This window comes from Phaethon aethereus (assembly GCF_964289735.1).
Source record: "Phaethon aethereus genome assembly, chromosome: 2".
Lineage (NCBI taxonomy): Eukaryota > Metazoa > Chordata > Aves > Phaethontiformes > Phaethontidae > Phaethon > Phaethon aethereus.
In genome coordinates this window covers 93,673,957-93,746,045 of record NC_138582.1, presented here as the reverse complement: position 1 = coordinate 93,746,045, position 72,089 = coordinate 93,673,957, and the positions used below count along the sequence as shown (strand labels likewise).

At 41.0% G+C, this 72,089-nt stretch overlaps 1 protein-coding gene across 1 annotated transcript; it reads right to left on the bottom strand.

Annotated features, from left to right (window-relative positions):
* Positions 1-14,938: 14,938 nt before the first annotated feature.
* On the bottom strand, positions 14,939-44,556 carry MYLK4 (myosin light chain kinase family member 4; the record flags this gene model as incomplete). Its single annotated transcript, XM_081996454.1, has 13 exons — positions 14,939-14,989; positions 16,565-16,637; positions 16,991-17,143; positions 17,654-17,782; positions 18,521-18,591; positions 20,971-21,112; positions 22,244-22,353; positions 23,462-23,555; positions 24,404-24,509; positions 27,273-27,292; positions 28,124-28,607; positions 29,091-29,157; positions 43,897-44,556. The coding sequence occupies 13 exons, from the start codon at positions 44,554-44,556 to the stop codon at positions 14,939-14,941; spliced, it is 2,160 nt and encodes a 719-aa protein (XP_081852580.1).
* Between the last annotated feature and the right edge of the window lie 27,533 nt (positions 44,557-72,089).

The following is a 72,089-nucleotide window of genomic DNA, read 5'->3' as shown; positions in this document are numbered from 1 at the left end:
CGGAGTCAGGCAGCTGAGCACGGGCTTTTCTGACTATCCAGGATGTGGCATAAGCCAAGAAAGTTCCCCCTCCTTCTGAAGAAATAAGGACAGGGAAAAAAAAAAAAAAAAAGAAGCAGCAATCAAGTCTCAAGACCAATTTAAGCAGAATGAATGGGTCTTTGTTCTCTAGGGCAGGGTTTGCATTTATATTTGCTGTGTTAGCCACGGTCGTGATTTAATTGCACATCTTAATGACTTTTGGTGTTTCCCTTAAAGACCCAGAAGCTGGAATCGAGGGAGTCCGTAAGGCTCTTTGCATTCATTCAGAGCAAAAGGTAAACCTTTACTTTTGGAAGAAAGAGGAAGCAAATTTTCCCCCAAAGGCTGCAAAACCCAAAGGAAAATAAAAGGAAGTTGACATTTGTTGTTTTTAAGAAGTCTCAGGATCTTTAAGCTACTCTCAGGATTTTGTAAGGCATGATGCTTTGATGCTCAAAATTGACAATGATGCCTTTATGTCGAGTGTGCCACCACGCACAAGTTTGCTCAAGAAAATAAGATTACGGACTCCCTCCATCTGCTTCATCAGTGCTTCCAGCTTGTTTCTTATTGTCTTGGTACAAGTGGCAGCAAAGAGAGAAGACACTGCCTATCTTACCTTCACTGCCTTTTGAGGTTGTCTCATGCCTTTGCTAGTTAGACACCCGTGACATCTCACCACTTACAAGAAAGCTGGTGTCACCACACGCTGTACAGTGTGGAGCTTTTTTCTTATTTAATTGGGAACACATGAACACAGGGTTGGGCTTCATAAGAGAATGAGGCTAATGTCTGATCTCTCACTGTCCTGGGGTGAGATCCTTCCCTGCAAACCAGCACAGCCAGAGGCCCTGACCCTGTCTACCAAAATCACCAGCAACATTGCCATAACTTCAGTGGTGATCACCACGGCAGGAAGCAGCGTGTGAGTGGGACAACCTGTGTCCTCCACCTCCTTCTCTCTGATTTTCCATATTTGTAACAATCTACTTTCTGCAGCTTTTTGCTCTCCTTTACCCATTTTATCTTCTAATAGATTCACTGCTGACTGACTGGGTTGCTTGGGCTCACACTCACTTTTTTCGAGGGAGCTGGGCCCATTCCCCGGCTACGCCAGGGGTTTACGCCGGCAGCACGAGCTGCAGCTGGGATAAGCACCAGAGGCTCGAGCTGAAACTCTCCCACAGAACGTGCTGACTGGTCCACCAGGCTGGAGCCGAGCTGGCTGTGGACATGAGGAGCTTCACCCCACCCCTGGCTGTTCATTATCTTCCCTTTGCCAGAGCCGCTTTTGCGAGTGTTTATTAGCTGCTCTCTGTCAGCATGAGCCGGGTTAGCAGTGATCTACTGCCTGAGCTCAGATCTTGCTTGGGAAAGGCTGGAGAACTCTCAAACTAGTGGTGAAGCAGCACCCCTGGGTGGCAGGGGGTTGTGGCAGTGCGGATGGGTGGTAGCCAGCACCTGTGGATGTAGCTTGTTTTAGACGAGGCTCAAGAGGAGATACATGACCAAGCCTGGAACAGGAGTGGACTCCAGTCAAGCCACTTTGCACCTCTGCTCTCCTTGCTGCCTTTGGCTTGCTTATCTGCTTGGATTGTAAACTCTGCAGGCAAGGGATTCTTTCTTAGATATGGGTTGGAAGACCAAAATGAATGATAGCAGATTAATTTGGCCTCAGTTCTTTTAGGCCTTACTTTAAAACATTCTGCTAAACCATTAAGAATATTTTTTCCTCACTGGCAGATATGATACTGCTGGAGTTCTTCACTCCTACCCCCATCAACATCACGTGCTTACAGTGAGCCAGGTTTCTGACTTTTCTTAAGGCTGGATTACTTCTACCTTGCTCCCGTACTACCTGTGGATATCTTCCTTCCCTGGACCCTCACAAACATGGTCTTCCCTGATTTATGCCATATTTCCATAATAAGTCTCCTCTGTTGACCCTGCTGGTTTCTTTGGAATTTAAGCTTTGATTGAAAAAATATATAGCTCCAGCCATTGGTGGCTGGGGTGAAAACCTTTGGACTGGCCTGAGGCACTGTTGTCACATGGGGTCTTCAGCTGGTACACAGAGAGAAGGGGAGGCCACTCAGTGCAAACTGACATTATTTCTGGAGTCCAATGACTCCTACCTGGGTATCAACATTGTTAACCAGATGCCAAAGGAATGCTCGTAGATTGGGAACTTCTGTCCTGATCAACAGTGAAGGCCAGGCACTGGGAACTTGCAAGTCACAGCTGAAAGGTAGTGACCTAACAACCAGTGAGGCTAACAGTGATCAAGATCATTGGAAAGAGACAACTGGGGAATGAATAGGAAGGACCCCATGCTCCTGTTATACCTGACGCTGAGGTGACAGCTACTGGTATGCTGCATTGTATTACAGTGCCTACAGTATAACAATGGCCTCAGAAAACCAACATACACAATACAGAAGAGACTTGTGAGAATGATTCAAATGTTCTGTGGTGAAAGACGGGAAAGAGCAACCCTGCTTATAGTAAAGAGAAGGTAGAAAGGGGGCTTGGACAGTCAGTCTAGAAGTACTTAGGTGAGGAGACACTTGCTAGTAGGGATTTGTTCAGCCTGGCAAATGTAAAGCAAGAGCCAATGGCTAGAAAGTGAACAAAATCAGACAAGAAGTAAGATTTTTTTTTTAAAATGTGCTATGGTTCAAAAATAAATTAATTGGGAGAGCTCTTATGTCATCAAATGTACTGAAGATCAGACAACGACATCACAGAGGTCTTCTCTGACCATGTAATTTCTTGTTCTATTTAACAAAATTATATTCAGCTTCCATACAAATAAAGAGATAATATATGAAAATTGTGACCTCCATTCTTGCTTTCTCTCAGGACAGCAACAGGACTTCTGTGCACAGAGCAAAGACAGGTGTTTTAGTACACAAAGGACCAACCCTTTTAGTAGTTGCCTAATGCTCTCACACCCCATTCAAGCCAGTAGAGGAGTACTCATTGTCTCGCTTGATGTGTTTAACTTCTTACAGAATCTCTTTCTCAACACACAAACCATATGGTGTGGAGATTTCTATTTATAATAGGAGTGTGCAAGTTTCTTCACGCTTTTCTACTCATGTTGGCTGATTTACATGCAAATCCTAAATCACATCTATTTTCTGTTCATGTTCCGCAGAGGACCTAAAGTAGAGCTATCACTAAAGGGAGAATTGTGTAAAATGGCAGTAAGAAAGAAGCACCCCAGCTCTGCCACTCATTTCTCCACATTTTCCTTGGCCAGTCACACATTGCACAAACTCTCCCCAATCCTCTTCTGATATCATGCCTCAGGCATTTCCCCGGGTCCTTCTACTCGGTGTGCAAAGAACAGGCTAGGCGTGGGGAGAGCTTAAAAGCTTGTATTTAGTGCAGTTTGTGCCTGAAAATAAGTAGTGTTATATTAGTCAGAGATATTTTAAAGGTCTTCCATCTCAACATGCATGGGCTGGCAAGGTGGCCCCTAACTGGGTTTTGGGAGTGCCACAGCACTACATACCCCAGCCGGCGCTGGCATTTCAGTGTGCAGCTCGACTTTCCAAAGCAGCCCCTCAACAAAGAGATGGAAGTGACCATTTTATTAAATAGGAAACAACAATGCTGACCTCTCGTGGCCGTACTGGCCGTTTGCAGCAAGGTATCTCAAGTGGCATCTTTGCGCATCAGCTCTAGGCAGCTACCAGGCTCTGCTGGGTACCAGTAGGGCTGAGGGTGCCCGGCCCTGGGAAGGAGGCACAAAGGGAACTGGCACCTGACCCACCCACTGTCTCGTCAGGTGCTTCTCATAATGGGGGCATCTCCTTCCCATTGCTACCAGTTCCACCCCAGTGGAGCTAATTTTGACTGCTAATTTTGGCCCCAGATCAGGAAGGCACCTGTGGACAGGACCAAACTTCCTGCTATTGCAAGAAATGAAGCTGGCCGCACGCACTGTCTTGCCCGCTGAACAGTGACCTATCTGGAGGAGATTGATTTACCAGCACTGAGCACGGCCAAGTGCGGCTGAAGCTGAATCTACAGTTGCAATGCAACAGCAGTAACGAAAAAAGCGTCAGGAAAACAGGTTATAACAAGATAAAATTCTACCATGAGCTGATATAAAATACATGACAGAAAATTTTATGGGTCATTTGTACGTGGCGATGCCACTCAAACAACAAACTGCAGCCTTATGTGACATACCACATTTTTAATTCAGTTCTGCACTTTGCTTTTTCCTTTGCCTACTAATGCCTATGGGACTAGGTCTAACATTTCAGGCCCTCTGAATAGCTCTTAGACAGCACTTTCACAAAAAAAAAGAAGAAAAGAAAAAGACTTGCTTCAATTAGGAATCTTCCTCCAGCCCCCAAAACATGTGTATCTGCAGAGATTAAGAACAGAGTAGATGAAAGGTACTGGCAGTGGATATTTCTTAAGTCTGCACAAGTAAACCATGAAAAACATAAAGCTGAAAGCAAAATGAAGAAACTTAGCAAATGTCGGTGCCAGTTAAATAGCTTCTTTCAGCAGTCTGGTGGTTTGGGTTACTCACGTGTTACCTGTGAAGTGAGCTTTGGTGGTGAGGGATCAGAAACCCATTCGTTAGCCTAATGAACCAGAGAGGTACCAAGTGGCAGGGGACACCACGCTGCAGAAGGCACACTCAGTTGCCACATCAAGGCCATCACGTTTTAACGAGGCAAGACCCTTCCACGTGTCTCTAAATAATCTCCAACCCCTGAGACCACACAGACTGAAATGGGGTTGATGATACACTCAAGGAGTTGTGTCTGCTCCAGAGCAGGTGGTCTTGGTATCCTCTCTGTGAGTGTACTCGTGTTTCTGAAGGACCGAGGTCACCTGCCATGACCTGTTTTCAGTGGTCAGATGTCACACCCTGCGTATGTTATGGGCATAACCAAAGAGAAGAGTTTATGCAACTGGGACTGGACACTTAAAGCAAAGAGGGCAGGTACGTTTAAATTAACCAGTGAGGAGTGGACGGCTCTGGAAAAGGATAACTTTCCCTTCCTCTTCCTCATCTCTGACATGGTCACAGCCCTGTGCAACAGTACATTGTGCCCTGGAGAGCGTTTCACATCTGTTTTTTTGGTGGCAGTGAAGACATTCGTTGTGTACCCACTGGTGATGGGTGCAAGCTGGGATCCTGGGGGCAGACACAACCGGCTCATCACAGGAGTGGTGCTGCTGGGGCTGGTGGCCCTGCTGGCACCCAGAAGAGCCTGAAAATTGTGACTCGTGGAGCAAACCCTCCAGCACTTCCTCCTCTGCAGTTAGCCCCATCACCAGCTGACCCCCACGCACTGCACTCCCTGCCAGGGCTATTATTGATGGAGGAGCTGGTCCAAAGAGGGTGAAGGTGCTCCTTGCTTTCAGCAAGCTTTCTAGCGGGCCCTGGGATGGCACAGCCTGGAGCTGGAGCTCAGGCCTGCCCGTGGCCAGGCACCCTCGCTTCTCCCTGCAGTCACCCAGAGCTGAGGGGGGTCTGGCCCCTCGCCCCAATATACATCACCAGCCTGCACTGAGCACAAGACGGCTCAGCTCCCAGATGAATACGTGCTGTATGCAAGAGATGTGAGTTACCCCGATGAAGTGATTTTTTTTTTAACCCCCTTTTTTTGGATGAGGAGGCTTCAAGAGAGGAATTTAGAAATCTCCAGTCCCTTTCCAAGAGCTTTCATTAAAACAGCCCATAAAAGCAGTCTCTGGAAACTTTAGGAGGCCTTTAAGAAAAAAAAAATTAAAATTAAAATTCAGTTTTATTGAACAAATGGGCAGCACTGAAAATATTCAGAAAATCAAAATTAATTTGAAAATAATTAAAAATAAGAGAAGCTTAGTGTATGTTTCCAAGTTCTGGGTAATATTAAAGTAGCATTAAAAAATTGCAAAGGAAATTTATTGTGAGCAGGTGTTTGAAATAATTGGGGGAGAAAAAGGGTTGACTATTAATTAATGAAGAATTATGAATGTCCCTTGTTGGATTTTTTTCCTGTAGTCAACATATTTTTAACCACATGAATTTAGCGAACACATTTTAAAAGCATGGAGTTTCTTTACAGACACATACAGGGAGCTGAGTGTTATTTTATCCCCATTTATTTTATTTTCGCCAATGGCATGCATTTAGCAGGAGCTGTTGAGAGGATGGAGGTACTAGGGCAAAGTCTTCCTCCTCAGTTACAAAGCACAGACGCCAATATTTTCAGGAAAAAACCTCCTACGCCAGGGTCAAAGGCACTGCGAGCTAAAACACGGCGACTGGCTTCAGAAAGGCAAATGAAGAGCAAAGCCGTAAGGCCTGGTCGCGCATAGGAACTCACTCCGGGGCTTCACCCCAAAAGCTTTTTTGGAGGGCTACTGAATTGAGCCGGAAGGGAAACCTCGCGCCTGCTTGCATAGGAAGGACGCCAAGAGGGAGGCTTTGCCCGCGCTAACCAGCACAGCGCTGTTGAAATGATTGGTGGTCTCGGGGCTGTCTGGAACGGGTGTAGAGAGGCAGCAGCTGCATGTCCTGCGCTCGGCTCTCGTAAAATTGTTCTCCAGCCTCTTTGCTTCCTCCAGCCCCCAAGCGCTGCCAGCCGCGTTGCAATGGCTTTGCTCCGTGTTGGCGAGGAGCGCTGAGCGCCCCGGGGGACGAGTGCCATTCTTTGGCTGATTTAACTTACAGCTTCATCAGGAGGGTGTGGTGTTGTATGCTTAGACCTTATACCTGCAAAACTCAGGCTCATCAACTACAGCTTGATGTTAAATGGGAGCCATCCAGCGTAAGAAGCCAAAGCTGATCCTCAAGCATGATGAATGTCTCAAAAGTGTTGCAACCAGAGCTGTGAATAGACCATGCAGAAAAAGTGCTACTTACTGAATACAAGCAATGCCAGTCAGAGGTTGCTTTCTGCCTTCCCACCCTGTATCTTTTTTCTCACTTTTTGCTCTTCCTCTTCATTTTTTTCACTAGCCAGCCCAATTTAAGGTTGACTTAACTCTGCAGGAAACATTCCTTCTGATTTCAGGCTAGATGGGGAAAGGTTAAACTGCGTTCCCCAGACAGCAATATTGAATAACAAGCCGACAGTCCAAGTTGTGACGATTTAGGGAAAAAAGAGTGACACCAGCTCCCTTGAGTGACCGAGCACTAGAAATTTCAGCAACCTCTTCTTTCCTCCCCAGTGACCTGGTCTAAGGACTTGCAGCAAGACTGCAGCTGGGAGCACCTCAAGTCCTGGTTATTTGCAGAGAGAGCTGAGGCTTTCTTATAAGGGCTGTGTACAAGCTGTGTGAGCCTGAGCGAACCTTCAACTTGGGTGTATTTGTTTCAATGGAAATTACTCTTTTATCTTCATGTATCTAGAGACAGCAGTTGGGTAAAAGGCCATGTTTCTTTCTATGACTTACTAGTATAAATGACAGGCACATTAAATACAGCAAACAAAAACCCTGGAGTAAACAAAATCAGCATTTATTTCTCAGTCATCTTTTTACAAGATTGCTTCACATTTTTCACAAAAGAACACATACTAGAGATACATGAGTTAATCTACAAAACCGGATATGCAAGCCAAGGTTATATGGTATATGAAAATCCACGTGCTTCACAATTTAGTTCTCACATGCCTGCCACCTAAATGTAAGAGAAGTTGCTGTGGGGTACACAAACATTAGTTCTGCCGCACCAAAACGTCATCAGTAACTCTAAGGACATAGCTAAGCAACGTATTTACAAAGCCTTATCTCTACCGGTCTTCATCTAAGATTTGAAACAGGTAGTTAGTTGTTCAGCTACCAAGCCTTCATGGAAGGTGAAACAGTCTAACGTCTCTAAATGGATTCATGCAGTGTTTTGTTTTATTCACGCGAGACACAAGGACAAGTATCTAATCGGTGACAATAAAAGTAGTATGTGAAGATGTGGCATCCTCCTGGAAGGAGTTTGGAGCATCTGCTGTGGGATTGACACTAAGCAAAACTGCAATAGTTGTCAGATATTAAGAGTCTGCAAGCTAAGAATTGCCCTGCTCACTGGTGGGGCCAGGGGAATGGGATGGGATGTTCTCGGGTCTGCATCAGTGGAGAAGAGCTGACAAACACCTGCTTTTCTCACAGCTCCTGCTGGTGGGGACCACTTTGCTGAAAGAGGCTGTCAGTGATTTGTAATGTCAGTATTAAATGGAAGAAGCTAAAATACCTTGATACTTACTGCAGCAATTTAACCATTGCAGATAAACTGTATCTTGATTGAGATTCCTTAACTGTTAAAAAATTAAGGTTCTTTTAATTTTTACTGGTAAAGACTGGTGCAAAGTAGATTTTTTTGGCAGGGAGGGGGGGTTAAACTGGGCTCTCGTGCGCTACTCACATCACAAAAGGTGGACCAAGTACTTCCCTTATTTAATTCTGTGGAGCTGCACTGTTATTCCTGGTTGGAATCAAGTTACAGCAGAATTTAGCTTCAGCTTTAACTTTATTCAGCTTCTGACATTAGAAGGAATATGAAAAAGAAGTTAAGAAGTAGCTTCTGTTGGTAGTCTCCAGAGTGGATTATCACAGATTTCCAACTGCTTATGCTGTGAAGGTACTCAGGGGAGCAACTGGCTGCACGTGCTCACAAACATGGATGTGATACTATGGGCGTTTTTCTGCGGTAAAGGTTTTTACCCATTTCATAGCCTCCAGGATGTTCAACATGTGAAAAGAGTTGGAAAGCCACTAGTGTCCCATCCTGAGCCAAATAAATTTGCTTCTAATCCTGATAGTTATCTGGTAATCTAATACCAGACTACTCTAGTATAACCTGGGCAAAACTGTGAGATTTTATCTAGCTGAATCTCCCCACTGCATCTATAGAAATGGGAATAACAGCATCCTAATTTTTATAAGCACCAGATGATAGCTGTCTTTCAGTGCCTGACAAGCAAAGTCATGCTTTTCTGAGTAGAGTTACAAGACCCTGGGAAAAATCTGTCTGTTACAGAGCGACTTCAACTTCCAGTGACTTCCCACAGGTCACCCCTGCAGAACAGCCCCTATGTAGCATTACTGCTAAAGCTGCCTTTCCGAACAGAAAGCCCTCGGCCTTTTTGCAGTCCAGGAGGGAGTCTGTATGCAAAACTGGGGGTCAAATCATCACCTGGTATAAATGACTGTATCTCCATGATATTGCCTTTAATTTTCACATGTCAGGAAGAATATGATGGTGTATACAGACACAATATTGCATCTTGACACTTTATCCCTTCCACCACAACTGATGTTTCTACATTACTCTTGTAGTGCCTGCAGTCATCTCTCTCTGCCTGTGGGTATACAGCTATTTGGAGTAATGGCAGCTAGTACGGTGCCTTTCACACCCAAACCTCCTCTCAAGCACAATATTTCACAGTTTCCAAACGAAATTGCATAAACCAATATGCAACAAAAATGATAATAAGCAAACTCACATAGATGCAGTTGACTTCTTAGAACCTAGATGACTTACTACCTAGTAGAAAATAAATAATGATGTGTGAAAACAATAATTTAATATTGCAGTCTCTAGCTATTCGTCATTATAGAACTTAAGGAAAACAGAACCAAAACCAAACTTGCACACACACACACACACAAACAAACACACACAGAATAGCATGCTGCTCAAAGTGCAATGAGACAGAATTAGAAAGCGACTATAAAAAGAAGCTGTGTCAAGTTATTATTAGACTAAAATTACAACAGCCAGAAAAGATGCAAATGAACATCTCTGGAGACATTTTTCTTAGGCACATCGCACACACAGCAGTGATAATTACACAGCAGTATAATTTTTTAACCCTTAATAACAATAACGATCTTGGTAATGCACCTCCCTTTTGACTCGGTGCTGCAAACCTAGAGTCGATGGGGCGATAACAAGAACTACGCTTGGGATTTTTTCCTCCTCTGCCGGACGTCTGCAGGCCCACCCTTGTGCTTAACCCTGGGCACCAAATGGCACCTTCAGTCACTGTAGAGACTTGCTCAGTCCAACCTCTTCCAACTGTCCCCACCTCAACCTCATCCCTCACTCCAAAAGCTGCTCCAAGGATGAAACAATGGGGCAGTTTACAGATAAGACTCAAGAGTGTGAACATCATTATCCGTGTTATTAAGAATGAAAATTAAAACCTTGAGAATATTAGCACACTGCCCTGTTGCACAAGCAAGGGGCTAGTGAGGTGCCCCCTCCTCAACTCATGCCTTCCAAAAGGGCCTAGCCTCCCAAAGTGTGTGAAATATGTCAAGCTCTGCCACCCTTCCTAGTAATTCATGTGTGTGTATTTCTGACAGAGCGCTGTACGGATGAACTCTGGATGTGTGTAACGGAGGCCATGTTCTCTTACGGCTCCCGGAGGATTTGTGGCTGACTCAGTGAAACACACTCGAACACAAGGCTGATCTTCATGGCACTAAGCTCTTAATTACTACTCAGATGTATATATCCACAAATGATAAATCCTCTTAATTCAATCAAGCAACAAAGCAGGTAAGACTGTAGTCACACTGTTATTTTAGTATAGTTAGTAAGTTTCAAAATGACATGCAATTTATTCATATCCATGTAAAATCTACCACATGAAAAACAAAACCCCTAACCCAATCCTATAATACTGACACTAAAGTGCATAATGAGATGCTGTCATTCCAAAGTGTTCTGCTGCGTTTTAGTCTGATCATTGACATGTTTACTGTACAAAAAGCTACAATATCTTGAAGGCAGTCAGAATAGGGGTGGGAACTCCAGCCCTAACAGAAAGGTAGCTTCTCTATTTATTTTGCGCAGGCAAACATAAGGTGACCAAAAATAAGCAGTTCAGTTTCTATTTAAAAGTCACGTGCTCATTTTCTTGCTTTGAGACTGCTTAGTCTTTTCCCAAAGAAACTTCCATTTCTGCTCATCAAAGTTTACTTTAGTTAAGATGACAGATAAGGCTTTGAAGGTGGCAGTGCTGTACATGGTATCATAGTTACATGGTGAGTCATTGTGTGATAGTAGTAACGGGTCTCATGTATTTGCAACAACTAGTAGAACACATCAGTATTTCTTAGATTTCACAGCTGTAAGAAGCCGTGTTCATTTACAGGAGCAGTCTTAAGAGATCTACTACAATGGCTTTAAAACACTGGATCAAACTGGTGGTAGAGAATGTCATGGCCATGATGCCCCATTAATGGGCCCCTTTTATTTCAATACGAATGCTATCCAGAAAGGACAAAGGTATGAAAAACAATTCAATTCATTGAGTAATAATACTGTTTTGTCTTTATGTTGATCCCTTTTAAAAAAAGACATAATTTAAATATAAATACATATAAGATGTATAGATAAGTATATAGAGATAGCTATGTTAATATGTAGTTTGATCAGAACTGGATTAATCAAAGAAAATCTAAAGGCACCACAATATATCAGCATCACTGGATAAAATACTCACTATACTTTGCATTTATGTAGTTTTGAAACCAAGCAGTCAGAATGCCATATACAGCAGGGAATAAGTCTCATTATTTCAACCTCACAGCCTAGGCAAAAAAGACTCAGATCCACTTGATGATGAGCCATACTCAAACGATCCCAGGTAAAGAATTCAGCTGTTTTGACTCCCAGTTTTTTATCTAGTTAAGAATCAGAAAGTCTTGGGAGCAAGATAAGAAAAGAAAACTTCAGAAGAAAGAGGAAAACAGAGGATTTTCATTTGGGCCTGTACCAAGAGGTTATAATGAGCAGAGGACATACTCTCCTCTTTGCCAATGGTCTTAATCAGTCCTATTAGCATTAAACAAACTAGCTGGTATAAAATCACTCTGTATTAAAAGAACTCTGAATTACACTTGCATATTGGAGAACAGAGTCTGCATGGGTACAAAGTGAATAGTGCCTTGTTTAATTAATCCATGTGTATTTAAAGCAAATAGTAATTCATCAGGCTAAAAAATCCTAAAATGTATCACATCACAGTTGCAGCAAATTCACCTACGTGCAAGGAAAGCCTCATTTCTCATTTCCACTGGTGTTACATTAACATAGCTTTAACTTTGGTTGAGCTAATCTTTGCTCATTTTAGTGTGACAGGAAAAACAAACTTCAAATCTTCTACATAAGGCAGCTTTAAATTTGTTGTAATTCTTTTTTTATATTATTTGACTCCAATGTCAAATCAACCTTGGCTACAGATATAACAGAGTGACAGACTGCCTTCCGGACTGAGATGAGAAACAGTCAATTTAACCTGGTAATTTGAACCTTAAGGATCCCTTAATATGTAAATAAGTGTGTAAGACAAGATACAGAAAAGATAGAGAAAAGTTCATTATGGATCCAAGCTAATGTAGCACTCCCAGACATGGAGAACACGGTGCTCCAGGAGAAACACCTTCCTGCAACCTGGAGAAATACTTTCCTTCTTTCAACAGCTGAATAGAGAAGCAGCAACTCAGCAATGCTGGGACTTGTCCTGCAGCTAAAGTGCTGTTGGTCCATTTAGTACAAGTCTTATTCACGCCAGGGGGGTAAAGCACCAAGACTGCTGATATTTTCAAATTTCTTAGCAGCAGTAACCACACAGCAGCTTTTCTGCAAAATAAACAAAACAAGAATCCAGTTAGTTCAGCAGTATAATTTTTTATTTGGTTAAACGTTCTAGGACAACCACATGGTGGTTTCTTTGTGCATAAGGAAAAGAAAGCAGTGCTGAAGTTTCTTGCTTACAAAGGGTTCTTGCAGCCACCTTACTTGTGAGATGTTTTATACACAATATTAAAAAGACAAGGCCTCTTTGTTAAGCGGAGAAATAGTCCTGGAGGTCTCTCCTGAAATGCAGCTACTCTGCTTTTTTGTCTCTCCTGTCATACAGATCACAGCATGAAAAGGCATGCTGCAAACCTCTCCATTTATTTGTGTTACCACTGCTAGCATTTATAATGCCAGGTCTAAATCAACTGGCACTTGAGTGTATTATTTTGGGTTAAATGTGGTAACCATACTACTTGCCTGATAAAAATAGCTAAAGGGATTCTTTAAAAACAAAGCACTGCTATGACTTTAGATCCACTCATTAAGTAAACGCAAATAAACTCCAAAAAGAAAAACACACACAGAGGAAATAACACTGCAAAAGCCAAAACCAGGTTTTCCTGCAGGTTAGATCATGGGTAGGTTACTATAATACGAAGCTATAAAAAGTTTATTTAAAAATAATTTTGACTGCTGTTGGACAGTCAATTTATCTCAAAGTTGATTTTGGTTGTAATAGAAAATTGTGTAATACAGTGTTTCCTGCACTAGAGAGGGATAATTTTCACCATTTGGTTGCTGTGCAGTTAGTGGCTTCAAATGGGAAATACACATTAAAACACTAGTCCTGTAACAGGTCAGGAAAACCTGTTTAGAAAACTACTATGTAGAAGCACACAGGTGAGTGGACCAAAGCTTCATGTAACCTGCCCCAGCACCAGTGAAATGAGGATGAATGCTGAGGATCACAAAGAGGTATTCATTCCCAACGGGTTCCCACTACAGAAGTTGATGCTTAGACATTACCATATCAGGAAGTTATGTGGCTTCCAAGAGCAAGGAGGATATAACAATGGTACCTTAGTCCTCACTGACCTCCAGTGTACAACAGAAAGGCAGCTTCAAGTCCCCCGGACAGCTCATTTAAAGATCATTAACTTCTGTGTTACTACGCTACTGTATAAAATTTGTTCTAACTTTAGTCAGTCAAAACAGAACAAAAATTTCAACCTCTAACAATGCTCTCTTTTTCACATGTTTCTAGATGAAACCTGTTGCAAACAAACCCCAGTACATCACTTGCCCTACCAAGCAGATGATGGATGACGGCAGCATTAAAAACTTGCGTGTGGTGAAAAGTAGACTACTTTTATTTTGGCATCCTGGTTGTTACTCATGACGCACGACTAAAAGGAAGTGGTTTTACAATGTGTGTGTTCTCAGTCTCATTCACATCTTGGCCCTCCACTGAGTTTTGCCCAGAGATGCCCCCAGAACCTGTGAGTCATTCCCATGGTCCTTCAACAGAGGTACCAACTTCTGTGGTAATTGGTAAAAGGGTCTGTGGGAATTGGTGCACTGGTTTATGGAGATACTGCACCGCCGGAGGTAGCTTGATTTCAAAGTGTCTGCGTGACTATGCTTTGGTCACAGACCAGAGACAGAACATGAGAGCAGACTTGAGTCTCCCTGGTCCCCAGGGGAGGCAACCAATCCAGCCTGAGAACCACTAATGAAGTGTTTGTTAATGAAAGAGCAAAGACAGGGAGCCAGAAACAAAGGACAGAGAGATATGGTCTGTCAAAATTGGTTTGTTACAAGCTAAAAGGCAGAGAAATGGCCTGTCAGAACTGGGTCCTCAAAAGTGTGGAGCGGCTTCTTTTAGGGGACACCTCACTTTTGTTTCACTACAGTTAGTGGAGATGCCCTGAGGGTCTGGCCTGTGCCTTTGCTAAAAAGTAATTACTTTTCATATTTCCACCCTTTTTAAACCATACTCCTAACCACAGCATGAAAACCTAAAAGCTTTCAACACTGAAAAATTATTGGGTGAAATCCTGACCCATGAGAGCCAGTGGGAGCATAACTATTCCCTCTAAAATGGTCAGGATTTGCAGCACATAGGGTTTCATATATATGAATTTTTTTTCATACTGATGTGATTTGGTATAAGTGGTAGGGCCAGTTTACATTTTGAATGCTTTCCAAACAACAGCAAGGATGGTGGTGGTAAATACAGTTTGGACCATGCACTTTGGACTATGCAAGGTTTTCGGCCACCCACTGATCCCTTCCACAGGGGTTACAGTATTTATGCCTGAAGAAAACACTTGGAACCTGAAACAAACCTTCTGTTTGGCAGCTCTTTCAGAGAGATTGTTGAGCCGGGGGTGCTTGGGACACACCTTTAGCCTTCTTCTAGGGGAAAAGAGAAAGAAAAAAAGCAGAAAGATGCCATTACTGGAGCATTAATTGAAGATCAATCACATCTTACCTTTAGTTAAGGTAATGTCAGAACACTGCAACATCAGCATGTTTAGTGAAGCTATTTTTGTAAAGCACAAGAAGTACGAACAAAAAATACCAGGGAGGAGCTACAAAGGGTGACATGAGTTATAGGTTTCTATTAGGATAGGGTTTCCCCAGAAGAAAATTGGTGATAGGAAGCAGCATAGCAGGTAAGCAGCCCGTGTTCTTGCAGCATTTGGAAAAGACAGTCTGTTCCCCAGGTTTACAGGAATCGGAGCTTCACTGGAGCACAGCTAAAGGAGTCAAACTGTACCCTATGAAACCCTCTAAAGAGATACTTACCTGTGACAAACTCTCTTATTTTTACTGTGTACACACACTTATAAATCTTCTAATAATGTCATGGGCATTGCTGTTCTGGGACATTATAATGAAAACAAAATTTCAATGGGAATTGTAATAATTTATTTGATTGTTATTATTTCCCACTTTATATTATTTCTTGTTATCCTTACTCTGTATAACAGGAACATCTCGCAAAGACAGATGTCAGGATACTACTCAGTCCATCCTGCCCAGAACCCACACCACCTCATCAGCAGAGCTACTACCGCTTTATTACCATCATCATCTTTGCTCTTATTTTAATAAGCTTATTTTATTAATTAATAATATGGTCTCTTAATTCTTAATGATGGCTGTAGTTCAAAAGGCATACACATTGACATACACATTCTAGGCTATACAGCAGTTATTTTGTTTAACATAGATGTGCTTTGCCTGCAGAGAAGGAAGTGAATATTGCACTTCAAATGCTGTAAAAATTCTGAAACATGCTTAAAATTACACCCTCATGAACCACTGAACCACAGAGCAGACTCACTTAGAATCAGCCAACAGCAAGCTCATCAACAGTGTGAATCTCCCAAACTCACTGACTTTAATGGAGGAATAATAAAAATTATTTAAAATCTTGATCCTCCAGTTCAGCCCAACTGAATTGTTTGTGTGAACAAACAACTCCTTTTTTTTGTGTTGGCTACAAAGCTGGATATCCTCGAAGGGCAAGAAGGTGCTTAACTACAAAGATATGCACTGGGTGAGGTTCCAAGCTCTGTTGGGAAGAGGTAGGATGAAATCTAACAACACTCATGGGAGACTTCAGGGGAGCCTGAAAGGGTTTTCAAAGCAGGAAGCAGAATCAACCTCAGCTTGAAAGCAGTTTTCAGTGCTCATTTTCTAAGTAGTCTCATTTTGCTAAGAAATGGACCCACTCAGTAACACGCAGCAATTGCATGATCTTCTATTTCTTCCCAGATGTGCAAGAACTGATGAGCAAGTGTGAGCATGCAAATTACAGTAGCTAAAAAAATGCGAGGGGACACATGTGTCACAATGGCAAGAAATGCAGCAGCAAGGAAGACTCAAACACAGTTAAGAAAAATGTCAAAACAAGTAGTGATGTGGCAACACAAGAAGGCAACAGTAAATCTACAATGCACAAGGATATTTAAATTTAGGGACCTGGAGTCTGCAGTGGAGCTTGTGGTCTGATAACCATGGATGTTTTAAGGCAGCAGTTGCACTTATTCTCCAGCTAAAGGAAAACCAGAATGCTATTAAGTGTTTTTCCCAGAATCTGACAATTCAACAATTCTCTCCTACAGGTCATGTGCTCTGCCATCATGCAATGATGTCATTTCAGGGCACTATGCCAGATGACAGCTAATCCATGAAGTAAATTTTTCATCACAGCAAAAATGCATTCAGGTAACTTCAGAGCATTTAATGGACACAATGAACAACATCAATGAAGTGGCATTAGAATATTCTACATGGACATAAAAAACTTACACAAGTCATGATAGTTCTGCAATGGAGCAGCACAAGTGACACAACTGTGACATGATGGCATGGAACACACATTTCAAAGATAAAGGGATTATATACCATTTTTCCTTGATGAGTAATTTTGAGATGAAATCTTTGGCCTGATCAGAAACACCTTGAAATTCCACATCTTCAAAATCCCAGCTACAGGACAGGATATTGTTGAGGGTCTCATTGTCATCATCACCCAAAAAAGGAGACAATCCACTGAGGCTAAAGTAAAAAGAAATATGTTCAATCCTCCTGTCTTTTCCCCTTCCTGTACATCATCTCTAATGTGCCACCTATGATTGTTCTGTCACTCCTGACCTATCTTGCAACATTGTCTAAGAAAGTCTCCAGACCATTCACATTCTCTCTTCTGCTTACATGTTTAAATAATCACCCTTCTTCCCTAGCAAACCAAGCATTACTCTCTTTCATGGCAGGTCATATTTTCTAGACCTTTGCCCACTCTTGCACATACCTACTGGGAACTTACCAAGCAGTCTACATTATTCTGTAAGTGTGATACTCAAACACTCGTGAGAGATGTGCAATGAAACAAAGAAGAAAAGTTCATGGTGATTGGAAAAGAGGAGAGATTAATATGGAATTTGGAAAGAAGCCTACCTTTTCTATTATGGGTACATATTTTGTCAATATTCCAGTATAACAAGTTTGGATGACTGACACAGTTCAACCTAGAAACAGCTTACAAAGCAGATACTGAATCCTACTTACAGCATATAAGCAATGACTCCTACACTCCACATGTCTGTAGGAAAGGAGACAAACTCATAATTCACAACTTCAGGAGCAAGAAATTCTGGAGTCCCAAAGTTAACTCGAAGTTTTTCCCTGGGTTTATATCTAGAAAATTGAAACATTAACAGAGGACATCAGTTACAGTTCTAGTTAAAGTTGTAAGTTGTCTAGCACTTAGAGGGATTTCAGAAGCATACAGGAAATTCAGTAGGAAAACAAGGACAGAAAGAGGTACAAAATAAAAATAAATATACCCATATAAAGAATGAAAAATGCTTGCAAGCTTTATATCATACTTTAAGGCAAAACCCAACAGCTATACAAGGAAGAAATTCAGATTTCAAGGACTCCTCAGAGCAGCTGTTATCATCCCTTTGGGACTTCTCCATATCATAGGCATGGAATTTTTAACTAGTAAATCCTTCACTGAGGTTATAGTACCTAATTAAACTAGAAAGTGATATAGCATGGGGTATATTGTAACAGCCCTGATGGTCTCTTACACTCTCTTTTGAAGAATCTCATAACATCAGAGACAAGAGGCCAAACAAGATGTACCACTGGTTTTGTCCATTTTAGCTGTTCCAAGATACTTACGTGCATGCTTAGTCAGAATCATCCCTCTTTCAACTTTCTACCTGAAAAAAGGCTTCAGAACAAATCTTTTTTACTCAGCTCCAAACATTCCTTATTAAAATATAGCCCTGATTAAAAGAACCACATCAAACTTGTCCTAAGAACAGTAGGAGACCATTATGTATCGCATATGTCATTATAGATATGTAGTACTTTTTTTCATTGTTTCCTAATTCATTTACAATTAGCAAGAACACATGCATGTACCTTCTTGCCAATCCAAAATCAATAATTTTTATTTGATTTGCTGCTCGGTTCACACACAGGATATTCTCAGGCTGCCAAGAGAAACCAGAAAACACTTTAATGAGAAACAAGTATGAAAAACTGGGCTTTTAGCAAACTGTTGGGAGAAAAACACTAAAAACACAGCAAAGATCTCATAAGCACCTTTTGCTTTCCTCCTTGGTCAGAGTTCTCTGCATGGGTATCCCTCCCACTATCACAGCAGTTGAGGTCGTGTGTACTGTGCCTTGCTACTGCTTTTTCTTCTCCTTGGCTTTTCAATTTGACGTAAGGCAGCAGTTCAGATAAAGAACTCATTAGGGGGAGTGGGACAGAGAATGTAGACTTCCAAAGTGGAGTTTCAGGATGCTGGCTACAGACCTTAATAAGCTGACACTGATTTTTTTATTTTTTTTTTTTTTTAAAAAACAGATTTGGTTGGCTTTGAAGTTTATCTTACAGCTTTAAGTTTCAGAGTTCAGAAATGTTCTGGCAGTAACTGTCTGATTGAACACTGATATATTAAGCTAGTCACATCAACTTTATGATTTTCTCTGATATTTTAGCAAAAGGTAGGATTCACAGGTTAAATCCCTCTGGATTTTCATAGGGCCAATTGCTGTTCTTCACTTCCCTGGCAGGAATCCATTAACTTCCTAGAATTACTCCAAATTCATACAGAAGAGACTGAGAACAGAATTTTGCCAATTGTCTTTGAAATGTAAATACCTAAGAGTCTCGTATTCACTGCCAGCAGTTTTATAGCTACTCTGTCTTGTTGCTCATTGAGTCCTCTTTGAAACATAACAGCCCTCAACACTGAAAACATTAGTTAACCTTTGTCACCATTACTAATTCATTTTACATGTAGGACTTTAAACACCATAGGACTTTTAAACACCATATGTCCATAGTTTCTGACGTCCTGAATGATTATGGTTGGGATGACTTTCTTTCAATTTCAAGCTTTCTTCCCAAACACATTTGTTACTGACAGCAATCTATGAATAAGCAAAACAGAAGGGAGAAGCCATAGCTGGCAAGCACATGAAAAGAGGTCTCTGAGAAGAATTTCTTGGATTGTATATGTATCTTTTTGTCAGCAGTTTGACCTCATATTAAAATTGTGCCATCTCCAAGAACATAATTAATGTGTAACAAAGAACCATGCAAACTTCTGCTTGACAGGTTTCTAGGTAACTGGGTGTTTATGAAGAAACAGAAAAGTGAGTCTGGTCATTGATTAGCAACTGAAGCAGGTCCCAACAAGCATCTGCTCATTTGCTTAACCACTGCAATAATATATATGCTAACATTAAAGGTGTACTATATTAACTCAGATATTACAAGCCACAACGAGCAGCTGTAATAAAAATCTCAAAGAGAAAACTGTCTTGTGCACTTTTTGTTTCTTTTTGCTTTGTTGCAAAGCTCAGAGATCACTAGGAAGCTTTATAGCCAGTCATAAAACTAAAGACTTCATCCTGTTTTATTCCTGCACTAAACAGAGGTAAGAAACAAGTCTATTATTTGATAAAAACTTGGTTTAAGGGAGAAAGGGCCAGCTCAAATGTACAGTCTAATGAAAAATATCTTTACAACAAATGTTTTCTAAGGGGTGACAGTTAACCATTAGCAGCCAACCAGGTAAGAATGTGCAACTGGTGGATTTGTTTTTAAAAAGAAGCAAGGAGACTTTTTGTGTATATAGTTGAATAGTTCAGATAATGAAGCAAGTACATAGCAGAGAATCTGCCACCCTCTTCTGGGCTTTCAGCTGCACTAGCGGCTATTGCTTAACCCAACATAGGCATACTGTATTTGTTACATCAGCCACTGACTATTTTTATTTCTTTCATTTTAGCAAGTACATTTTGATGTATTTTCCCTTAAGTTGGCTATCTATTGATGCTTTTTCATAACCATGACAGTGTAGTGTAGTCCTCATAAAGATGTGCAGGGTTTCCACTGATCCTGAATGACTCTTGGATTTAGTTCCACTCACTCATGCCTTCGTTTCTGCATGGTAAAAAATGGGGATAATTACTACACCATGGCTGATGTGTAAAGCAGAGATCTTGTGCAGTTGAATTAAATAATATTTGCACAATATCTTGAGATACAAATATCAAAATTGAAAATAGCAAGGTATTTGTAGTCAGCTGCTGGCTTTCTGTAAAATTAGTCCGTGGAAAATTCAAGGGCTATGAGGCTCGATGACATATGACCACAATTCTCATCTAATTTACTTAGTTCTGTAGTAATTTAACTGATCTCAAGGTGGTTAAAGTAAATACACATTGGTCTAAGGAAAGCAGAATAAGGCCCTTTGTTGTTTCTGCCATGGGAATCTGCTAAGCTGTATGGCCTACCATTAAGAATAAGAATTTCTACAGCTGTCATTGCACAAAACATACATCTCAGTTCTCTACCTTGAGATCCAAATGAAGAATGTACATTTGGTGCATGTACTGAATTCCCTCGCAGATCTGTTTTATGAACAAGATAGTATCCATCTCTGTCAAATTGCAGTTTTCATCAATAATTCGGTCAAATAACTCTCCTCCTTCCACACTGATGAGAGGAAGACAACAAAGTGGTCACCAAGTCCAAATCCAGTCCCATGAAATTAGATTAATACAGAATTTATATTATTGACTATTTTAATCATTCACAGTCAAGTTCAGTAAGGTGAGTCTACAATATGAGCTTGTACTCTGATCTGAACTTTACAAGATCTATGTTCTGTGCATACCAGCCTGAACTTCTTCAAGGTCTGAGAGCCCAGTCTCCCATCCATTGATAAGTATGCAAGTCTTGAGATTTGAACCGTATGCTGTCTTGAGTCATCGTTTTGTACCAGTAAAATTAATGAAGTCACATGGAAAACCAAGAAAACATGCTGAAGAATCTGTATTCAGAACCACAGTCTCCTCCCTCAGAATTTAAGAGGGACATGATCCAAAATTTCAATTTGAAACTATCTAAAGTCAGCAAAAATTACTTCTTAATTTCTCATCACATTTCGGAATGCCTCCAGCTTACCCATTTATAGCTACACAGAGATTTACCCTTTGTGATATGCTAATCATGTAGACCAAATTCAGAGGACTATCTGAGAATGTCCAGAATAGCCACACTCACATAACTTTGAACTTTCTACCATGCCTTTCAATGTTTTTGTTACAACCTTTTTGGCTTCCTTAAGACATCATCTGCTTAATTTGACTTTAAGGCAGCTATTTTTGCCTAATTAGCCTGATCACCCAGAATAAAAAACAGGTTTATCCATTCAGGCATCCAGTATAAAGATTAGGCACAACATCTACAGCTGGCTCCTCTTTAGTGTAAGATGTCTTCTCGTTTGCCTCATAGAACTGGAGATATTGAGAGATCTGTTTCTTAGCTGACACAAATTAAAATTTGAAATTAAAGAGAAGATATATAACACAGCTCTATCTTCAAATGGAGCAGTGGCTTTACAGTACCAGGAATGTGGCACATCACTGGAAAAAATGCTTAAATGGCTGCATGGGAAAAATTTTATCTTAAATTCTGAGGTTTTTTTGTTCCTGAGAACATCTTTCATATGTTCTTACTACCTGTAAGAAGCTCTATTTCTAATTTCAGGATAAAGTAAGATGGAAATAGACAATTCTAGCAAAAGTGGTAAAGACAGAAAGGGAAAGAAAAGAACACACTTACTATTCCATGACTAGGACAATGTCATTTTTTGATTCAAAGGCATCATATAGCTGGATGAGGTTCACATGATTCAGCTGGTTCATGACATTGATTTCATTCTTTACTTCATCCTGTAAAGAGTCATGCATATTGTTGCAGAAGCCTTTTCTCTAAGCAAGCTACATGAAACGACATAGTTTGAACCAGACATCTACATTATCTTCATGTTTTCGCTTGTGGCAACCAAACCCAGCCTTGACTGCTCCTGCAGTGGTAGACGTCAAGGCTATAGGAGCTTCTAGACTGAACACAGACCTCAAGTGGCGGACTGCTTCAGTAATAAGCTATATGGGGTGGGGGGAAAGGAAGTGGAGAGCTAACATGGACAAGTGGTGGGTTCACAGGGATGTAACAAAAAGAGGGGAGCAGAATAGGACTTTGTTCAACCACCTGTAGGTATGCAAAATGAAGCTGTGGAAGAAAAGTCCAGGACAGTCCTCAAAACCTCCCTTTGCAATCAGGGGAGAGAGACTGGTACCTCCATTCAGCCCAGCCATTTTAGATGTGAAGTTTAGGATGCGCTGAATCATTCTCTGGTGGTCCCAATCTCTCTCCATTGACTATAAGGGAATTCTTGGTGATCAGTGTGGCCACAGCTATAATTTAGCAATCCCAGTTAGTTGAGACAAATCCCACACTTCAATGCCGTTAATGACACCGCTGTCACACAAAGGATGCTATGCATGTCTTGCCTGTGAAAGCAAGCCCCAGATGGCCTTGAGGTTTGCAAAACAGGACAGACTTATTCTTCCTATCTGTATTTGTGTTGATCATGTCTGTTATCAGCATCCCTCACAGTGACATCAAGTCATTGCAGCAAAGGCTACAGTGTGCTTGGGAGGGAATACACTATGTCACAGGCCTGACAAATGTTATTACCATTAAAGAAAACACTAATAGATTTAACAGCATAAAGCTAAAAAGGAAAGACAAGGAAACACAAAAAGCCAAAAGGAAAGTTGGAAAAATTCAGATTCTAAAAAAAAAGAGAAAGCCCAAGAGGACTTTGATGAGTTAGTAGAAGTTCTGGAGGAGAAGGGAAATAGACCTAGAGCCCATGGTAAGCCAGCAGATTCTATGAATGTGATGGCTTGTGAGCCACTTGGCCATGGTCTGTTGTGTAGCTGAACAGTGTGGGATCCATTGAAGAGCAAAAGACTAATATCACATTCTACCAACCTTCTGTTTAGGACCTTTCGCTTTTATAATTTTGGCTGCTAGTTTGAGACCTGTTGCTTTCTCTTCACATTTGTGCACTTGACCAAATCGCCCTCTAGGGAAAACAAGGAAAAAAAAATCATCCAGTGATACTGGTGTCAGCCCTGAATGTAAAATAGGTTATAAACAACAGAAATTATCCTCTCCCTACTGGGTTCCATTTCAATTGCTCATTGCTTCTATTTTGTTGCACAGATTTAACTTGCTACTACTCATTTAGGCACACCAAAATCACACACTGTTCTAGCTGATATTATCCCACCTGTATGATTCACTATACTCACCTCATAATGTGCAATGACTAATCCCGGGGAAGTCAACATACTGTAAGGATAATAACTCACTTACGCGCATGATCTCCCCCTCTCCATCTCATCAGTCTCCTCCAAGGGAGGGTTGTGCTTTCATGATGAAACAAAGCCTTACCCATGCTGCCATCAAAAATGACAATATCACTCTCTCCTAAACAATGTCAGCATGAGAGATCAAGTAACTACATGGCCTGTCAGATTAGCCTGCTGATATATCTGAAAACATGCACGTGTTTTCAGGGATGGGACCCACTGAGAGAAAGAAGGCTACAACATGTCTCTGCGTCCTGCTGGCTGGAATGTGAGGTAAAGTATTACAGCATCCTAGGAGCCCTGTCATAAAACCTGAGGGCAGCTGGCTGACCTAGAACAATACCAAATACAAGCCAAGTCTGCTGGTGCCAAACTTTAAGCCAAAATTCACTCACACAGTAAAATCAGCCTCCTGTTTTCATCCCTCTCTAAAGGACTGTTAGAGCTTAGACTTTCATGACCGGCTCTAGTGAGGCATGTTGCCTCCACTCATCTCCTGGGGTGCTTGGCTCTAAATTTGTGCCTTGCTTTCCATGTTGATTGGGTTCACCTGACTTACCCTCCCAGGATTTCATTCTCATTGACGTTATAATAACTGCTGATCCCCACCCTTTTGGCTGAAACAATCCGGTGATCAAATGGTGCTGGTGGGGTAGGACTACCATCTACAAAAGACAAAACAGACAGATAGCATAAGAGTGGTAACATGCAGTGCTTGTCTATCTCGTATTTTAGTCCCTCTTTTCCCCAGGTAAACTCATTTAAGACTGAATACATCTAGTATAAGTTTTATCAATAGGTCTTTCTCTGTTATTTAAGATGGGTTTTATTCCAGAAGCTCTGGCTCAGAAAACAGGGTGTTGTTGCTATACTACTGAGACAAGTACTCCTTTATTAAGTTAGCATCTTTTGCACAACAGTAGCAAGAGGCAAGTGAAGACCCCTAGACTAAACGAATGCAGCTTCATGCCCACAAAGGGCCTGAGCAATTTCTTTGGAAGAAATTAAGTTTTATTCCCCCTCAGGGACTGTTAATATGTGAGTATGTACTGTAACTCTCCAGTGGAGTAGGAAGACAGACTGAGCTCTCCTCTAGGCCCAGCTAAAAGAGGCTATTTCCCAGCTTTTGCTGTTCATAGTGAAGAATCCCTTCTCTACTGATTGACACAACTTCTCACTCTCCACAGTGTGGTCATCACCTTTAAAAATGACATTTAGAGCTTGTGCACATGAGGGAGTTTCACCCTGGCAGGCAGCACCTGTGATTTCCAGTATGGCTCAGGACCCGGTGTGGTAGAACACATGGTAACTGTCACATGCTGCTCTGAAGAATTTCTGTCCTTAAAAAAAGATGGCAGATAAAAGGTAAAGAGGGGCACAGACAAGGGATGAGTTCCCAACGTCACACTGCAGCAGCTATGGAGTTCCAGCACAAATGCAGGTCTCTGGTATTATTGTCTGGACCTCCACGTGCTGGACCATTCTGCCGTCCTGATGTCAAAATCCCTGCTGGAGACCAGCCCTGCATGCCTAATTTCTCTTTGGATTTTTTGCGGGGTGTTGCAACTTCAATTTCATACCCACGTTGTTTTTCATTTGATTGATATTCCCGAGAGTGACCTTTGGCTGACCAAGGTGACAAATACTTCTTCAACTGGTTGGGAGGGCTAGAGCCCCAGTGTTTCAACATGAGCTCTCTGGTTTGGAATGCCGGCTCCCTTTTGTGTGGGGCTTGTTGAGCAATTTTAAAACTGTTCATTACTCCAGTGAAAATTATTAAAAACACAAACAAAAAAAAACCATGACAGCATGTAACTGGCAGGAACACTTTGGTCATTAATGTAGCAGTAGATTGTCCTTATTCACAGTGAATGTCCATTTTTCCAGGACACCAGCTGTGTACCTAGATTTTTTTTGACAGTGTTAATAACTTACATGGTCAGGAAGTTAGTTCATGGTCAAGGAATTGTGAAAAGCTCGGGCTTCTGGAAGTTTGCCACCTACTTGGGATTCTGCAGAGTTTGAATTGCAAGTCCTTAAGTATAGGCCTTTGCGTGTTACCGAGATCCACAAAATACCAAGAAAACCTCTATCCTAAAGGCAGAATTTGAGGGCCCCAGAATGTAAGTGACAGAAGAAAATGTCTTTCTGAAAGCTCAGCTCCCCAGTGTTACCAAACTTTGGGCAAGGAAGTTTTCTTTCAAAGAGGCTAGAATGCCTCTTTAAAACTATGCCTAAGCTTTAGCCTTCAAGATTTTCCCAGTGACAGACCCTTTATTTTTCTTTTCCTGCATACCAGAGGGAATTTCTCCCTATTCAAGAATTACCTCCCATTACAGATCAACAATGCTCCAAGAGAGAGACTCTAACCTTAATATCATTGCTAACAATCTGCCAGAGCTCAGGAAAGGTTATGGAGTTTAAAGTTTTAGTACACTATCTCCTGTTTCCTGCTACAAGAGCCTAGCACAAATATTTAATAAATGTTTCCCTTTCCCGCTCTCCCCCCATTCTCAAAGCAAAGAAATTCATTCTGAGTCCTATACATGCACATGCACACACAAATATCTTCAAATCCTTCAGGCCATCCTCTCATGTGCCATCATTTCACATACAGGGATAGGCACTGAAATTCTCAAGCTGGAGGTCTAATATTAGAAATATCTGCTTCACCCCAGTAAGCACTGCTTCAGAGTTTGGTGCCTAAGCACCATTCATCTGACTGTTCAACAGCATCAGTCAGGCTTCCACACAAAAACCCATATTTCTTTATTCTATAGGCTGCAGTTGTTCTCACTTCAGATTGCAATAGTACGAATATGAGCAAGCTGGCTTTGCAGGCTACATCCAGAGCATTGCAAATTCTGTGTTAACACATATTCTCAGCACTTCCACAGGTCAAACAATTTTTCCATACATGATATAATTTCTCCCACCACTCTATACTTAGGAGTTTTAGCTCTGTTGTTAAAAGAAGATGGAAAGAGGATAGTATTAATGGAGTAGCTGTGGCAGAAGCAAATTAGTTGCGACTAATTTCTGCCAGAACAGGAGCCTCTAAGATGGAAGAAAACAGAACCATGTTATTTCCCATCTGCTTAGGATGTGGCCCATGAGCAACTGCTTCCTGTCAGAGCTACCATGCACACCTTTTCCCTCTAGTAACTACAATCATGAAATCATTCTTTTCTACAGATGTCTCTCTCTGATTGTCACTGTAATACCAGTGGAATCAAATGCTTTGCCTTTAGGAATACTTCCTGTAAGAGCTTTTTTTAGTTTTACATATGCCATCAGCACTTTCTGCATCTAGCCTGCTCCTTTTGTTGTCATCTTTGATTAGGCCTTCATCATTCACTGATGCTTACTGCTACCACTATGCTCAAATTGGCAGGTCTGCTCAGTGACTGAACTATAATTTCTTGTACCTTTTTCGCAGCCTTTACACCTGCAAGGACAAAACATGGCATTAGAGCAGGGTACACTTAAAGCAGAGCAAATTTAGAAACATAGGTGAAAAATGCCTACACATATACTTCATTCAAATCACATTAGGTTATTTTGCTCCATGGTGTAAAATAAACTGTTTTAATACTCACTTTAAGAAATAAAAATGACCCCTAAGTTAATAATGACAGTAAAATGTTTCTCCATTACAGAAATCTTCACCTCAGTTCTTCTAAATTTAACATTTTGCTATCAATCTCATCTTTAAAGCAGTGGGAGAGCACTGGGATTTCGCTCTGTTCATATAGGTTCCTGAGAGCTTAAACTGGTTTATTCCTGAAGGGCTATATATCAATGCAGCAAAGAAAGAATTACAGTAGACAAATTTCTGAGTTTAGCCTGAGCAAAGTTTCAGTTTTATGTTATCACTTAAGTTACTACATTTTGCAGTAGCTTAATTCCCAACTGGTACATGGCCTAATCTAACCTTATTTTGCTCATGGGTTATATGATGCTGCAGTATATAAACAGAACAATGGGAGAATTCTCCTCAGAGGTGAATAGCCTAATGTAATTCCCATGTAGTTAACCTATTTCCCAAGCAAACAACCAAAGTGCACTGCTAGTACTGTGTATGATAGACTGTTTGCCTGTCTGTTTTAAGTGTATAATTTCAGCTTAGAGCTCAGATCGGAGAGATAAACTCATTTTACACTTTAGTAGCAGGCTTGATTTTCATGAATATTTACATCAAGCAGCCACTTTGACTTGAACTACATTTTTCTTAAGTATGGGTCTCTTAAGAACGTGCAGCCTGAGCTTCGGACCTTACCTTCCCTCTGGTGCCTCTTCATCATGGCTTTGTCCTGCCTCATCTTCATTTTGGGAAGGAGCTGGTGGTTCCTCAACTTCTTTTTCACTCTTACCAGCTTTTTCACTCTTACCAACATTTTCCTCCCCTTCATTCTTCCTCTCTTCTTGTCTTGCATCTCCAGACACCTGATGTTCCTCCTTCTTCTCCCCATCTGCTGGGGACTCACTCTCCATCTGCTCCCCAGTTATCCTTTGACAAGCATCATCAACAGCATCTTCTTTTTGCTGCTTTTCAGTATTGAAGAATTTCTGAACAGAGCTTCTCCTGTACTTGTAATAGCTTTCGAAAGCCAAACTTTCTCCTTTCTCCTCTGGCCCTTCAGTATGAAATTTGGGAGGATCCATTTGAAGCAAAACAGAACTTTCCCTCTCAGCATTTTCCTTGTTGAGCTTATCAACTTCTTCTTCCGGAGAGCAGGACTGGGTCTTCTGGATGGCCCCTTCTGTAAGTAAACAGATTACCAACGAATCTGTCAGTAATTCTCTGATAGTAACAACTGCACATTTAGCATAACTTCTGTTGCATTTTTAATTAGGCACTTGCCTTCCTCTCTCAATTTCAAGGTCAGTGTAAATCTCTCCTAAGCAAGAACAGACTAATTCTCTAAAAGTAGTGGGATATCATGGGTCACAAACTCTTCCTTTCAGACACAGCACTAGAAAATGTTTTTCTCATTCAGATTTATTGTCAGCCAAGTCAAGCTTAATAAACTTCTCATGCAAAGCACTTTTTTGAGCAGTTTGCCACCAGGTGCACAAGCATGTGAAAAGTAGGCTGATGTTGCTTGGACAATTCTCACTCATGCTGATGAGCACACATGTAACCCAACCATCTTCACTAGTGATGCTCAGGAGAGTAAAGGCTACTTCTATGCAGCTGCACCCTTGGAAACTAGAAATTGATCACACACAAAAAAAAATCTAACCTGTTGAATCTGGTGGCTTCTTCTCTTTTGTTCCTGTCTCATTCAAATGCGATTTTTCTTTGATGACCTGTGGAGAAGCAATTGATGTATTAGTCAGTGTATACAGTGTTCATGTTGTATTGTTCCTCATGAAATTGCAGCTGGATTTTTTTGGTGAAAACCAAGCACTCTGTGTTCTAACTTACACTCTTCCTATAAACGATTGTCCGTATTTTAATCAATACCAAGCTGATCAGATTGGTACCAGTGTAAAGCAAGAGAAATTATCTCAGTTGTAATAAATGTCAGTGTTGGCATAAACACAGCCCAGAAAAGATCACGGTTGAGCCTCAGGGACTGAAAGAAAAAAACATCCAGAAATGAGCTGTTGCACTGCACTAGCTTTGGCTGTTAAAAACTAGGTTAGTTAAAACAAAGCTAGGAATATTTAATATTCTAATAAAATGTTCGGTAACAGTCTTACCAACAGATTTCAAAAAGTTTTTTCTGTTAATCAACATCTGGTAACAACATTTTTAATGATCCAATAATTTATTACAGGCTGACCGAAACAGTTACCAGGAATGAGATTGTATAAACCATGTCAGCTTTGTAGCGTTCTCTTATCTACATTTTACAATGTTACAGTGACATCTAGAGGTGCTTTATACCAGGCCAGCTCCTCATAAAAACTACTATTACTGTTACCTTTACGGCTATTTACTCATATTCCTATGCTGTTTGCTCAGTGTGTTTTTTCATCGGCCACTCCTAGACTTGTAGTAGGATGGTGACCACAGTAAACCATGGTGTCTGCTGTTGCTCAGTGCTCCTTTCCACCTGCCTTCTTCCTCTCACAGTACTATGAAACTGGCACTATCGTTATTAGTAACAGATCCACAGGATGTGAAAAATGCAGATACCTCCAAATATGTTCCAGAGAGACTACTTTTGGTCTTTGAATCACAGAATCATTAAGGTTGGAAGGGACTTTCAAGATCAAGTCCAACCGTTAACCCAATGCCACCATGACCCGTAAACCACATCCCGAAGTGCCATGTCTACACATTTTTTGAACATTTCCAGTGATGGTGACTCCACCACCCCCCTGGGCAGCCTGTTCCAATGCTTGACCACTCTCTCAGTAAAGAAATTTTTCCTAATATCCAGTTTAAACCTCCCCTGGTGCAACTTGAGGCCATTTCCTCTTGTCCTATCGCTGGTTACTTGGGAGAAGAGACCAACACCCACGTCACCACAACCCCCTTCCAGGTAGTTGTAGAGAGCGATAAGGTCTCCCCGCAGCCTCCTCTTCTCCAGACCAAACAACCCCAGTTCCCTCAGCCGCCCCTCATAATACTTGTGCTCCAGACCCCTCACCAGCTTCATTGCCCTTCTCTGGACACACTCCAGCAACTAAACATCCTTCTTGTAGTGAGGGGCCCAAAACTGAACACAGTATTCAAGGTGCGGCCTCACCAGTGCCAAGTACAGGGGCACAATCACTTCCCTACTCCTGCTGGCCACACAATTCCTGATACAGGCCAGGACGCTGTTGGCCTTCTTGGCCACCTGGGCACACTGCTGGCTCATGTTCAGCTGGCTGTCAACCAGCACCCCCAGGTCCTTTTTCGTCAGGCAGCTTTCCAGCCACTCTTCCCCAAGCGTGTAGCGTTGCATGGGGTTGTTGTGACCAAAGTGCAGGACCTGGCACTTGGCCTTATTAAACCTCATACAGTTGACCTTGGCCCATCGATCCAGCCTGTCCAGAACCCTCTGCAGGGCCCTCCTACCCTCCAGCAGATCAACACTCCCACCCAACTTGGTGTCGTCTGCAAACTTACTGAGGGAGCACTCAATCCCCTCATCCAGGTCATCAATAAAGACATTGAACAAGACCTGCCTCAGAACCGAGCTCTGGGGAACACCGCTTGTGACCAGCCGCCAGCTGGATTTAACACCATACATCACAACTCTCTGGGCTCGGCCATCCAGCCAGGTCTTTACTCAGCGAAGAGTAAACCTGTCTAAGCCACGAGCCACCAGTTTCTGCAGGAGAATGCTATGGGAGACGCTGTCAGAGGCTTTACTAAAGTCCAGGTAGACAACGTCCACAGTCTTTCCCTCATCCACTAGGTGGGTCACCTGGTCATAGAAGGAGATCAGATTGGTCAAGCAGGACCTGCATTTCATGAACCCCTGCTGGCTGGGCCTGATCCCATGGTTGTCTTGCACATGCCCTGTAAGCACCCTCAAGATGAACCGCTCCATGATCTTCCCCAGCACGGAGGTCAGGCTGATATGCTTGTAGTTCCTGGGATCCTCCTTCCGGCTTTTCTTGTAGATGGGAGTCACATTGGCAAGTCTCCAGCCATCTCGGACCTTTCCTGTGAACCAGGATTGCTGATAAATGATGGAGAGTGGCTTGGCAAGCTCCTCCGCCAGCTCCCTCAGTGCTCTTGGGTGGATCCCATCAGGCCCCATAAACTTGTGGGTGTCCAGGTGGCTTAGCAGGTCCTTAACTGTTTCCTGCTGGATTATGAGGAGTTTATTGTGCTCTCCATCCCTGTCTTCCAGGGAGCTCAGTACCCTGCAGCTACCTGGTCTGGCTATTAAAGACTGAGACAAAGCATTAAGTACCTCAGCCTTTTCCTCATCCTTGGTGACAATGTTCCCCGCCATATCCAGTAAGGGATGGAGATTCTCCTTGCCTCTCTTTTTGTTGTTAATATATTTGTAGAAGCATTTTTTGTTTTCCTTTATGTTTGTGGCCAGGTTGAGCTCTAGCTGGGTTTTTGCCTTTCTAATTTTGTCTCTGCTTGACCTAATGAGATCCTTGTACTCTTCTTGAGTTGCCTTCCCCTTCTTCCAAAGGTGAGAAACTCTCCTCTTTTCCCCGAGTCCCAGCAATATCTCCCTGTTCAGCCAGGCCGGTCGTCTTCCCCACCAGCTCTTCTTATGGCACATGAGGACTGCCTGCTCCTGCACCTTTAAGATTTCCTTCTTGAAGACTGTCCAGCCTTCCTGGACCCTTCTGCCCTTCAGGACTGTCTCCCAAGGGACTCTCTCAACAAGTGACCTGAACAGGCTGAAGTCTGCCCTTCGGAAGTCCATGGTAGCAATTTTGCTGACCCCTCTCCTTACTTCACTCAGAATTGAAAATTCTATCATGTCATGGCCGCTAAGCCCAAGACAGTCTCCGACCATCACATGTCCCACTAGTCCTTCTCCGTTTGTAAACAGCAGGTCAAATAAGGCACCTCCCCTTGTAGGCTCACTTACCAGCTGTGTCAGGAAGTTATCCTCCACACACTCCAGGAACCTCCTAGACTGATTCCTCTCTGGTGTGTTATACTTCCAGCAGATGTCCAGTAGATTGAAGTCCCCTATAAGAACAAGGGCTAGCAATTGCGAGACTTCTGCCAGCCGCTTATAGAATGTTTCATATGCCTCTTCATCCTGGTTGGGCGGTCTGTAACAGACTCCCAGCATGATATCTGCCTCGTTGGCCTTCCCCCTCGTTCTTACCCATAAGCACTCGACTTGGTCTTCACAATCGTTGATTTCTATACAATCAAAACACTCCCTAACATACAGAGCCACTCCACCGCCTCTCCTTCCTTGCCTATCCCGTCTAAAGAGCGTACAGCCATCCATTGCAGCACTCCAGTCATGAGAATCATCCCACCATGTTTCTGTGATGGCGACTAAGTCATAACTGTCCCACTGCACAATGGCTTCCAGCTCCTCCTGTTTGCTGCCCATGCTGCGTGCATTGGTGTAGATGTACTTGAGCTGGGCTATCGATTTCACCCCCAACTCCGGCATACCACCCCTAGGCTCATCTCCAGTGAGCCTGGTTTTATCCCCTTCCCCCTTTGAATCTAGTTTAAAGCCCTCTTGATGAGGCCTGCCAGCTCATAAGTTACAATCCTTTTGCCCCTTGGAGACAGTTGCACTCCATCTGCTGCCAGGAGGCCCGGTGCTGTGTAAACCATCCCATGGTCAAAAAAACCAAAACTCTGCCAACAGCACCAGCCCCCATGTGTTGACCAAGTGTGCTTTCCTATTCCTTTCAGCATTCCTCCCTGTCACTGAAGGAATTGATGAAAACACTATCTGTGCTCCCGCTCCATCGATCAGTCGCCCTGGTGCTCTGAAGTCCCTTTTAATTGCCTTTGGGCTTCTTAACGTAACTTCATTGTTGCCAGCCTGTATGACCAACAGCGGGTATCGGTGGGTCAAACCAGACCTTTGAGCTACCAGCTGAAGCAGTGTAATACACATTTCCACAAAATATACAAGGCCAGGCACTTAATTTTGAGTGTCTTAATCATGCAAGCAGTCCCACGGCTTACTCATGTTGTACTCTGGGTATGAATCAGTCCTATTACTAAACATTTGTTCTGGTAAGACCTCTGCATTTTTTATGCTTTTTTGTTTGTTTGTTTTAATTTCATCAGGCTATATAGAAAATAGGCATGAAATTAAAGCAATGTGTATCCACTATGAACAGAGTTCAAGGGAAAGGAAACTCCATGAGAAGCAGAAAGAGTTGAGAAAAACTGGATGAAACTGCATGAAAGGACGTCAGCAGGACTTGTTCAGAAAATCTTGATCTGCGAGGCACAAAGAAACTGTAATATGAGCATAAGAACTGAGACTGACAATTATTTGGGATACAGTTGGTCCCAGGAAGTTGCAAGCCACAAAATGAAAAAGGCCTAAATACAACTAAGTAACCACCCTTGAAATATAAACTGGAGGCTTGTTCATGCGGAACTTAAATATAAATGTCACAATTCCATATGGATCACAGGGAATCAAGCAATGCTCATTCTGTTTTTTTAATGGTGAAAAGCACTAAAAGAAGTAGGCAAAAGCCTCAGACTTATTCATTCTGCAATGTAACCGCAATTAGTAATGCACTCGGGTTCCTGTAAGTATGTCAACCTCACTGTACCGCTGAGGACATCAGCTCTCATCAAATAGAGTCAGCTGAGCAAATAACCAGAGAAATGGCCTCCAAGCTCTTTGATGCATGGGACCAGATTTCACTTCTGCATTCAGAATTAATTGCAGGCACACAGTGCTTCCTACTAAATATTGCTGTAGTGTGCAGGTGTGAAATACAGAAGCCAGCTTTTGAAAATCTGTCTAGTGGAACGCTGGACGACGCTGAATATCTGAAACTGCCAGGTCGTTACATAAATTACTACAGTGTTTATTCAAGTATCATTTCTGATCTCTTACATTTTAACAGCAGATGAGGAGCTTATACTAATTTAAATTAGAAAAAAAATGAAGAATATAAATGAAACATTTACTGTTATCCTTCAGAATCAATAAATGTAGCTATTTGCAATAAATATAGGGTCAGTAGTGCACTAGAATAAGAAATACAAACATAAGGACTAGATATTGGTCTATTTGTAGACACATGAGTAATCTATACATGAGCATCCCAGTTTTCTCCATGTCTTGCTATTTGCAGCAACATGTGACTCCAACTTGTCAAATCTTGGCCTGGTAAGAAAAACATGAACTTTTGCTCATGTCTTCAAAAATAAATTTTCCAGACTTAATCATATTATTTCATACATAGTATTGCTGGACCCTAAGTAATAGAGACAGAATAAAAGCCCGTGTGATGATAACAAAACAATGTGAGGTACTCCAGAGGCTAAAACTTCAGCATAGACCAATGGGAAAAAAATCCACTTTCAGAAATCATTTAAATTGACTTTAGAAACCTGCATAAATTAAGCAATAAGCAATTATATATATAAATATAATGTATTTTAACAGAAATTTCAAATGTAGCAAGAACTTAATGTTTTTTATAGACATCTGACTCCTTTTTAATGAGCTGTACTTAGTTAAATTCCTTCTTTATACTGTAGCAGTCCTACCTTTGGAATGTTCTCCTAGCTAACTTTCAAATTTTTTTATTCACTTAATAAAACTCTTTGATTTTTTTTCCTACTGCAAAAATTTTTTGTAATGAATGGCCTCACGAAGCAGCCCCAACCTTTTAGTTAGAGGTCCTTTATCACCCCATCACATTACATTTGATGTCAAGACATTATTGTCAAGTTCAATCAGCTGATATTAAAACACAAAACTTTGCATATGCCTAAACCACGTTTCTTTCCTGGTGTCTCTTTCTCATGTTAAGATACTTTGCAGAGCTTTATTATTGGCAAGATACCCCGGTTTTGTGTAAGACCCTATCACCATCCATTTATCAACATGATTAAGTAACATGAGCTTTGTGATGAATTCATTTCACTAACAGCCAGAAATTAGCCATGGGCTTTGCCACCTGAGCACAGTACAGTGGATGCTCTCAGTAACTCCACATTGGTATATGGGAGAACACATCGCATACAACAGAGACCCTGGAGCAACACCATGCATGGTGATGCCTCCTGTGCTAACCCCAAAAGCTGGAATCCATCCCCTCCTTCTCTTTTGTGTTTCTCTTCAATACACACCCTTTTTTCCCCTCTGCAATGTAAAATATTCAGTGAATGTACTTCTGATACAAACTTATAAATGATACAAAACTTACACATGGGAATTCTGCTTTTCCTGGTAAGCGGTAGATTGGCTTCCACGTTGTTATTTTTTACTGCACTACACAAATTGCTGGCACCTTCAGACAAAGGCTTTGACTCTTCCATGATATTTATAGAGCTCCTTGAACCAGATAAAGACATCATTTTTCGGTATAAACCAAACTCAAGTCACAAGTATCTTCCAATCACACACAAAAATAACCTCTGAGCCGTGAGAATCGTGATCCTCCCACTAGGAAATACAAGAGAATTTCTATGTGACCTGACGCCTTGAAAATACATGGGTAATGACATAACAACCTCTGAATGAAGACACATACTAAATACTGAGAACTCCCATGGAATAACACCATCCTAGATGAGATGCTGAAGATCAGTGAAGCCAAAGTCTTGTCCATTCCCCACTTCAGTTTTCTGATTTCCTACCCGCTGCACTGGAGACGCAGTGGCTCTCCTGTTTCACATAGATGCTTCCTCCTCCCAGGCTGTTCTTAAAACTGGGAGTCTTACGGTTAAGAGTAGAAGAGGCTTTCATGCAACCAGGCTCCTGATGGGGCCCATAGCCTCAAGTATACCATCTGCTATGGTGAAGACAGCATATTGCACAAACAGTAACAGGTTGCTTTTAAATATCTTTACTTTTGCCTTGAGGTCTAGTCACTGTCATTTAACAGGCCAGGACACGGTTGGCCTTCTTGGCCACCTGAGCATGCTGCTGGCTCATGTTCAGCTGGCTGTCAACCAGCACCCCCAGGTCCTTTTTCGTTAGGCAGCTTTCCAGCCACTCTTCCCCAAGCGTGTAGCGTTGCATGGGGTTGTTGTGACCAACGTGCAAGACCCAGCACTTGGCCTTGTTAAACCTCATACAGTTGACCTCAGGCCACCAATCCAGCCTGTCCAGAACCCTCTGCAGAGCCCTGCTACCCTCCAGCAGACCAACACTCCCACCCAGCTTGGTGTCGTCTGCAAACTTACTGAGGGAGCACTCGATCCCCTCATCCAGGTCATCAATAAAGACATTAAACAAGACCGTCCCCAAAACCAAGCCCTGGGGAACACCACGTGGGACTGGCCACCTACTGGATTTAACTCGGTTCACCATGACTCTCTGGGCTCAGCTGTCCAGCCAGTTTTTTACCCAGCACAGAGTACACCTGTCTAAGCCATGAGCTGCTCTAGGAGAATGCTGTGGGAGACAGTGTCAAAGGCTTTACTAAAATCCAGGTAGAACAACATCCACAGCCTTTCCCTCATCCACTAGGTGGGTCACCTGGTCATAGAAGGAGATCAGGTTGGTCAAGCAGACCCTGCCTTTCATGAACCCCTGCTGGCTGGGCCTGATCCCCTGGTTGTCCTGCACATGCCTTGTAAGTGCTCTCAAGATGAACCTCTCCATAATCTTCCCTGGCACAGAGATCAGGCTGACAGGTCTGTAGTTCCCTGGATCCTCCTTCCAGCCCTTCTTGCAAATCTGAGGGCCACACTGGCAAGCCTTCAGCCATCTGGGAGCTCCCCTGTTAACCAGGAATACTGATAAATGATGCAGAGTGGCTTGGCAAACTCCTCTGACAGCTCCCTCTTGGGTGGATCCCATCCAGCCCCACAGACTTTTGAGTGTCCAGGTGGCATAGCAGGTCATTAACTGCTTCCTCCTGGATTATGGGGGGTTTATTCTGCTCTCCATCCCTGTCTTCCAGCTCAGGGACCTGAATACCCTGAGGATACCTGGTCTGACTATTAAAGACTGAGGCAAAGGTGGCATTAAGTACCTCAGCCTTTTCCTCATCCTTGGTGACAATGTTCCACCTCACATCCAGTAAGGGATGGAGATTCTCCTTGGCTCTCTTTCTGTTAATATATTTGTAAAATGTTTTTTGTTACCCCTTACAACCATGGACAGATTGAGTTCTAGCTGGGCTTTTGGCTTTTTGATTTTCTCTCTGCTTGACCTAACAAGATCCCTGTACTCATTCTTGAGTTGCCTGCCCCTTCTTCCAATGGTGATAAACTCTCCTTTTTTTCCTGAGTCCCTGCAAAATCTCCCTGTTCAGCCAGGGTGGTCGTCTTCCCCACCAGCTCATCTTATGGCACATGGGAACCGCCTGCTCTCCTGTACCTTTAAGATTTCCTTCTCGAAGAATGTCCAGCCTTCTTGGACTCCTTTGCCCTTCAGGACTGTCTCCCAAGGGACTCTCTCAGCCAGTGTCCTGAACAGGCCAAAGTCTGCCCTCCAGAAGTCCATGGTAGAGGTTTTGCTGACCTCCCTCCTTACTTCACCAAAAATTGAAAATTCTATCGTGTCATGGTCGCTAAGCCCAAGACAGCCTCCGACCACCACATGTCCCACCAGTCCTTCTCTGTTTGTAAACAGCAGGTCAAGCAAGGCACCTGCCCTGGTAGGCTCACTTACCAGCTTTCATCAGCTTTACTAACTTTTCTGAGCTAAGCACGCAATGATATGAATGGCAAATATCTTCAGACTTCCTGAACCACCCTTTCTAAGCTGCTTTTGGGAAATCACACTGTTAGGAGATTTCCAAAGGGTTACAAACTTCAGAAATCATCCCCTACAGCTTTGATGACTCACTTTGATTTGAACTCCAGAAATGCAGGTTTCCTAGTAACACACTTAATTTAACAAGAAGGGGTTTTGGATGGAGGGGAAAGACCTGGGACTTCTTTATTTCCCCTTTATAGACAGACCTTCTCCTGTGGCACCTCACTATGCAGGCAGCACCCAGCAAATGGAATGTGGTGGGACTCCTCCCAGTCTCTGCTGGGGCTGCTGCCCAGCCAACCATCACTGCTCCCCTCCTCACTGGTTCACATGTGCACAAAACCCAGAGTGCTGCCAGGATGGCACCAAATTAACTGCATTCCAGAGCGGCTACCCTTGTCATCACAAGTCATCAAATGCAGGGGACCCTGCATTTAGTTGCAATGGCACTATCCTACCGGAGGAGGCATTCAAGCACAGTACCCTTACTACTACCCTTACAACATGGTACCCTATCTGACTCCTGAGAGGAGTCCTCACTGCAGAGGGGTTGGAATAGGTGACCTTTAAAGGCCCCTTCCAAACCAAAGATTCTATGATTCTATGAAAACTGGGTAAATGGCTATGATATCTGATGACAAAAGGCAGATTTTAGATGCCTGGAGTGGGCAAAGACATCTTGCCTGAGCAAATCCCTCCTACCACTGTCTCACCTTTTCAAGGATCTTTCTGCTTTTACAGGACTGCTCTGTGACGATCTGCCTTGTCTTGCTCTCCTGCACTTACCAGTTATCTCTTCATCTTCAACATGAGGTCTCCCTAGTTTTGTACAGGAGTTGTAACGGATTCCTAAAATGGTCACTGTAACACGCAGGTGTTAATGTCATGCCCATAAGCCATCCGAGGTGGCATGCAGGTATTTAGAAATCAGTTGTGCCTTTGATTCCACATGTTCCTCAGAGTTGTAGAGAGAGCAAACTACAATAGTGCCTAGGGCAGGATCCTACCCAGAGAACATTGTAGAGCAGACAGCAAGTTCTGAGGCTAAATGAAAGCAAAATTAAACAGCATTCTGAATTGGAAGGGCATGAGAAAGCTCCTATGACAGTCAGTAAGGGAGAGAACAGGGCAAAACAAGATGAAAATGTCATCTGGAGAAAACATACTGGTTTTATCGACAAAGTCAGAGAGAGAATTATGACTAATATTATGACTAATATGACTCAAAAACTGGAATACCTCTACCTAGAACATATTTAGGTAAAAGCATCGGTCCTGAGAAGAAGCGCATTCCCGAGTGTAACGGCAGCTGAGGGTGCTGTCTGCACTGCCCAAGCAGTGGACAACCCGTCTGCTGAGATTCCGCAGAAAGTCTCTACCCTCAAAACCATCAAGAACAACAGAAACGCTTGTAGACAGGTGAAAAAAGAAAATTAAACAATTTCTGCCTATTTGGCTGGAATATGAAAACTACAAAGTACATGGCCAATCTGGAGAGAATTTAAACAATGCATAAGGGACCCACTAGTATTTGTAGGCAAAATGAAGGAATCAGAAGGACAGTTATAAGCTGAAGCTGAAAGGACCTTAAAACACACATGACAAACAGCAGTTTTCATTGCAGACTCCTACTAAAGCAGAGGTGCAATTGCCGTGTGATATCTGCACAGGAGGGACAGAGAGTTCAAAGAGAAAGCACAGCTCCCACTGCTGGGGTGTTTTTAGTGTGGGAAACAGCCTCAAAATGCCAATAGTTATTAGTCCTATGGGAAAGCCTGTAGAAATAGCAGGAGACTGAAGTTACAGTAACCTGCAGAAAGTTCAATACCATTTTATGATGGCAACATAAGGGGCTTTCTGACTCTCCAGGTGAGTATTCACAGGTTAATAGTATAGAATCTCTAAACTGTTTAATTTGGAGGAAATAAGTGAAGTATTATTTTACTCCCTTTCTTTGTAAGTAGAAGGAATAGGACTGAAAATGGACCTACAGAGTCATTTTGCAACAGGATTATCACGGACTACTTAAAAAGGTGAATTTGAGGAAAACCTCAAGACTTTTAAAGACCCTTACTGCAGAACTGCTGATTTCCCTGGGTGGTAGTAGTGAGAAAATAACTTAAAATGACAAGTAATATATGCTACTTCTCTCAGCCATGTGGTGATAGGGTCACGCTGCACTCAGTGGAAAACGGCTGGGAGACATTTGGCAGCACTGACAAAGCATGAAGTGTCTGCAGGCTACACAATATTATAACTCCAACCCAAAACAGCAATGAACTAACCTCCTGTATGAGGCAGTGGAGGTATTTCAGGATGGCAGTAAAAGGCAGGAAAGGAGAAATTTTGCTTCAGAGGAGAGCAATCCCTATATTTTGCGGAGCACAAAAAGTCCCTGTGGAGCCTGTGATCTGGAAACTGTTCCAGCTGCTGCTGAAGCCAGAAGAGAGATTACACACCCCAGTTGCTTATCACCCCCTCTTTACCTCTCTCCCATTCCCCCTCTTCCATCCCCGTTGTTCTGCTTTTTCCACTGCTCTCTACTTCATCAGTTCTGTAAAATGAGCCAGTTAGGAAAAATTAAAAAACAATCCTACAATTAATAAAGCAAAGACCAGCACCTCTCTAAAGGGGGAAGAATGGGAAGGCAGGTGATTAAGCAGTATGTAAATACAATTCACCACCTTTTCCAGATGTATCCATGGCCACCTATTGCACCACCTGTTAGTAATTAAGAATGATTGGATTATTTTGCAGAACCAGGCTGGGGACAACCAAGTACTTGTCAGACAGCTCAGCCACTAGAACTAAGAGGTGGCATTTCCCTTTAGCTGGGGCAAGGTGGATGACAAATAGGCACATCATACAAAATGTCTGACCATCTCCAGCAGTGCACAAAAGTGGGTACTGTCTTTCCAAATTAGCTGTAGTGAATGGATCACCTTGCTCACAGCCTTAAGGAAACAGAATAGGACTGGATATGTCTAAAGCGATTGCAGGGTTGCTCAGTGTTGCCACAGGGAGTCCACCTAGGATAAAAGAGATATTGGCCTTACTGCCTGGGAGCCAGCGCTTCTTGCGGGGTCAGCATGGTTCAAAATTGTCATCAGGTGGGGACTAGAGACAGTGATGAGGATTGAATTCTGCATAATTAGTTAGGTTTGTTCATTGCTATGCCACCAGGTATCAGTGGTACATTTCAGGTGTACAACTGCAAGGGTGAGATCCTGTATTTCTCTATTCCTTTGCTTTTCTTTTTGCTTTTGTCACAACAATTTAAAACCTCATTTGTAAATCCAATTTGAATACGTGGTAGGCAGAGGCACAAGCAATCAACTTCACAGTGTTTCATGGACCAGTCTTTTCACTAACTTCTTCAGAGATGCTGTTCCTACAACCTCAGTCAGAAGAGAGTCTGCCCTGAACACCAGTAAATACTGGCTCCTACTAAACTGACAGCCAAGCTCAGCAGTCTCTGCTGAAGGATATCATACCATGTTCTATTATTCTTAATGCACGGCTGAATTCAAGTCTGTTTTTACTTAAACCCAAGATGACTAAGTGTTTACTAAAGCCAGCTGTTGTTCACAGGATAGCTTGATAATTTTATGATGGTTCTTTACTAATAAATCAAATGCACAGAGAGGAAAGTAATGACAAGCTAACATATGTATGCTATCTCATAAAACAAACAGAATATTAACAACGTAATAGTATCACCAGCATGATTCCAGACATGCTCGTGCGGCCTTTCCTAAGCCTTCATGCTAAACAAGCTCCTACCAAGTTCACTCAACATCGCTGAGAGTCTGCCTAAACAAAAATGAGTAAGTGAGAGGATTACAAATGGAGCTGCTGTTGGAAAAAGACAGAGGCTCCACTCGCCCCTCTCCTGTGTGGGTCTTTGTCAGCAGGCTGCCTCTGTTTCCATCAAGTTCAGGCCCCCTACCCTCCACTTCCAGGCCCTTCATAGCTCTGAGTTCTCCACTGGGCACCTGTATCTCTGCCATCCTGTCTCCCCTCTGCCCTGCCAGGAGCATGACCTCCTCCTCTGACCTGCCCCTTCCACTACACCCACTGGCTCCCACAAACTCACCAGCAAAGCCCGCATGGTCCCCTCCTTTCTCTTACCCTGCATTTCTAGCGCAGAGAACCTCGCACCTACTTAGGCCTCCAGAAGCTGCCAGTTCATTAACATCCCAGGCCTGATTCAGTTTATATTTATAAATAGTTTAGATGAATATGTAGTTTCACTGAGACAGATAGAGCTCTACCACAAACTGCAGTGAACGTAGCAGTACAGAGATGACCTGTGGGTCTCACTGCGATGGGACTTTCACAATAGATGATTTCACTGACGTTTTACTGAAAAGTAAAAGAAGCCCTAAACTCAGATGCTCAAAATAAGCAATCTTTTCTCATCGAAGTAATGGTACAAAAGAAGAAAATTTCTCTTCTGTCAAAAACTCTTTTATTGAAACCAGTCCAACCTATGTTCAAGAAGGACCTGTAAAAACCACTTTTGTTGTCAGTCTCCTTTGGCAGGGAAGCAACTTTTCCCTTCAGTTAATGATGCTTTGGAAACAGGGCTGCCCATTTTATATCCTTACATAGTAGCAGATCAGCCAGTGCAGCTGACAGAACTTTACAAGATGCTCCTCTGCTGCTACTCAGCACTGACCGCTATTTTTATAGTTTCCTACAATGGCTCAAACACTTCTTGTCTACCTGAGAAGTGAGGCTGCCTAAGAGTAACCAATCTGACTAGACCAGTCTGTGTAATACTGGGTGCTTTTTTTTTCCAAGGAATGCCGTTTCCAATAATACCTTCAAACAATGTTTTTCCTGCTCAAAAACTTTAGGAAAAACAAACTCAAGAATTACTCTTAAAATGTATCAAACAGTAAAGCCTGTACGTGACTTTTTTGGAGAAAAAAAAAAAAGGCAGAAAAGAATATGAAAGGCAAACTTTTTGGTTCACTGTGGGTTAAATAAGTATCAAAACACTCTGTCAGAAGAAATTCCTTAATTTTCTAATGGTACTGGACTTCTTTACCAAACAAAGAATAGTCAAAATACCTTACAAGATCCTATTATAATCGATGGAGTCTTTCAAAGGATTTTTGTGGTCCTTTAATCTGACCTGTAAAGAACACGATGAAACTCCTGTTGCAGTGACACAGGCATTTTTTCCCCCCAAGGAAGTTTACACAAGCCCCAGCTCCAGTTACGGTAACCCTACCTCAGATCCCAGTTTAGATTTCCCCCCTCCCCATGGATGTCAGCAGAAATACCAGATCGGAACAGCACACTTAAGATGTTCTTTGCAATAAAGGACATACATATGTACATGCCCTGACCCAAGAAAGATTTTTACCAGTTTCACTAAGCTCTAGATCTCACTACATATAATGACTGCTGCAACTTGATTCCCCCAGATAATTATAAATCCAGAGAAGATCACAGTAAAATGATCTTCCAAGACTCCTGAAGTCTGTGTCAATCTTTGACAGCCATGTCAGTGACCCCTAGTTATGTTTTACAACTGTAAAGAAATAATTAGAAAAAAATGAAGGTATTTATCACTCAGTAGATACAGTTGCTCAGTTTGTTCTAATACTTTTCATATTTAGAGCATATTGGTCGTTCTCTCTTAAATGTTAATGAAACAAAGAAGCTAAGCATATAGCAGAACACATCTGTAGCTTGCAATGATTCCTGACAAGATGAAACACAAACCTGGGCTCACCTTTTCACTCTTCCTCTTGAGCAGGTCATCAGCTGTTGTCTCTGAGAAAATGCGCATCCTAAAAAGATGTCCAGCTCTTTTTGTATAATCACCTGCCTTGCAAAGTTTACGTTTTTGAACCTGGTGTTTTACACTTGAATTATGAAATACTAATGTTTTAACCTTCTCAACTAGAGGCCCTACAAGCTTCTGTAGTCCAGAAACACTTTGTTCCAGTCCATCTAGTCTTTTAACCTGCTGCTCTGCATTCCTCTTTATATCAGAAAGAGATTTTTCCATTTTAAGGCAAAGCCTCTTCATTTCATTACTTCTCAGATTTTTGTTTCTTTCCATCCTTGATCCAGGTTCAGATGTTTCTGCCTTTACAATCTCAATGTCTTTTTCAATGCAACAGATTTCTTGGGAAACACTGTTAAGCTTCTTAAGGACATTGTCTTGCAGAGTCAACAGCTTATCTATTTTCTGTTCAAGGGAGGCAAACTTCATATCCATGATGTTAAAATTTTCAGATGTGCTGACATCACTTCTTGCAACATGAAGAATTTGGGGGGATTCCATTCCATTATCAGGCCCTTGGTTTTGCAAAGCGTTTGGATCGAATATTTTGGCCAAGTTGTTGACCATAGACGTAGAAGAGCTCTGCCTGCTGGATGTGGTCATTTTGCTGGTTTGGGTAGGGGAAGGAAATGCTCTGATGATCAGCTGCTTGAGGACAATATCAGTTGCAAAGGCTTCCCATCCAGACTGCTCAGATATACAGCCAAGTTTGGCAACTCCAGCTAGCTAATTAATAAACTACTCACATATATTGGACTAAAACAGAGGAAAGAGACATCCAAATTATTTAGGAAAAAAAATGCCCTTGATCCATTCTTTTTTTATATATATCTCTCTATCTGTTTCCAAATGAGTCCCTAGCAAGGACTGAACTATTTGCACTCTAATAGAATTTGACAGCAAAAAGGCTACGCGATATGTGAGAAGTCTCTAAGGGTAGAGACAGTTTGGCAGTGGTGTTGTTGCTTTTCAAAAGCCTAGTATGTAATGCGATAACTACTCTGAAAAGAATAAGGATCCTTACAGGGACTTTAAATGTGGCTGCTTGAAATTACTATGTCTTAAGGTGAACTTTTCAGATGAAAACCTCTATCGCTTGAAAAGCCTGTTATGCCAGGCAAGAAGTCAATAGCGTTGTTAAAAACCAAATACATTAAAGAAGGTAAAAGAAGAAAGAGACACTGGAATGCAGATACTTGAAAAAATCGGAGCCCCTTTCCCCTATGCTGCAGCTACCACATAGCTAGCTCTTTATACACAAGCAATTCTCTTCATGGCCAATATCTTAATTTACTTCTGTATTTATCGAGACTGTACTAATTTGCCACAAATGAAGAGGCTCTTATGTTTTATTACAATCTGGTCATACAAATTCCAAAATACAACATCTGATAGAAAGACTCAGTTCTTTGCTTTGTTTGACTGCCAGTAGATGTCTCAAAACAAGTGATTAGTATTCATAACTCAAAGAGTTTAAGTTTTGCTTTTGCAAAAAGCCTTAATTTCTTTCAGAAAGACAACATTGGACAAAGAAGAAACATTATGACTGGGAACAGGATTCCTCTATGCATAGGTCTCAATTTCTGAACATTTTTCATGTTGGTTAAAAAATTAAAAAGAGAATTAAACAGAAAGAAGAAAACCAGAACTTCTCATCTCACATCAACTATATTCCACATGAGCAAGAAGAAAATCAGTATAGATCACCTTGATGGAGAAAGGCTGCCTCTGAAATACAAAGAAAAGGCTACCTTGGACAAATGACTGTCATAGATTGACCACACATAGGTCAATCTGCACTTGTGCCATACTTCTTCTAGAAATCAACATGTAAAGTCATCCAGCTGGTTGTAAAACAGCCAGACTGCTGCTCTACTCAAAGGATCAAGAGCTTCTTTTGTGAATTATTTCTTTTGCCAACGTCAGTTTCTCCATCCTTTAAATGGGGAGCGTGAGGGATAATCAGGTAAAGAACATAGCGAGTTCTGAATATCTAGCATACTAAATAGCATTTCAAAACTGCATCTGTTCACTAAAAGACGAATATGAAAGGCCTTATCTTTATTTTTAGGTGACAAAGATGTCTTTTGGAGTCAATCATGTCTGAAGTTTTCAAAAGTTCCAAAGGCATTCTCACACAGTCATTTATGAATCAACATGTAGTCAGTGTTGATAAGCTAATTCATGAGCTCGTTCTCCAGTTACCACAGGTTAATAAAGGAAAAAAGTTCCTAGGTACATTTATCACCTTCTGAGAGCAGTGTGCTACTGTGAGTAAAGGGTGAACTGCGTCCATGCATGACCCTAAAACATGGATTGAAATCTCTTCTTCACATAACAGGCATTTCCAAGAGGTGGTCACCATGTGTTATTGTGCATAGCATATTCACTGAGCAGATTAAGAAGGTTAAATAATTTTAAAATAGGAAACAGGATAGGAGGAAAAAAAAAAAAAAAGACAGGGAGTTTAGGGATCCCTATTTCATGGAAAGAATAATATACAGGACAGCAGTTAAGAAAAGAAAAGAATACCAAAGCAAAGAATATCGTGACAGTTCCAGCAAAGAACCCCTTTGCCTTCTTCCATTCATCTCTGTTAGAAACATAAACTAAACCCTCCTGACAGTTTCACATCTGCAGAAGCCCCTGTTAAGACACAAAATTCTAGGAGAGGTGTTTGCATGTCTGTAAAATGGCCAGGTTTGAAGAGCAATTTATCCTGGATGAGACATCCCTGCAGGAGTTCACAGTGAGCTTCCCCACTGTCCCCTACACCTCCTGCACACAAAAAAAATAGGTTAAAGGTTTATTAGACCTTGCCACCCATCCAGCTAGGACTCCTGCTGTGAGGGATTTCATAGGCAAAGCCCGTCAGCCACAATGATCCTCTCCAAAATTAACATTATTTTGTAAAAGCAAGGAAATTATTAAAAAGCAAAAAAAAAGGACATACAGATAGTAATGGTAAAATCATGTGTTATATTAGTGCACACAGCCACATATGTTAAACATTTAAATCTCTCCTAACAGTTACCCAGGGAAATGTTATGTGAAATACCTCAAACCAATACTATAAATACTAATAAAAATTTTAAGCTCTGTGAGGTAAGATCCTATTATCAAGTATCATCTGTAAAGTCCTATTGATTTAATATTATGCCATGACATACAAAAATGCCACACTTTCAAACCGTAGAAAGCAAACTATAAAAATGCTTCATTAAAACCTCATCAGTATGGGTTAGTAGTTCTGTCTGAAGCTGAAGTGAACTGGAAGAGAGAACTGCTGTGTAGTGGCTAGAAAAGAGGAATAAATGAAAGAAAGCTAGCATCGACTTGTTTTCTGGGCTCAGAAAGATCTTGCCAGTAAGTTCTTCGCAGCTGGGAAGCTGTGATCCTTGCCTCTTGCTCTGTAAACTGGAAATAATCTTACCTATTCAGATACCTTTCAAGAGTCCAGTGAGAATTAATTACTTAAGGGAAAGTCTTCCGTAAGAAATAATATTATTTAAAGTATTTGAAGATTTCTTTCTTTGTGGGGTGGTTTATTACCTCAGCTACTTTATTAAATACAGTAGTATTATATGTAAATAATTTTGAGATATTTTTAATAGCCAAATACCTGAATGCACTTTTCCTAGTCACTGAAAGAATCTCTTAGCAACTCTACCTATCATTAATGCACAAAATAAGGCCATATAACAGCTTTCTTATTTCCATCTCAAATTTTAGTGATGACTGGTCATTGGATTTGCCTAGCACCAAAACTGTTAAAAAGTCTGTTGGACATTAAGGGTATGAGCTGCAGCAGTTCTCATGAACTGAAAACAAAGAAACACAACTGACAGAAATACTGTAGAAAGAAAATAATTCCACTAGTTTTGAAGATGACACAATTCCCCATATGCCTAATATTACGTTTCAGAATATTAACACTAGGCCACTGCACCATGGCAGTAACAGTATCAGCCCAAAGGCTGACACTGAACCCCGGGAATTTTTGCACACAGGTGTAACAGACACCTGCACTACATAATATAGCACTGATCGACTGTGAAAATGGATGGTATTTAATAATCTGCCAAAAGAGTTTTACTCATTCCATCCAATTGCTGCTCAATTGATGTCAAATTCTCTTAAGTGGCTTTTATATAAAAAATTAACCTGTATTTCTTTATTATTTCAAGTTTAGTTGAAAAACGCCTTAATGCAGCATGTGTAATTTTCAAAGTATACAGGCACCTAAAATTTGGAAGAAATAGCAAAAAGTAGCAACAGATAAGATGATGCTACTGTGACTTTCACATTTTTAACATGTCTGCAGACACGATAAAATGAGTCTGTAAAAGGTGTGATAAAACATAGATATGTACAGATATAGATAAAGGGGCTAAAGGTGAAGATGGGACAGACTAAAGAAGTAAAGTCTTCCTTTTGCTTTCTGTCTTGAACTCAAACTGTGGTCAGTGTTATTTTCTCTGCACACACAAATATGGAAAGCTGGCTTGCTTTAGGAATTTATCACAGAGAAGTCTGTTTGCCACCCCTGCTCTGTCAGCTGTCTGCTTCTGAACAGCAAACCTCCGTTTCAGAGATGCTCAGCCCAAGCCTTTAGCACGTTCTGACCCAAAGCCTGTGAAGGACAGGAGGACCTCAAGTTCCACAAAATTTGAATGTCAGTCTCGTAGGTATTAGAGAAAAACATCTTTAAAAAAATTACCGTAGTCCAAAATATCCAAACAGTCTCTTATCAGTAAAAAGGGGTAATACTCGCTTTTTTAATTTCATGTGACAACTTATCAGTGCAAAGAAAGCCTGCTTTCTGTTTAAAAAAGTTGTTCACTTAATTTTCACCAACTCTTGGTCCTCTGCTCATACTGCTGAGATGTTAACTACCCTGCCTTACCTTATATTCGTCTGCTAGACCCACATTAAAAGGAGTTTTCCTCTCCCTCCCCACTTTTTTAGCCTGAGTCATAGAATCTTTGGGTTGGAAGGGACCTTTTAAGGCCATCTAGTCCAACCCCCCTGCAATAAGCAGGGACAACTTCAACTAGATCAGGTTGCTCAGAGCCCCGTCCAACCTGACCTGGAATGTTTCTGGGGACGGGGCATCTACCACCTCTCTGGGCAACCTGTGCCAGTGTTTCACCACCCTCATTATCAAAAATTTCTTCCTTTTTTCAAAGTCTTTTCAATTCAGTTCAGTTCTTCATATTTCCTAACCATTAAGGGCCCAGACAGAGCACCTCATAAATTTATGGCCTCTGGCATCAAACGTTATAGACAAGAGCACAAGTGGAAATGTTTGAGTTGTAGTCTTATTCCAACTTTCTTGTGCGGTAAGCCATGTACTGGGATATGCTGCATTTCGTGGAAGACTGCTATCACTGAACCTTATCTGGAGAACACAGTACGATGTTCGTCAATCTCAAGCCATTCTAGACAAGATACCTCCAAAACTCCCAAGTCCGGCTTGATATTTTACTATTGTGGAGGCTCGGGGTATCTTTCCCCCAGAAATAACATGGGGCTGCCTGCCATGCATGAGCTTGCAGCACGTGTATGATGCATGCTCCACATTCCAGCTATTGCTCACTTGTATGTGTAAGTAGCATATGTTCTCCTGACATTTCTGTATCTACGTCCTGCAAGGATCAGGTTTGCATAGGGTATATATTAAGGGCGGTAAGTGTGAACAATTAGCTCTGACTTAAAAGCAGTCATTTAGACCAGGCCACTGTGACCTCCACCTTTGAAAAAAAAAGATGTTAGAAAACAACCTCCCTCGATCACTCAGAGATGCATTACATGAAATTTTATGCAATCTAAGTAAAAGTGGATAGGGCATGATATATTTCAAGTTATATCCATACTGAATCTTTCTGCACATTTATTACAAAAATAGTGGGAAGAGCTGGAGGAAAGTCAGCTGTCCTTATGCAGCTAAAAGACAAAATGGAGCAAACACAGTTCTTAAACTTGTATGAAAGTTTGTCTCATTCATTCAGCTTATTTTTAAAAATTCCCAGTGCTGGAGCTTCCGTAACTTCTCTAAGCAACCTGATGCAGTGCTGACAATTTTCTCTGTTACAGAGTTTTCCTAAAGCATAATCTAAATTTCACTTGGTGCAATTGAAGTTAATTTCTTCTTGTCTTATCCACAGATGACAAGAACACTTTATTCTCTTATTTTTTGCAGATGCCTTTTACGCATGGGAAGTTTATTATTGCATCTCCCTCTCAGCATTCTCTCAAGTGTATAGTTATATTGCACACAAGAATATATTACAATTTTCTAGAAGTGATCAGTATTGAGAAAAAATGGGAAAATTTTTTCTTGAATATTTTTCTGAAGAAGTTGCTTTCCTATATGAAAAGAAATCAAAGATAGTATGTGTATGGACATATAATAAATTCCTTTGTGAAAATGGTACAAGTCAACATGTTATGTTGTATCTCCCAGAAAACAATGTAGGATTTGTCTTTCCTTTGAACATACTGATTTCCCCTTCTATTAAAAAAATTGCTGAAATCCCTAAAATAAAATCTCATGACAGATAAAAGAAAAACATCAATTCATAAACATAAAGCAGGAGTCAACTTTTTGGAAGCTCAGATAATAAATTATCTACTTTTTTGTATTTTAGTTACTTAAATTAAAATCACTCTCTTACTTTTCTGCTGACCTTTCATTTATTTTTCTTCCTTTCAGTGTCTATTTTGTGCCTTATATATCCCTGCCCTATATATGTGGAACTTCCATGTTCGTTTTCCTTTCTTAAAAATTAACTCTCTCCAGCAATCTTGACCACCTCTTGTCTTCAGCTTCTATCCTACGGTTGATCTGTAATCATCCACTTAATGAAAACTCAGTCATAAATTAAGAAAGGGCAGGGAACATATGTTAACTGACTTTTATGAAGTTTTAGTTCAAATTCTGTATTCTAATGTTTTATCTTTTACAAATAAGATTTTTTATTTTACAACTAAATCTTTTTCTGAAACTCTGATCAAGAAAGAAGCAGATTTTTTTCTCTGATTGGCCATTGAGATGCACATTTTGTGGCTGGACAGCCCGTAGGACCTAGCAGAGAAATTTCAATAATATCTTTTATAACTGAATTGTCAATCATGTTTTACAGATAAATCATGTCTTTCTGTTTTTCCTCATTGTGACACTGGTCATAAACTGTAGACATCCCTAGCAAAGGAGGCTGCCTCCTTTAATCATTTGCAAATAAGGTGTTTTGAAGAAGACCTTTATATCATTTACAGAATATTTATGTAAAAAACTCAGTAAGAGTCAAATCTCAATAAGCCTCAAAGAAGAAACAACTTTAAGACTTCGGGGTACAGGACAGCCACTCTCTAAAACATTAAAAAATTGCTATATGCTAGTCACAAAGCAGAGAAAACACTGTACACAGTAGTGCACAAGTGAGAGCTAAAGTATGTCTGCTCTTTCTCTACTATACAACAGCTCCCTGAGAAACAATATAAACTTACAGCTGCTCAGATCTGAAACAGATTAGAAAGCAAGCATGAAAGCTATGACCGTATTGAGAAAGTCATGCTGTTTACTGAAAGTTCACAGATGTCCATTATGGTAGAACAGAAAAAAACATTCTCTTCCCCCCTCCCTCCCACTTTTCCCAATCAAAAAAAGATACATCAACATGGATCAGGGAATTTATCCAAAATGATACATTTCTACAATCAGCAGTCATGTTGGACTCTTTCACTGTGGGGGCTGAAATAACTGCATGCCTAAGATTAAGTGACATACAGTCATAAGTGATATACCTTTATGGCTCCCCTGGGGCCTGCCCAAAACACTAGTCTGGAACTCTGCTTACGGTCAGAAAAGGAAACAGCTTTATACAGGGCAGGAGTATACAGCAAGAAAAGTCTGGCACCGAACTTCATGAGGTAGGACTAGGGAATTTACTGCTCCACAGGGCTCTCTGCATATAACTACTCTACGATCTGTTAATTAATTATGAATTCTGACTTCCTTTACTATAATGACCCTGGTAACTAAGTATCCTGGAGATGCCTTAGTGATAAATGATGAGAGCAAGGTCCTTAAACAAACTACAGAGAGATCCCGGTTACAAATCAGTGGTCAATCTGCAGGCGCCATATACTGGCCTTTTAGATATACTGCCACTTTCCAATTTTGTGCGTCTCTGTAAGCGTTCATATGACCACTTTTTGCAGGGGAAAAAAAAAGTTAATTGAGCTTTATCTCTGTAGAAAATATCTAGATCTTTGAAGATTAAAATTATAATGGCAGACACTATCCATGTTCTGAAGGTGATACTCCTTGTACTCTGGAGCCCTGCAGATCTCGCCCGTGGAAAAGCATTTGCACAGGAGAGATAATCCCCTGTAAGTTGCACACTGCAGCATTTATGCAGGTCAAGGATAACTTACTCACTCATGGAGTCCAACTGTTAATGGGTTTCTTTGGGTGAGTAAGAACTGCACAGCACATAAAGCCACCATAATCAGTATCTGTCTGCTTAACAGCTGAAGCTGAAGTTCAAAGCGCTTGACCATCAAAGTGCACGATGTTCTTTCACTGACGGCTAGTCTCCACTATCATCATCTCCTGCTATCAAGATATCACATCAAGAGTCTCACCTCTGCTTAGCTGTCCCCCATTTACTGTACTAAAATCACAACAAACCTCAAACCCCAGAGTTTCTTAAGGCTGAAAAATACTGTGTGATAAATTACCCATTAATAGCCTAAACTCTATTTCCAGGAAGCCTGTTTAAAGGAAAATTCCTGACTTTCTGAGGCTAAAGCAGAGGTGTCATAATTCTGAAACAGAGCAATGAAAGAAGTACTGTCTCCAGGTGCAGCAGGAGCTGTACCTCATTTCATCTGTTGGGTAGACTGGTTAAAATCTTTGGTTGCAATCCAAAACTTTCTGGCAGCTAGCATCCTGTATTAAAATTTATAAACCACAAAAGGCCTTTTCTTACAAAAAAGTTAATTCAGGATGGATAGGCTGAAAAGACTTGAAAGGGACAGTCATCAGAAGTGGTTATATGGAAAATTGGATGTAAGTAACACCTTTCGCTCCATCAGAACATACTAAAAATACAGTAAATGTAATTTCAGTGAGAAAGGGAAACTGTATTGATTAAAAGATCTCTAAAAGAGCTGTGGAGAAGAGCCCCAAAGCTTCCCGGCCTGTTGGGAGGTAGAAGTTTTTCAAAGGATGTATTGTCTTCTCCAGAAAAAACATACTGATAGCTCAGCTTCCTTCAAGCTGTAAAACTTACCTACTGTCCAGCCCATGGTATCAGAGCCCTGGTCAGAAACAGTGGACATCCTCTGTGGTGGCTACCCACTCAACAGGCAGTATCAATAGAAAGAGCAGTCGAGATGCATGTGTGTCTCAGGCTGTGACTCTGTAATCAGCTAGCTTTATGAAACTCACCATTAAAAAGCAAAGGCAATTACCTTTGGATTCATTATGAGTTAACCTATTTTGTCTGCTGTAAGAACACCACAAAGATAACAACACTCAGGCTAGTGAAGGTCCCAGCATGGCAACAAGGGGAATGTCGTGCTCTTCTGCTGAATTACTACAGATTCATTTTCACTTGTGGTCGTTTGTTCCCTGCTGCCTTCTACTGCGAGGCTATGCAGAAGTGGGAAGGAAGGCTTGGGGATTTTTGCTTGTTTGGTTTTTTTTAAATACCAGTAAACACTCTCCACAACTACTATTAGCCTATTTCTGTATCATATACTCACTAAGTAATTATTTTATCCTGCTCCACTGCAAAGGCACTGCACCAAACCCAGGAATCCACTCATTCTGTAGGTAAGCCAGGGCATTGCTTATTTATCCAGGCAGGCTCTGCTGAAGCAAACATTTTTTTACCAGTATGACTGCAACCAGAGTTGGAATTAAACAGACTTTAACTAAGTAAATCAGCATGAAAAGCTGCATGCAGAAAATACCTTCACCCATCTCTTCTTCTTCTTGAAAGTCTACTGTCAAAAAAAGTGAAATAAATGGCACATTTGTATTCAGCATGAATGTCAGAATCCAAGACTGTGTAGAAGAAGAAGGGAAAGCACCATGAGGCATATACTGAAGACCAGTGTTTTCAGGGAAAGGGTAATTTCAGCTGATTTTATTTGTAGGGTTAGCTAATTCTGGTGAATATTTGTTGATATTTTAATAGATTGTAACTTGCGCCTGGCAAGTTTCCATAGCATACCTTTATGCTTTAGGTCTGAAGAATTCAAAGGAAGGGTGTTACATAAAATTTAACTTCTGAGCTATATTGAAAAGCCCTAAAATCCAGGAAGTTAAGTATTACAGTTTTTCTCCCCTTTGATCTGTTTGTTTTATACCAATACAAATAGCCCATTCTGCTCAATTTCACATGACAGAATGAATGTACATGAGGTAAATAAAGGTCACAGAAATCTTTCTGCCGGTCTTCCTGTCCTGCCATGGGTGCACATGCTAATACCATTTTGCATTGGTGGATATTCTCAGCAACAGAAATGCCTTTTAGCTACATGTCTTCTTTCCTCCCCCTAGAGCATTCATTCCAAAATGAAACATGGCAAGTTCTCAGCATTATAGCTGAACTTTGAAAGTCATTGCAATCACCACCTATTTTTTTCTCCTTTAACCCCCACATATTTCAACTAAATGATCATTCCAGATGCCTGGCCACCTGGCTGTAAACATTAGCCACATTCAGTGCCCAAGCAAAGACATTTGGGAAATAAACAATATCAACAGCCATTGCAAGTGCCTGTGTGGCACTTCAATTTTCAATTACCTGATGAGATCTAAAAGGTGCTATGGTAGCTGGCAGGACATTAATATATAAAACAAGTTGAGATTCACCAAATATCTTCTATAACAAAGCCTTTTTGTTTTACTTTGTCAATCTTTAATAGTTCAACCTGAAACTTTCAAAAATGAAAATCAGTCTTGGCCTTAACATTGTGAGAAATTTCAAATTAAATTATTACCAAGAGAAAAAGAAATTTAAAAAGATGTTTTGTGTGTGCTAAATATATTGTTATCACCACTTACACAAAAGCTGGGGAGAGGACTCTTGCTGACAATTACCTGCCTTTGCTAACCAAATAAAAAACCCCTCAGACCTCACCAACTTCTAAGGCTCTTACACCAGAGATTTCATAGAGTCTTTTCATAGCTACATGCAAGCTGCATGGAGCTTGCTTTCCTGGAGGCCATCGAGTCCAGGGAGGACTCTCCTTGCAAATGCAAAGAGTCTGGGCAGGATTTACCTTGCAGATGCTTCTCTCACCTTCAAGAGCCTGCAGTGGCACTGGCAGATGCAACCCTGAACACTGACATCTTTTCTCCAGTGCCTTCACTTCTCTATGACACCCTTCAGGCAGTCTAGAATTGGTAAAGAACCTGTTTAAATGGAGCGGAGTGAGTAACACAAGGAAGGATGCACTCAGTGGGAAGAAACAAATGCCCTGAGAATCCAGTTGTGAACAGGCTCCTGTTTACCATTCAGGAGCATCCAGAAAAAAGTAGTATGTGACCAGATGTTAGGATAGTCCATAAGAACTGGAGGAGAAACTTTGAGGCTGCACATTTGCCATTTTTTGACTTCCCAGTGCTTTTCTTGGGAAGCAGTGTTTGTTAAGGCACGCCAGGAATAAAATAACAGCTGCATCGTTCCGTAAAGAAGATGAGCTGTTTTTATTTCATAGAAATGCTGCAGGGAAACTGCTTTCAGAGGTCAGTCTGGGCATCTGATGAGCACAATGACCCAAAAGACACATAGCTGGATTACAGCACCTATAACTGAAACACTATTTCCCTACCTTAATATGCAGGCTAAGTAAAATCATGTAAGATTTGAAGTGCTTGGCCTTTGGGCCAACTGGCTAAGCAAAAGCGCTTCCTTTGGCCAGCTGTAGCTTTTCCCAGACAGAAGTTTCTTTTCATAGAAATTTTATCAACATGTAACACTGGATAAGTCTGCAGTTTGAATAAACAATAAAGTACACCAGTGTTACAGAAGTTGGCTAAATAAAACGGCGTCTGACATTACTGATTGATTAATATTCCACTGCTGAAACGGCATGTTTCAGCCTGTAAATACTGAGGAATTACTTTTTTTTTTTTTCTTTTTAGGAAAAAAAATATTTTATTAGTGCTACTCTGCCTGCCGAGAAGCCTCACCTCCCTACCACATTGTATCATTTACACAATTGCAGTCCTACCTCTTAAACCCCTGATTTCATGCAACTACCAGAGTTTTCTCTTTTTTTTCTTCTTCCAGAAAGTGTGAGGCAGTCTTTCATTAGACTTTGAAGAACTCTAGTAGTCAGTGTTATTAAACTAGAGTCTGGAACGAAGGCCTTGTGTTAAGAGAATGGCTTAGGAATAGCTTAAACTAGCTCACAATTGTCTAAAGCCATATATTTTTTCCTCAGTGAGTACCAGCAGCTGCATGGTGCTTAGTTGCTGGCTGGGGCTAAACCACAAGAACAAAACCAATGGACTCGATCTGCCTACTCGAGCTCAGCAGTTGTATCACTTCTTTGCCAAAATGGACATATTGTGCTTTCCTGTTGTCACTTGCTCCAAATTAAAATTCAGTCACAGTGCACACCTGCAGGCTACTGAAGTGGAGGCTTTAATCCTTTGCTAAGTCCATGCTGCAGGATTCAGCATTAGTTTTATGAGGAGGATTTTAAGCTAAAGACACCAGAACTGAAGTATGAGCCATTCAGGAAGGAACTTCTACACAGGCGGCCAGAACAGGTGCAAGGCAACCTTTGCTGAGAGTAGTCATGATTCAGTGTGCTTCACTGTCTGATATCATTATGTGCATCCAGAAGTGTTTATGACCGCTCTGTGAAAAGCCTTTGGGAAAAAGTTTTGCCAGCTGTCCATACTTGCTGATGAAATTCTGAAGTGCCTGCTTGAACATTCATGTGAAGACAGCTGCGCTACTATGTTATAGGAATGGGAACCCTTCAGAAGCTGAAAAGAAGAGCAGTCATCCTCTAAGCAACTGAGGCAGGACACCAGCTGCATGCACTGGTAAACAGGCCTAGTTTCTTAGTGAAGCAGGTGTTCAGAGCAAGCACTGCCCTCAGGAGATCCTCAGTGCTCTCCTAGAAACTTGCCCAGCAAAAGGGAAGACAGGTGAAGAGTTTGTACCCTTACCTTTCCTGTCAGACCCATGTAGTTGGCCCAATTGCTAACTGGATTTCTTATCCTATGAGAACAGAAATGGGATGACAATGTTTAGCATGGTCTTCTTGCACCTGTAACTTCCCTGTGCTTCTGTGTAAGGAGGACTATAGGCTATCTCTAACTTTGCATTGTTAAAATGCAAAGAAACAGGGAACAGATGTGTTAGGACTCTTGCTGCATTGTACGGCTGTTCACAGTGAACATCCTGTGTTATGCAGTAGTATTGCATTTACTAAAACCTCATAAATAGGAAACTAAACTCTGATTTGAAAAAAACAGTAGGATTAAGAAACATTATAGCTATGCAATGTAAGAAAGCTAATATTCTCTAGGAGCCAGATCTCTTGCATTTCTTGATGTGTTTTCAAGCTAAATTGTTACCTAGTTTGTATTTAAAAAATGTAAACAGAACGTTGCTTAGAATAAGTTTGTTGTATTTAACTTAATGAAAGATCAGATCTGGATTCCCGAGTGTCTGGTGACTCTGCTTCTAGGACAGGGAAACATGAGAAGAGCAGTCTTGTTATGAAACAAATTCTCCTCTTACCTCAAAGGCCCTCTCCTCTCTTTCCGTGACCTATCCTCATCTGCTCACTTCTTCTATTTAGGGAACTCCATTAATGTTACTCACTCTAATTTGATCACAGGTTTTTGGGCTCTATACAGAAACCGCCTGGCTGATTTCCATGGCCTCTGCCCTGTGGAAGGGCAGAGTGGAGGGTCAAAATGGTCCCTTCTTACTTCATGCAGCTGGTGGAAGCTTATGTTATAAACCTTTTTTTCTTTTAAACTCTGTCATACCTTTGGGATTGCAGATACAAGTCACACCCTTTTTCTCTTTCCTATTTGAAGGGAAAGCATACGTAGATATAGCCCTACTGATACTCCTGTCTGGCTTTCCTCTCCTCAGCAGAATAGCCAACAATTAGTACTATTACACTGCTTAAAGCTGGACATAAATTCAAGGAAAATGAAGTTACAGAACCTCTAAAAACCATAAATCTAACTCTAGTCATCTAAAAGTTGTTTAGCCTAAGGTAGGCATCCTCTACACTCAAGGGAGAGAAAAAGTGAGCGATGTCTACAGGACAACCCCATGTTACAATGGAAGACAAATGGGAAGAAGTGTCCTCAGTGGTACTGCTCTGCCTTTTGACTATAGGAGACCAGCTTTGATTTAGACACCTAATTTTTCAAAGGCTATGGGCAGAGAAGACTAATCTTACCTTTCGTGCCCACTTCAAAAATGGTTACAACTATTCTTAGAAAACAGTCTGTCATCATCACAGAAACTTGAACTATGGCTTTCAGCATCATTTAAATTATGTCTGCCCTTGACCTGGGGAAAAGCCAGTCCTGTAACCTTGCTCATTCTGCACTGTCAGGGTAGGCTCTAATGAGACAGAACAATAAGCCAGCCTATTCTCGTCTCAAAACACTAAGTTTGATTTTGCAAGAAGACATGGCAGATGGTATTTTCATGATGACTCCTATCAATGTATCTCTCATCAATGTTGGCTGGAGAAGTGGCATCAGCAGAAGTCATGGATTAGACCTTCTCCTAAGGGTATGAAATATATGAGGACTGATCAGAAATCACAAATTATTTCCTCACTCTGCCTACGCAACATGGATGAGCATTGCAAAAGGGATTATTCCTCTCAAAATATCTGACTTTCACTTTTTGGAAAGGCAATTTTCATGAGCTGGAAAAGATTCCACATTCTTTGGAAAGGTAGGGCAATTTCACATAGCAATCTCACTTTGCAATTAGGCCATGTTGTTTGGTTTCTTGTTAGTCTGCTCAGCTGGTTTTATGGTCTCATAAAACAGTTCATTCCTTTCTCTCTCACTTGCTCTTTTTTTTCTTTTTGTATTTTTAAAAGAACTATGCTGTTTCTAACTAATGCTTTTGCCTTAATCTCAGTACTCACGGAAAAGTCAGACATATGCCTGTAAGTAGTATCATTGCTCTAGAAAATCATGATTGCTGTGACAAGATGAATGGGGAATGGCTAACTGCCATTTCTCCCAGTGCAAGTGGATGGAGACATTAACACAAATATCACACATCAGTTTCGAATGAGAAACAACAGATTCTCACACGAATTACTTGTGGAGCTTACTGCCACAGGATATTGTGGGGGTGATTGGATAAATGGACAGATAAAAAGTCCCTGGACAAAATTACAAAGGATAGCTTCAATAGTGGCAACAGTGAAGCTGTAACTCCTGGCCATGGGCTGCTGTCTGACCGTCTGAAGCTAAGAGGGTCTCACTGGGAAAGAATCTCACCTCATGTTCCCTGATTTTAGATACTGCTACTAGCCACCTGCAGCTGGGATGCTGGCTGACTTCTAAATCCAGAATATTCATATGAAAAACTCTGCTTAATTGCTTGTAATCCTTTATTTCTGCCACTAGAACATAGTGGAGATGATACTCATTACTTCTAGGTCTGCCCTGCCTAACAGCATGGAAGATTTCAGGCTCTTTGGCTTCTCTCCCATCCTGCCTGCACTTGGAAACATTTGGAAGACTTACCGTGACCTCACTCACCTTTCTGCCTGTGAGATTCAGTTTCGTGACTGCTGCTTTTTTTTTTTGTTAACCTAAATTTTTCATCTGACACTATGGAAAATGAATTGTGATTACCAGGAGCGCAAGTCTCTATTCCCTGACCAATTCATATGATCCAGTGTGAGAATTAAAAATAGTTGTCACTGGAGCTAACCAAAGAGTTTTGAAACAAAACACTGGAATGTGTTGGAAAATGAAGGCTCATGAAAACAGAAGACTTTGATGGACACATGAGGATGTGCTACTTCCAAATAAAATTAACTGGGGAAGAAGGCAAAGCAATGCTTGCAACCCTACTGCAATGAAGCATGTCTATTTTTCATTTCAGTGCAGTTTTGCTTATTGTAGCCCTCTCTTCAGGGCTACAGAACAATTACAATGAAACTGAAAACCTTATGCACAGTGCCAGATTATAAATTTCTTTGCAAACTAATTTCAACCAACTTGCTTAGTCAAAGGTTTTGTTAGCTTCTGGAAACCTACTGACCAAACCTAAGTAAACTTATTGTGAAACAGAATCAACTGAATTTGATGTAAAAAGATGATCTTACATGAAGCTAAGGATAGCTATTTTTGGTTTTGTTTTAAACGCTAGTCTGCACTGAACCCAGCATAGAGAGTTAAGGCAGAGCATGAAGCTCTGACAACAGATGTAACTGTTGGGATCTGCGCAGATTTTTTAAATATTTCTTCTTTCTTTTCTCCGTTTACCCCTGCACTACTATTTCTTGCTATTTTCCTTAAAAATATACAGTTTCTTAACATCATGTTTCAGACACAGTATCTGTGGCAGAGTACAGCCATATCCTTCAATTCTTCGGTTTTGCTGTACTAGCTGTTTCAAATTTACTTTCAGTGGTAAACATGCCACAATGGGGAACATCACCATATATCAAGTAGCTGTGATCAGGCAGATCAGATACCAGCAATTTTCCTAATGGAGATCCAGTGTCAGAGATCAAGCACAAAGGATCAGATGTCTGCATTGCCCCTGTCCAGAATCAAGTGTCATGGATCAGGACTGTAACTGCAAGGAATGAAGTGTCATGTGTGGCAGAGCACGAAGCAGATACTGTCTTGGACCTCAGTGGTGGGACTGTGTCTCCACAGCTTCACCACTGGGCGTCGAGGATTAATGCAGCAAAGGCAAAGGTGGTTAAATGATTGTTCTCTTAGGTGAGCCCAGTGCCTCTTTGCCAAACATTGATTTGGTCATATAGGTGTGCCTCTGGGCAAGGAATACCTGCAAAATTGCATGTGTAGTTAATCTTTTTAGACATTGCTAGTCACGCATTTGGTTTGCTGCTCAATATAGAAATATTTACATGTTTTTAAGGAACACGCCCTGAATGCTTGTAGTGGCAAGGGAATATCCCAAACTTGCACAGCAGTACTCCTGAAGGGAGCTGAAGGGGCATGATTTCCTGAAATGATCCAATTTGAATCTCAAGGACCTGTCAGTGCCCTCTACTCCTCTTGAACACATTATTACTATGCCCAGTGCTGTCAGACTTAGCTGAAACTGGGAACTGTAGTGGAACATGAAGAAAAGAAAAAGAATTAGAAGAAAAATGTAGTGGAACATGAAAAAAAGAAAAAGAATTGGAAGAAAAAAATCTAGGATTTTTTTTTAATACTCAAAAAAAGTTTAAAGATTTCTTCTCATTTGTTTCATGTTTCGGGCTTTTGAGATCAAGGGAAAATATCAGGGAACTAATGTCAAGTCTCTGCTCAGTATGTATTTGCTGTGCATCTGCTTAAGCAAGTTGCATAATACTTTCCAGACTCAGCTTCTCCATTTTTCAAACAGAGATAATGATAGAGCAGTATCATTCAGAGGACTCATAAGATCTTTTGAGAGCTTTGAGATTGGAAGGAGGCATCAGGCCATGAAAATGCAAAGAACTGTTATGTTGAAAGCTATCCACAGGAGCATCTGTAACTGTCACGGATGTAATCAGAAATGGAGTGGAGTGGATATGCCTCACACTAACAGAAAAAACAATTATGCATCTTTTGAGTAATGACAGTTAAAGTAAGCAATCTATTTTAACCTTTACACTTGCCGAAGGAGTGCTCACATGACTGCTTACTGCTATAGGAAAAACCCATAGACATAAAGCCATGAGTAACAGCTGAAGGGACACAATTTCTTGAAATGGTCCATATTCTTGAATATCAAGGACGTGTTAGCTGTCTGCTCCTCTTGAAGACATTATCACTGTGCTCAGGTTACTGTTCAGAAGCATTTTGTGCAAAGCTGTTGATTCTTGTAACCTGTGTGTTTAGACATGACAGAACACCCTTCAGCAGCATGCTCTCTGCCTCACGCTAACTCCACGCACAGCATCTCTTAGGACCTCAAAGTATGAGGAAACTTCCAAAGAAAAATCGTTGACTTAATCCATGTGCTAATAGTGTACATGTGAAGATTAAGTAGGGAGCTGCTGGTAGGCTCTAAATTCACACCATTTCAGAGCACTAATGTGCATTCACCTTCTTGAACAGACTAATCCCAATCAAGGAATAATTTCACTTGACAGGGGACAGTGAGGGAGCGTTACACACAGCAAACGATTTACATGAACCTTGAATACCATATTCCATTGTGAGGTACAATAATTTACATGTCCTAAATAAAGACTTAGAGTTATGCTTTAATATGAATAAACAATGCAATTTGCTTTTTTGAGGTTTCTCTGGCTTTCAGGGCTCATTAGAAATTGCAGAGACAGACTTAAACTGATTGCAAAGTAAAAGGTTTCAGCTTGCTTCATTACTGCTGCAGTCCTCCTCTCAGCACTACAAGTTAGTCTGCTCAAGCTCGGGACAGACTATTGTACAATTGTTTTAAACCATATTTGTTTTTTTTTAAATACTCAACAGAAGAACTTGAGACAACAAAATACAAAGGAGAAAGAGATAGGTAGATTGAAAGTAACATAAATAAATAAATAAATAAATAATGAAGAAATAAATAAATTCAGCTCTTCCACCCTCCCCTCTCTTCCTACCTTACCTCCCCAGTCTATAGGTAGATATAATAATCATTTGAAACATGAAACTCTGCAAATGTCTTTAAACTGGAAAGTGTTTCAGTGGCTTGCATCCCAGCTTTCTTTCATCCATGGTGGGGTAGATGAAAGTCTCTAAGGAAGGCATCATAAGTGCCTACTACAGTGACATCGTTCACTCCTTATCTAGACACTGATCATCTGGAGGCACAAATCTTGTTTCTGCCCTGCTTCATCTTGAGCTGCGAAATAAGGTTGATGGATGCAAGCAGCTTTGATTTTTTTTTATGTTAATACACAGAGTTACAGATATGTAGATTTTAGGATAGGATAGTTTATAATAATGTATTCTAATTAGCTTGCATTAGTTCCTAAATAGTATCTTGTGATTCTCAAGAATCCCTCAGAAAACAACTCATTGTCAAGATGCCTACCACTGCTGAACCAAAAAAGGAACCACCATTATCCTCAGGAAGCACTCCTGGAAAGTACTGACACAAGTAGGTTCATGTAGAACATCCAAAACTATGGTTTGAAGCTATGATACATTTTTATAGTGCTTGGTATTAAGTTCTTGGTATATGAGCCATCTGTAAATCCCATCTATTATTAGCAGGGATAGAGGAATATGCCTGGAGCCATTTAAGGAGCAGAAACAATTGGATAGAGGTGGACTTCTTATAGTTAACATTCATATCAGTGAATACAGTGTTTAGAAAGTCTCCTAAGCCCACAAGACTCATCACCATCTGCAGGTACTTCTGTTCCTAGCTAGCTTTGATATAGATGTTTTATAAGGCAGAACAGAGGAGTCAGCTACAGCCATTCCAACATTACATTTCATGTCACAGGTCTGAACCTTTGACACTCCAACACCTGCTGTGCTGCTGACAACTAGAGTCTTCTAATTTTTCAAGTTCTCTGACACCATCAGCATCTCTTTAGAGGTCCACAGCCTCTCAGAGGGGCATGAAACTTGAGGTCTGTGTTCCACTGCCCGGTGATTGCTGGCGAAATCTTACAGGGTGAGCAGCACATGCCTGTCACTGCAGAGCCAGCCGTGGCTAGGACTCTCACCAGTTCTTCACCTCAACTCCAATGTGAACCCTGTTTTTCTGTTGGCCTGGAAAAATCAAATGAATGGGCTATTCCTATACATGTTTGTTCCACAGCTATTGGAAATATGCACTCAATTTCCAGGCATTTGCAGAGTTCACAAGGAGCAGACTACTGAGGGATTCCCAGGAAGTTAACTGGCCCCCAAGCTCCCTGTCTCTTAGGACTTGAATATTACCATTTACCAACATAGTTGCTCCCTTGCAGCCCAGAGTAAGGAAAGCTGAAATGTGGTCAAGAAGGGCAACACCCCCTTTTCTTTTACAAGGACAACAGGATCTTTTACCCCTGGGCACTGTGGTCATGGCAAAGGTACGGAAAGCCTCTCTAAAGGAAATTCAACAGCACCCAACTGATCTCTTTGGGAAGGATTTATGACAGAGCCAGCCCAAGCAAAGTTTGCAGAAGAATGTTTCATGCTTTATCATTCAGTGGGCTGCTCTGCTGTTTCCTTGTTTAGTTTGATTTCCAAATTTTAGCCCATCTCAAGCAAGATAAGGTACTCCAACAACCTCTCAAATACCACCCCAAACAAAGTCCATGAGAGTTAAAGATCCACTATAATCAGCAAAATCTGGTTCAGAAAGTCAACAAACAAGACTTATTTTGCAAATTCTGAAACCTGATCTTCACACCTGTTTTCTTCTGTTTCTCTATCTAGATATTCCCAGGAAAAGACAACTCCCATTATAAGTTAAGTTCATTGGCAACTCAGAGTATGTCCACTCAAGTCACGCACATGTGAATTTACATTCACAGCAGCTGGCTGAAGTCTGATGATTTCTGATCCCTTGCATGTCTACCACAGAGCACATTTACTTGGTATATGATGTGTAAAAGAATGAAAATCATCTGGGAAAGGCAAGTGATTCCTGTATCATATTAACCCAAAAATATTTGCTCCTCATCCCTATAAAACCACAAATGACCTGACATCTTGACTACTCTTTGTAGAATCCAGCTCCATTTTCATTCCTGAAGATAGCTCTCTATTTTCTACAGGGAAAGGTCAATAACGCTAAGAAATGGAAGTAAAGAATGCCAATCATTTGACAGCAGACTAATCTGTGCTGCCCACAGTGCAGAGGTCAGCATAGGCAAAGACAAGTACTCTTCTAATAATAATTGCTATGCAGGACTCTAAAGCATAAAGCTATATTCTGCCTTGTAGAACATAGAAATATCTTCCCTCCACCCCAATGACATAGTCCAGCATCACCAATTCCAAAAGTCTACTCTTTCATACTACTTGTGGGGTATGGGCTAGCCAGATGGCTAAACCATTGCAGAATCAACCCATAACACAGAACAGTGAAGAAGCCATCTTAAGTGAAATGGAAAAAGTCCTCAATGAACAACGTATGAGAGACACTGTAAATATATGGGAAAGCCAGAAATGCAGATGTGGAAGGAGCTGAAAGAAACTGTAAGCATTGAGGAGACTACAGAAAATAAGATTTCTGAGGGGAGGAAGACCAGAAATGATCTCACACTATTACACCAGGAAACACATAATCAGCAAAGCCTCATACAGCTCATATACAATATGGCTCCAGTGTGACTATTCTCAACTATTGTCAATCCCAAAAAATCAAAAGATTCTGGGAGGAGAAAGGGCAGAAAGAAGAAAAACCCAAGATTTTTTTAAAAAGCAACAACAGAAACAAGGCTCAAAACATGATAAAGAAATCTGAACGTAATATGCTTTGTAAGACTGAAACCTGCACCACCTAAATCCTCTGACGAATGACTCAGACAAAATGGGGATATTAGCTATGTCATTCTTCCAGAAAGGTTTTTCACCACTGGAGGTCACTGTAAACTGTAGTTGCTCTTTATCAGTCCCTCAAAAGAAAAAAATACACTGTATGCAAGGTATGTAGGATCCATGTTTTGGGGTGAGACAGAACTGAAATATCACTCGCAGAGTATTTGAAAAATAACTGCAGCTAATCAGTGAGGACTTGTCTTTGCTGGGGACAGATTTAGTCTTATTCCAACTTATTCCAAGCAGAGCAATTGGCAGACTGCTGAGAGTTCAGACGTGTGTCTGTGTATGCACAGGGACCAGTTTTGCATCTCTCGGCCTGCTTTTCTTACCGGTCTTGCAGACACTCTTCCTAAACACCAGCAAACTAACAACAGGTAAGGTGATGTGGACACAACGGGAGACCTACTATTGCAGTTCATAAAAATTACGTGGGTTTTTTTCTTAGAAAACAAATGCAGGATTATCTGCATTTGGATCTCTAAAAAAAGACAAATGTTTGGCAACAGTTCCTAATAAAAATGTAAGCCTGCTAGGTTTGAAGGTTTACATCCTATGTAATCCATAGATCAGAGCTCATATGAATGCAATTTTCTTCACTTTTCATTGCATTCAGATGACCATTCTTGGGAACAATCCTTCAAACAATTCCTAGCCTGCTCCATTCAATCAGATAGCAGTGCATATATGCTCTACACATTACAGGTTTTAAACTGATGCTCAGACAATAAAGGGCTATTAGTCCAAGTTCCTGTCTCCCATATTGTAGAAGTCCCTCTGATATGAATGTCAGAAGAACAGCTGGTGTTCACAGAACAGAGATGCTGAGTCACTTTAGGAGGAAAATACATACGAAAGCACTGGAAAAGAGTAAAGAGAAATAAGCCCGGCTAGTTCCCAATGGCTTAAAAAGAAAAAAAAATCCAGCTTCATAAACAAAAAAATTTACATTTCAGGGACACAACTGAAACTCCCATTTGACCACAATTCTGGCACTGAAGCAGTGGCATCTGGGCAAGTTTCATCTGAAATGCACATTTTATTTACTGAAATTCCACTTTTTGGGAATCATCCTAAAGCAGGTTTCTTTACTTTCTGCTGAGTGAAACACAGCAGACCAATTCTTGGCTTGTGTCAACCAGAATAACTCCAAAGGAGTTTGGCCTGGCTGGATCTAAATGGAGAACTTCTGCAAAAGAAAAGCAATCTGGGCTTCTGACAATTTAAAAAGAAATTAAAAAGGGGCCAGCTTTTCTTCACTCCACTGATTTATCTTTTAGCTTTCCCTTTATTCTTTCGCATTTTAACCTCTTTCAAGGAATCAGCAACAGAAGGTTTATCACACAATCCATGGTACAGCAAAATCCTAACAAAAATCTAACTCTGCAGAATGAAGCTTGAAAAAAACCTCTGATGTGATTAAAGCATTATACTGGTTACACAAAGGCTGGCTACAAAGACAAGTTCACTGAACAATAACTTCATTGCTTTGTCGTGTCATTCTCCTTTTGTTTTTATTTACACATAAGCTCCTTGAAAGAGTAATTGCCCTTTTACTGAATGTATGCTTAGACTCAGTGTAAATAGTGTCTCAGTGTAAATACATACATAATACCTAACAACCCTGACTTAACAAAGCATTTCAGCACATGCTTAACTTCAAGCATGTGAATAGTCTCACTGTAAATAATGTGTAATCCAAGACCACCCACATGGTGAAGCACCTCTGGCACTATCCTCTTGCATGTCATTTTAGCTCACTGGAAGGTAGAAAATCTCAGCTTTCCACTGGAACAAATGCAACTTGCTTGTTTGCAATTACAATTGACCAATAGATAGCAGTACTTTAAATGTCTTACATAGTTCAGAAAGCTATACTTTAGTTTCATCTAGTTCTTTCTAATACTGAATGACTCTTTTGGAATACAGTGGAATATCACAAAGACCAAAGGATGCATGTCTTTATAAGTTGAGAAGAAAAAAAACCAGGACAGATATTGAACAATGGATAAACAGATGCTCCAAAGCAATGTTTTGAGGTTGTTCTGTCTATAAAATGTTTATTTGGCATAAACCTCAGTGTTCCATTTGACACTCAAATTAATTCCTTTTCCAAATTCATGCTAATAAAACTTGTATATAACACTACAGACACGCACTTTTCTTTTTCACTTTCCTTGCATTAATGGGTCTCTACAAATTATTACGATTTCCAAGCTAAAAACCAAAACGTATTTCTAAAGTCAAATGTAATTGAAAGATAATGTGAGGGGGTTTTTATTTTTAATAGTCCAATTTTTTCTTTGGTGTCTGCTGAACATTTTGGAAAACCATTCATAGTTCCAGACACTGCATACATTAAGAGTATGATTCCAGATGGAGGAGATTCTGGGAACTATGGGAGACTTGGCAGATCTGGAAATAGAGCTTAAATCATTATTGCCCACCCATATTCTTTCAATTAAGCATTCCACTGATTTTGGAACCCAGAGATAGCCAAGAAGTCAATTTTCTCTACCACAGTCACATGATGCTGAAATGGAGATGAGTGAAGAATTTGTGGCGAAAAAAAAAGATCTCCCACACACTTGGCAAATGCTAGCCAATAACATGAAAGCTTTCATACAACATATGTCAGAGAATACAATTCCAGATATAAGAAACAGGTGTGATAAGGAAGACATTTCTTTCATTTCAAGGGGGTCACACTGTGGTAGCAGTATGCCTCAGGCCCCAGCCTGGAGTCAGAAAGTCTGTCTTATAGTCCTGTTTCTGTCACAGGTCTGCTGGGTGACCTTAGCTGCTGCTTTCCAGCCCTCTGAGCCCCTGCTTCTCCATACAGTTCTGGAACAGCCTGCCTACTTAGACTGTCAAGTCTCTGATGTGACAACTGTCACTCACGTACAGTGTCCATAAATAATCTCTAATGCAGTGAAACTTTGTATTGCCTGAGGACATAAGGGGCAAATCCTCATCCTGAGCTGGCCTCCTGAACTATCTAACCATGCACAAAATTACTGCTAATGAACCAGGGGGACCACGTACAGCACAGGCACAAGCCAGTAAAGAGGCATCACACAAGCTTTCCTTGCAAGTCTCATACTAGCCCTCACAAAGATTTTGAATCAATCTGTGGGGAACTAGTGGCAGACAGAAAATATTTCTGAGGGATTATTAAGAAAATCATTAAATAAAATCTGTTTGACTTGTTAGGAATTCCAACCATGTATTCCTAGCTAAAGATGTTCATGCTTGTTCTCTGGAATAGCTGCCTGATAAACAATTTTTAATAAGTGACTTACAGTTGAATTTACAACTTATATTTGTTGTATAATATTATAAAGACTTGTAATATTTTGTAATATTTAGCATTATGTGTACAAGGTGTTTTCCTTACAGCAAGGAAAGCGCTGTAAATACTGTGTTTAACAAATCCAGTAACTAACATGACAGGAGAGGCAGTAGTTGTATGTGGAATCAGGACAATGAAGAGAAAATGCCTTAAATTGGATAAATCCATACTTTTGCATGTGCATCTATTTTAACAGACAGTGAGTTATTCTACAACTAAAAACTATGCGTGTACACAATGGAGTTTAAAGATACAGATCTTGGATGTAGTGCTGGAAAGCTGCAACAGGGAGACAGATCTGCCTTTTAGCAGCTAGAATGTTGCCTTCAAAGAAGGACAGCTTAGAGCATTAGAAGTGACTAAAATAAAAATAACCTCTTTATAGAAACATAAGATAATAGTTTTAGTCAATATGTCCTAATCTTCTGAATTTTGTTCATTCTTCCATTTTAGTGGTGCTATAAGGACTTATGTTTAGACCCTTCAACTCTTTACAAGCCCTCACCAGCAAGCAAAATTTCCATACTGCACATTTCGATTCTTATAGAATAGAATAGAATAGGTTTCTTATGAAACCATAATAAAACCCTGCCAACATACGAGTTGGAAGAAATACACAGGGTAGGTATAAATAGGAGAGCTAGGATGCCTCTGGGATAGTCTAAAACATGCAGGACCAAAAAGCTTTAGGCAATTTCTCCACATTTAAGAACTACCAAACGTGGGTCTACCATGAATTTCAGAAAGTCAGCAGAAAGTTTTTGGTTTGACAAAAGCAGTAATTCTCTTGGTGAACATGCCCTTTAAAATGTAATTATATTAAGGTCTGTGGCATCATCAAAGTCAACAAAATCATTCTGCACCTTGTTGTCTTGCTGCCAATAGTTAAGATAAAAGGCTGTAATTTTCTCCTTTCATCTTCAACTACAGTCACTATTTAAGATAAGAGGTCAACTAGACAGGTTCATAACTAGATAGGGTCATAGCTGAAATTAAACCTATCTGTCCACATATCTGCTCCATCATCGTTTAGTCCAGGCATGGAGTTAGAGAGATCTTGTGTCCGAGTATGTCTGCTTAGTTAGACTTGAAGACAGGGAAGTATGGAAAAATTCCCTCTTCTCTTTTTAGTACCAATAACATATTCGTTTACGCGTATTATAACAACATCCTGTGTGCTTTCTTTAGCTTAAGATCATATTATAGAGGCCCATTTTAATTTCTCTCAGGAATTTAATTTGTAAATGTCAATCAAACATTTAAAAGTACTTGACTACATAGTACTTTAATAAAATCCTTCCTTATATACTATACAATGCATGCCTAACAAACAGTTATGTTTTCAATATAAGCAATTAAGAGATTTGTTTAATTCTGGAGTGAATTAAACAATTAAACAAATAAACCATTTTCAGCAAACACAGGAGGACCAAACACTAGTAATTACATTGGATTGCCCATATAAGATGAAAAATGAAGATCCTCAACTCCTCAAAATGCTCATTATACATGAGGTTTCCCTTTGAGGTGACAGCAATGTGACCTCTCCTATGCAAGGGCCCTTGTTTGGAATCCTCAAGCTATGCTCAGCACTGGAAAGTCACTTTTACTGCACCGTGACTTCTGCTAAACGTGTCCACTAGACATCATACAAGGGTGCCAGAAGAGAAAGGTCACAGGGATGGTCTGGATGTATCTCCCTGCACCTCCGTCTATATTACAAATTGGCTGAGTAGGTAACCTGTAATGAGACACATTTGAATGATTGTGGCCAAAAGAATTCTTTGCTAAGCCATGCATCTAAGGTCAAAGAGGAGTTTTTAAGGGAAGGAGGTATTTTTCTAAACAGACAAGATTCAACATTTTTTACACTGAAATAAATATCTATGCCTTTGCTGTATTAAAACTGACCTGATTTTCCTATGTTTTAACAGTCACATATTCCAAAGGTTATGACAAACCTCTCACCACAGTATTCATAGGATCTAAATAAAAATCAAGGAGAACGAACTGAGGGAGGAAGGAGTACATTGCATGTCAATGAGCACCAGAAAAATAGAGAAAACATCTAGAAGCTGCTACAGATTTTTGACATTTTAGATCCTGAACCAATGGTGTGCAGGATCTTTGCAAAGTAATCAGCATTCATGAAATGGCTGGGATCCAGTAGGCTGAGCTATACAGCTATGTAAAGAGGGTACTAGACAGAGAGTCAGCAAGTTCATTTCCATATTACAGATGTCCCTGTACGGAAGTCACTGGCTGAGAGCATGACCTGAGGAGACTCTTCATCCATTTCTACCTGTTTCTCATTTTACTTCTCTCTTATCCAGCTATTCAGACAATGAATTCTGTGGAGCAGATCCAACCTGTACTGTGCCTCACACAACCTCAGTTAGGGTCTCTGCTTGCTCATAACACTACATATAATTATTACCAAAGGCCCTTTACAACCCACTGAACAGATACAGGCTTAACAAAAGTACAGTTACCTGCCACTGGCAGTAGTATTCTGCTGTAGTGTCACATACAGAAAGAAAATGGATTTACTGAAAGTTACTTGTTACAGCTCTAAATTTTCTTTCTTGATTAACGCTTTAAGGGGGGCACATCATGACCAAAGGGTAGCACTGTTCCCTCACACTCTTTTAGGAAGCCAAACTCACATTTTCTCCAGAACCACAGAAAAGTGAGCAAGACCCACAGAGCTCTTTAGATCCCATCCCCTTTCTCTCCTCACTTCAGGAATTCGAGAGTACCATTCTCAAATATGAACTCTGGTAGAGATCACCAGCCTTTCTGACCACACCAGCCATGTGCCCAAACCTTCACAGGTCTGAGAACCACAGGATGCAGCCTCAGCATGCAGAGAAACAAGGAAGCTCTAGGAATGGTTTGCTTGCAGTTGTCAACAATCCTTCTCTAGAAAGACAAGGGGAAGGATGAGTCTGGAATGGACATGCCATGGCATCCTGAGATGACAACAGTCTTGATCTCAGGCTGCTGTTGGCTCCTTTCCTCCCAAAGCTAAGGATCCAGAGAGTCTCTGCACAAGCACAGCCCTACTGT